Source organism: Cavia porcellus, unplaced genomic scaffold (genome assembly GCF_034190915.1).
Source record: "Cavia porcellus strain 051 isolate PalLab524CR breed Dunkin Hartley unplaced genomic scaffold, mCavPor4.1 scaffold_29, whole genome shotgun sequence".
In the NCBI taxonomy this organism is placed as follows: domain Eukaryota; kingdom Metazoa; phylum Chordata; class Mammalia; order Rodentia; family Caviidae; genus Cavia; species Cavia porcellus.
In genome coordinates, this window is record NW_026947512.1 from 44,192,814 (window position 1) to 44,264,902 (window position 72,089).

The following is a 72,089-nucleotide window of genomic DNA, read 5'->3' on the forward strand; positions in this document are numbered from 1 at the left end:
TGCCCCACTGCGTGGCACCTGCAATCCGCCTTCTGGTGGATGCTGTATGCTGTCTTCTGTTCAAATCACCCATGGACACATGAAATTGGCTCACTCCCCTCCACTCACAGGTTTGCTCTGGATGAGTGTGAGGAGAAATGATGCCTGTAACTGACAAATGGCTCTCAACTCTGTTTCCCAAAGCCTCCCCTGAAGTGCTGCTGAAGGGGACCCCAGGGACTTCACCGGCTCCTCCCAAGACCCAAGCACAAGGAGGCACCCAGACTTTGCTCCCATGAGCTTCTCCCCGTTGCTGGCTGCACAGCACAAGGAGCAGAGGGGGAGATCAGCGGGGAGGCCCTCTGCTCACAGAGAAGCCAGCCACCGAGTTGGGCTGTGGTGGCTTCCAGGTGAGGTCCCTGCAGGTTTCCCGCTGCCCACCCCTCCAGCCTTCGGGCAGGTACCCTCCTCTCCCCACCTCCCACGAGAAGGAGGCAGATTCTCCCCCACAGACCTGCCCTTTTTGGCGAGATACTTCAGCTGAGAAATCACCACTACTTGCATCCTAATAGCTCTTTAAAAACAAGTTATACTTGGGACATGGCAGAGCTTGCCGAATGGCTCATGGGGAGGAAAAATGTAAAGCAGAATAAAGGAGGGAAGGAAAAAAAAACAAAGCAATATTACCAGCCAGCTTTGATCTCCAGACTGTTTCATTACTGCACTCTAGGTTAAAAGGAAAAGAAAGAGAAAGCAACACTTCAGGCAGGAAATGTCTATTATTCAGAGATGTAATATAATTATGTGTCTGCATGGCCCAGTTTATCAGACGGCGTTTTCTGGGAAGCATGTGGAGGGTGAGACACATCGTCTCCTCAGCTCTCTCCCACCCCAGGCCCCGTCCTCCCCCTCCTCCCTTTCTTTTCTTTTCCTTTTTTCCCCCTCCAGGACACTTCCAATTTCCCAGGTTTCGCGACCACTTACATGTCTTTCCTGAGTGTTTTTATATAGCGTAGGAAATTGGGTAATGAAAGCCGAGTCATAGATTTCTGCTTTATGTTTCCAAAGAAGCAAGTGTGACTGTCAGGTTTACAAAAGATTGTTTATGTTCACTGGCGTGAAATGGGGAGCGAGCGTTCGAAGCAGGGAGAGAGAAAGGCCGGCCGGGCTGGGATGACAGCAGCGCATTCATCCTCCACGCTACAGCAGACAAAGCACGGTCCCTGCCTGACAGGGACCATAAATCATGGGCAGGAGATGCTGTACCTACAGCTTACACCATTCCAGATGACAAACACACAATAATCCACCCAGCACAGCACTTTCTCGGGCTCCCTCCTGCCCCCGGCCACTGCCACCTCCCCTTCCCGGCCCTCTTCCCTCCCCTCACACCTGCACCCCTGGGTTCTGCTCCCTTCTCCCTTCTCCTGTCTCTTTCCTTTCCCCAGCTTTTCTCATTCACTCTCTTCCTCTTTCTCCTCATTTCTCTGCTACCTCCCCACCTGGTGCACTCCTGTCTTTGTTGGGAATTTTTTCTTCATACTCCTTTTCTGTTTCTTCTTTTTCCCTTTTTAATCTCCCTTTGCATGTGCAGTCTGTATTTCCGGTTATTTGACCGTTTTTCCTGCTGGCTTGTTTTGTTTGGTTGGCTTCCTCTTTCTTCTACTTCATTCCTCTCTTCTGTTGCCCGTCCCCAGTCCTTCTAGCTCAGCCATAGTCCTGGTCTGCTAAGAAGGATTTGACCTTCACCCTCCAGATCCCTTTGGGATGGCAACAAAGACAGAAAAGGGACAGCACATCTTCTAGGAGCAGAAGCCTTGGCACTGTGTCCAACCCAGACCCCTGACAGGGGACAGGCTTGGGGCCACGAGGGCTTTGGCCTGAGGCCATGTGATCCAGGCCAGGCTTCTCTCCTAGCAGTTAAGACAGCAGGAAAACCCAGAGCCAGGTTAGCATCACAGCAAAATCCTCCACACAGTTGAATCTGGGTCTGTAACTCAGGCACAGTTCTCTGTTTATGAGTTCATTCTTCTTCCTCAACCAAAGGATCCCTTTCTTCAGTCTTCCTTCTTGCTATGCTATAAAGAAGTTACTTGGGGCAACTCCAGAAAAGCATTTCCAAGGTTGGTACTTGGTGCATACATTTGTATATGGAGACCCTGAAGAGTCCTGGGAGAACACAGAGGTACAGTGGCACTTACCTCATTCAGGCACTTGGGCCAGGATTTTAGCAAAAGACAGGACACATACAGCAAAATCTCAGAGGCTTCTCTTACAAATCTTGTTCCATCTATGTGTCACTCAGCTGTACCTGGAAGCTGAGTTAACAGGAAACCCAACGGGAATATCACCTTCCCAACATTCTCTGTCCCCAGAGAAACACAGTCCCTCTGCCTTTTGCAAAGTAACGGGTAAGGTGAAGGTAAATTCACTTTTCCCTCAAAAGTTCCTGACTCAAAGTTAGGGGTTCTTCTGTAAGAGGTCACACCCTGACTTCCAGAACCAGCCCAGCCAATCCTAACTCATTTCTTATTTAACTTCTTATGAAGCTCTGAGATCACTACAAACAATGACACAAACTCAGATTGCACTGGTGATACAAGAGCATGTCATGGTCATGTGGCATCTTGCTCCTCCAAATTATTTTCACTCATCTACCCAGTATTTTAAAATGGCAAACTACTAGCACTCAAGGGACACTCCATACAGATTCAGACTTTCTGGTTCTTTGTGAATGACAGGTCTTCATCTCTTTGGAAGAGGGATACTGAAGAGGCCTCAGACCCTTGGGACCGAAAGTGACCTGGCCCAAAGTACAAGAAGCAGTTCCAAGAGTACTCTCCAGCCAGCTGCCAGAGAGCAGGCTGTTCATGCAGAAGTCAAGAGCCTCCATTTTGTCTTTTTGATCTTTTCATGGCCTCACAGCACAATGGGAAAAGTCCACTTCATCTTGGGTCAACTGAGAACCAGAAATGCCTTTGGGCAAGGCAGAAGAGGCCATTACTGTCCTCCATCCTGAGAGTGCCTGTGTCATCCACTGCCAAGATTTTGGTGTGAGAAGGATGGCATGTGTTGGAGACAACAGGGTGGCCATGTGTTCCAGGGAATCCATAAAGCCTGGTAAGAGCGATTCCAAAATCAGGCGAGACACAGAGAAAGTGATCCCTATCTGCATCCTCTCTTTGCTAGCACTTGCCGGGGAGGGGAAAAGGACTATGTGCTTGGACAACCCTCAAATTAATGCATCCTAATTAACTGAGGATTTAATTCATCAAAGTGACAGCAACCCCATTTATATCACCTCCTTCCACAGAGCTCGGGGTTGCCTCTGGAGTTTTCACCCTTCCTTCTCATTCTTCCCTTTTCCTTTTTCCAATTAGCTCACCCCCACCCGCTTCAGCTATTCTAATAGGGCCATGGGAAGATTCAAGGAACAAGCTAATTCTGAGCAGAGAACCTTTAACGGTCTCCCGACGGTCTTCTGAATAGGCCTCCAAGCCTTCCCAGCAGGCCTGGAGAACAGAACAGTCCTGGCTGCCCATGGTCCGCTCAGGGAGATGCTTCCTCCATACAGGTAAGCAGGACACATGCCACCACCAGACCCCCAGAAAGCCTGCAAGGACACTAAGATGGGGGGAAAGGGAACACTGTGCTCAAGATAGCACAGTGGTCACAGAAGAACAGGACCCAGATAGCCCAGGGATTAGGGCTCCCTCACAAGACACACAGCTTGCCACCTCCGCACTGGGGGGACACTCATGTGACCAACAGCTCCCTGCCGTGCTGGCTGCTTCCCTTGGGTTGACACATTCTCTTCTCTACTTGTTTTTCATTATGACTAGCTGTGTTCACCATCACTATTTGAAAAGGTTGCTATTTATTAAATGCTTACTGTATGTGAGGCACTGTGTTATGTGTTTTAGCTAAGTTAATCTTCTCAGAGTTAAAAGGTGGCTGCTGCTTTTGATGCATCTGCTAGGATGGAGAAACAGGCACAAAGAGATGAAGTGACTCGCCCAAACAGAAGATGACTAAGCGCTAAGCCCATCCTTTCAGCCACTAGCTATAATGCCATTTTTAAATTGAAATTACTCCCAAAGGGCATTAAATTAAGCTCTTTACATCTTAGTGTGAATGAATTTAACTAGAACCTTGCAGTCACAGAGGCATTTCTCGAGCGCAGAGCTGTAGGGAAGCTGCAGGAAAGGCCGAGCTCTCTTCTCGCCTAGGTTACCCAAGACTTGAGCTCTGCTCAGCCTGAGTCCAGGGAAATGATGAGACATTCCTGTAAGGCTGGAGTTGACAACACAGCCAAGTCGGAGTACTCAGCCACAGTCACTGTCCACTAGCAATCTCCCACCATCTATGGAACCTTCTAGAACACATCTAGTCTCTATTTCCTTACCCCTAATGTCAGGCACATCTCCATTCTAAAAGTGCCAATGCTATAACTCATGAATTAGGCCTATTAGGATTCAAAGCAGGAGAGAAACAAGAAGGGGGAAATGAGTCCTGGTCATTCCCGCTCTGATCAGTAGTCACTCACTGCATTGTCGGGGCTGAAAAAGAGTCATCTTCCCAGAAAGGAGGGGACTCGGGAAGGAGGCCCAGAGCAGAAACCAGGAGGCTCACGGGAAGGCGCTGCGCCTCCAGGGTGAGCTGAGCTGCAGTCACACCCATCGCTCAGCACCAGAATGAAAGGGGTATAAAACCAACACAGCGCCCGTGACCGTATGAAAATATATGTCCTGATGTGTCGGGAATACCTGGCGCGCCTTTAACCTCAACTTCAGATGAACCAACACGCCTCAGAGCACATTTATATGCAAAGGCATATAATATGTCCCCTGTATCTAATTATCTGTCAACCTGAGGCAGTTTGTTTTCCAAATCGGCCTCTCGGCTGTGACTTTACGAGGTCATAAAGAAAACGATGCCACTCTGCACTGAAACGCAAGGAGAGCCCAGATCAACAAATTATCCTCCTTAATGGTGTCTCTCGGCCTGCAGACCAGCCCGTCCCTCCTTGCTGTCTGCTGGGGAGGAGAGAAAGGGGTGCAGGGAGCACAATGCAACTGAAGAGGTCCCCCAGAGCACCGGGCGCAGGGTGAGACTCAGGAGAGATCTGCCCTTTCTTTTGGTCAGGTCTTTAGGTCTTTTCCTAAGCTTTGACGCTCTTCTTAAATGGTGTCTGTCTGGGAAGTTGTAACAGGAACACTTCCGGAAGCACAAGAGAGCCACTGTCCCTGCTGTCCTCAATCCAAATCCTGGCCTTCAGCATCCTGCATCCCAGGGCCTCTTCAGCTTCCAGGGCCTTTGGTCCTGACAAGGAAGACTTTAATCCAATCCGCATGAGACAGCCCCAAAGCCAGGATCCTAGATTCCACAGCCCAGCTGGCTGGGAGAGATTTTATTCCACCTTTGAAACTGGGGGAAAGAGGCAGGCAGCTCTCTGAAACTGGCTAAGCCAGGGGAGAAAATTCCTTCTCCCTTAACAGGGAAGGTAGGTGGCAGCAGCAGCAGGAATGTGTCGTGCTGAGCTGTAAGTGAAGCCATCTCTCTGCATGAGCACACACACACAGGGAGAGAGGGTGGTGGCGTGGTCCAGCACAGTCTTCATCTCCGATTAGTCCTGCTCTGATCTTTAGCAGATTAATTAGGAAGTTTGTCAGGAACCAGCCGTGAACCCCAGCCGCTCCTCTCTGGGAGTGGTAACGGTGCCAGTGAAATCCAAGCTGCAGGAATTCCTCTACCCGCACTGCTCCCGTGATTAATGATAGAAAGGAATAAAAAAAAAAAAAAGAGGGGTCAACAGCTGAGTGCAAGGCGAGTTGCTAGACAGGGAGTAATTAAGATACTTGGGTAAATATGATTAATAAGCTCAAACTGGCAGGGTGTGCAGTAAACAAGGCCTAACCAGATGGTCGCCTCTCCGCGGAGAAGGCTGGGCATTCGGAAACCAGGGGGAGGGGCTGCTGGAGCAGGGCGAGGGAAAGGGAGGGCCACGAGAAAGGCGCGATCCTGCTTGCTCTTTCTAGCTGACCCTGTCCAGCGTGAAAGCCTGGGTCCCCAGGGTGGATTAGGACAAGGAGGGGGCCTGGAGACTCACTGCCCTGGTCGCCTCCCCAGGAACCGAATAGGAGTCCTGCTCAGCCTCAAATCTGCTACTCCTAATTCTCTCTGTCTGTCTCTGTCTCTGTCTTTCTCCAGCTGTACACAAGGCATCTAGTGTCGCCATATGCATTTTCTTGGGCTGTGATTGCAGCAATGTCCCTCACACCGTAGCCCAGGTAGTTTAATCAACAGAAATGTGTGGTGGCACAGTTTGGGAAGCCAGAAGCCCAAAATCAAGAGATGTGGACTGTGCTGGTTCACGTCTGCTCCACGTCTCTTCTCCAGCTTCTGGCGATTTGCTGCAAGTGTTTTCTGTTCCTTTCTTATAGACATAGTATCCTCAACTCTGCCTTCATCTCCAAGTGGTCCTTCCCTTATAAGTGCATGTCTTTGTCCAAGTTTTTAAATTTTTCCTTTTTATAAGAAAAACAGTCTTACTGGGTCAGGCTCACCCTAATGGCTTCATCTTACCTAATTATAGCTACAAGTTATTTCCATATAAGGTCACAGTCCGAGGTGTGGTGGTAAGGACTTCAACATATGAATATTGGGGGAACAGAACTCAGCCATAACAGTCACTACTGAGATTTGTTTTTGAGTTTTCTTTATAATCGCACTAATGACTGTTATGAACTGAATTCTGTATGTATGCACACACACACACACACACACACACACACACACACACACACACATTTCTTGGCTCTAAGTCCTAAACGGGGCCTCAGAAAGAGCACTCCTCTCAGGGTGACAAGCAATAGACTGTTGCTTTGAGAGATGAACTTTAGAAAGAACCAAGGCTACTTGCCCCCAAGGATTTGATTAGTAGAAGGTACCCACAGACCCCAGAAAAAAGGGTCCAGAAGGTTTGTCTTACATAGCAGCCGGTACTGAGGCATCTCCACCTACAGAGAAGGCAAGCTGAGCACAAGGCATTGCTGGGGAGACAAAAGAAACACAAGCCTAGTGCCTACCATAAAAGACCCCGCAGTCTAAACTCCTTTATTGGTTTCCTGTAACAAAGGACCACACAATGGGCACTTGGTGCTTGGGTATAAGTGCTAGGGGACTGTCTGGCAGCCCCAAGTGTTCTTTGGCTTGTGGCTGCACCACTCCAGTCTTGAAGGCCAGCATCTCCCCATCCTTCTGCCTTGCTTTCCTGTCTCCTCTGCAAGACCGCCCTGCCTTCCTATTAGCAGGACACGTGTAATTAATTTTGGTCCCGCCTGGGTCATCCAAGTCCATCTTCCCACTTTGAGATACTTCACCACATCACCTACCACAGGTCCCATAGGACTTTGTTTCTCCTGTCAGTCACTCCAGGTGGTCTTTGTGAAGCCAGACAGGCTTATTTCTGCCTTTGTCTTGCTGATAAGAAAGACAATCATGTGACTTCAGAGTATATTTCATTACAGAAATCAAAAGTCAGACTTCAATGAGGACACCCCATCTGTCCCTATAAGTCAGTGCTCATTCTCTTGTAGACCTCACAATCTACTAAAACTATGTCTTTTAAAGGGGTGCAGAAAATGACAGGGTCACCAAGTTTTTATTTGGCCAAGTAAAGGATTTAAGTGTAAAACATGTCTGATAATTTATTACATAAAGGTCAGCACCTTCATTCTAAAATACCAAAGTGAGAAGGACAAACCTCAGAAGAGGCTTCCAGAAAGACCACTGGCTACTTCCCACCCTGGGACGCTGCACACTCCTCTGTCCTCCATTGTGGCCCAGGCTGTGATCACCCATTCAGAACCTGCTACTGAAAACCTGGTCTCAGGGTCAGGGATCCTTGCACAGCTCAGCTGGGTTCCTCCTAAGTCAAAGGCCCCCAGATGTGGCCCTTGCAGAGATCAAGGGGAGGATAAGGAGGGGCGTAACTGGCACCACTGAGAGGCTTTGTTATGGTTTGAATCACATGTTATGGTCTTCCCCAAAGACCCACATGTTAAAGGTTGGTCCCCAGACTGTGGTACTTTTAGGAGTTGATGGACCTCTAAGAAGCAGGGTCTGATGGGAGATTCTAGTCTCTGAGGTATGGTTCCAAGAGAATTGTGGGATACCAGCTCCTCCTCTCCCTCTTTCACATGCTGACATGAATGAACAGTTTTGCTTCCCTGTGTGCTCCCCACCATTTCTGCTTGCTTACCACAGGCTCAAAGCAATGGGGCCAATCCCTCATGATTGAGACCTCCAAAACTGACCCAGAATGAACGTTACCACTTTATAAGTTGATGATCTCGGGTATTTTATTACAGTAGTGGGCAACTAACACAGCCTTTTACATCTTCGACTCTCCATCACAAGCATTCTCCAGCCCAGAAGCAAGCGAGGTCTTGACCAGCTAAAGCTTGAAGGCAAAACAGAGCAGAGCCTGGCTGCCAGGGCATCCAGCCACCTGGCTGACTTCAGACCTTTCTCCCTTGTTACCCTAGAGAAGCAGAATCAGAGTGCCTCTTGCAAGCCTGTGGCCAGGCTTTGCTCTTTGTACATATGTACTTGACACAGAAGTATGACATTATGGGGCAAGATACTTCCTAGGCTCCTGCTTTCTGTCTCATTCAGAAGTACACTGAAGTAAACACAACACAACTGTCCTCTCTTGCTGATGGGAGATCCCTTCCAAAACCTCAGTTGACACCTAAACCCACAGAGAGTGTATGAATATAATAAAATTTAATTTATAAACTAGGTACATTAGGAACCTAAGGCCTCAGGATTATCTGGGGAATGCAGTGCTCAGAAGTCAGGAGCAGCCTGCTGGGCTGAGAAGCTCTTGGCCTTGGTAGAAGGCTGCTCCGCAGACATTGTACCCAATACTTCGAGTGCCTGGTGCATGGGCAAAGAGGGCCAAGACTGCTGGTCTGCAGAGAAGGAGCTGCCGGCACCAGCACGTGCAAACGTGGTAAATGCCAAGGGGGAGTGGGCGGGTGCTGTTGGCCACTGCTGAAAGCCTGTGAGTTCCACCCTGGTGTGAGGGAGGCAGGCTGGGAAAGTTATGAAGGAGAGTGGGCATTTGAGCTGGGTCTCTGCAGTTGTGTAAGAGACTGCTGGGCAGAGATGGACAAAGTGGTTGGGGAGGGAAATCATTCGTTCCACAGTGAGGGAAATGTGTACACAGAGAAGCAGAGCCTATCTCAACAGCTGTGGGTTCCACAGCTTACCCCAGTCCACGCAGAGGGGAGTCAGCTGTGGGTGAGTGGAGTTAGCCATGGGGGACAGGCAGCTGCCAGGAGATCTACTAGCGCCCGTGTCAAGCCAAAGAGGTCAGCGGTTCCTTGTCATTCTCTTGAGTTTGTCTACAGCATCAGGAGTGAGGGGAGAAGAAAGAATCGAAGGCTCACGCAGTGCCACCGGTCCCCACCTGCTGGGTGCGCCGACAGGAAAGCCACTTCCCGCTTAGCATGGCGTGGACTCAGTGGCTCACCATTAACACACAGAAAACAGCAAAAGTGATACCATGTCTCTTCAGGTAGGGTGAAAAAGGTTAGGCCTCTCTCTGTCTCTCAGTCTCTCTGTTTCTCTGTCTTTCTGTCTCTCTCAGTCTCTCTGTCTATCTCTCTGTCTCTCTGTCTCTCTCCATCTCTCTGTCTCTCTCCCTTCCCCCTCCTCTTTCTTTCCCCATCTTGAATGAAGCAAGTCACATTTTGAACTGCCCTATAAAGAGAAGCTCATATAATGATGAACTGGGGACAGGCTTTATCCAATAGCCACTAGAAAACTGAGACCCAGAGAAAACAAATCCTACCAACAACCACTTGACAAACTTGGAAGTTATTTGGTCTCAGTGACCTTAGGATGACAGCAATCCCAGTCAACACTTTGCAGACTTGTGAGTCCCAGAAATAGAGGGAGCCACGCAATGGCCTAATCCCTGATCCCCAGAAACTGTACATTGGTACATGTTTTGTTTGAAGTTGCTAAATTTGGGGTTCATTTGTTACACAGCAATTGATAACTAATCCAGGTATGAGTATCCTAGAGAGAAAGACAGGAGGAAAATACAGAGATATTCAGGAAGTTTAAGAGCAAAAGAAGCTTGAAAGGAAAGGGCCCTCCCACAGAGAGCAAGGTTTCTCTAAAGCATTAAGCAGAGACACAAGAAGACCCTTCCACTCCTTGATTTGTCAACTTACACTGACTTAGTCTTCCTACGATTAAAATTTTTTTATTATTAAAATACACTGAACATAGAGTCAGAAAACTCAAAATCAATTTCCAGATACTGAGTTTATTAATTGTGCAACCTTTGAGCAGTCATTACCACCTACCTCAGACTGTACTTATGAAACAAATACAAGAATTTGGAGCAATGACTAACTTTTCTGCACTTGTTTTTCATTTTAGAATAGGAACATGCAGCACCTGCCTCAGAGAGCTTGTGGAATTGTTGAGATGGTTAAATGGGGCACTTTGGGTGAAAGTGTTTCTGACACGCTAAAGAGCTCTCCACATGAGAAGAACGTTTTCCGGCCCTGTTTGTGGCTGCTCCCACATGGGACGCACTCTGAGCTGTCACTGGACCATCATGCTTACAGAAGGTGGACTTTTGGAAGGCCTTTCCCTAGGCGCAGTCTGCAGGGAGGACCATAGGGAGAAGTGAAGGTGCTTGGAAGAGGTAGGGGCCCAATGCCTGGAGCACCCCTCGGTCCCCACTCCTCACAGCTGCAGCCCAGAAGGGACACAGAAGAGGTCAGCAGCTGACTCCCAGTGGCCTCTCAGCAGCCCTGATGCCTCAGGCTGGCCACATCCCAACCACAGTGTGCTTTCTCTTTTTGCTGTCACTTGTGGGGACCTCGACATGACATCCAAGGAGTTCAGATCTTCAGATGTACTGGCAAAGTGCTGCCCACAGCCTGTAAGGGAGGCATTGTTGTTCTTCCCCTTTTACAGATATGGAAACTGAGGCTTTGAGAGTTCAGCAACTTGGCAGGGTCAGAGAGCGCCTAAGCGACTAAGCAGGGGACACCAGCGTGTCAACCTGGAGAGCCAAACCCTGCTCTGGAGCAGGTTTATTTGTTCCCTCTGCTCTGCATCTTTCTGAAGAGTGATTTCTCTCCCTTCCACTGCATTGTTTCTGTCTTCCTATAAAACATGCTGTGACACCTCACACCGAAAGCCACATATACAAATCAATCGCAATCAACTGTATTTCTCTCCTGATGTTAAAAGACTCATAAAGGAAAACGCACTTGTTTCAAATACCCTTTTCTGACACTAAATCAACTCTCTACCGATGCTGAAAAGTCTGCACAAATTGAGCTGGGCCCTCACGAGACTGAGATTTACCAGGATAAATCCTGGGTTTGTAGGGGCTGTCTGGTTGTATTAATAAAAATTGCAGTCGTGGTACCTGAGTTTTGGGGGGGTTAGTTGTGCCATCTAGACTTCCAGCTCACATCGGAAGGATCCCAGCAGCTTGCTTCTGGTGAGGGATATGTAAGCTGCAGGGGCACTGGGACGATGTGTGGGCAGAAGTGGGCTGCCTTGACCCTGTCACACATCACCCCAGCACCCCACGGAAATCTCCATCAGAACTACGGACTTCAGTGGAGACATCCAGGCTTCTTGGTAATAAACTGCACAGAGACGCTGGATCTTGTGAGATCATCCCCAAATCAATGTGAGCCAAACAATCTCCTTCACAGAAAGCCGTGAGACCCATCACCATCTGCAGGAAATTCATGAGTTTCAACACTATGCTCTCATTGCCTCAGTTTCTCTCCTTTGGATCAGCTCTGAGTCAGTTTCTTCTGTTGTACAGTCCTGATGTTGATGTCTTCTCTTTTTCTTACAGGAGAAATACGACGTGATGGGACCTTCAGAAGCACAGACCCCTTCTTTTTAACTATCCTACAGGTTCACGGATATTTCTCTTTTGCCCATTCTGCCCATCCTAACTGACCTTTCTGCCACTAAGCCAGCAGGTTTCGTGGCAGAGGAACCAGTACGGGATTTGCATTTGTAACATGAGCTGTTGACTAATTTTCGTTCCACATGCGCATATACAAGGTGAGATAGATATAATGAAATCAAAAAGATGACACTTGGGGTGGTTTACGTTTTATTATATACAGTTCTGTTTATGTCCTATTTTAAAAGGAAGGTGAATAATATCTATGAAGAAGGAAAACAGAAGTTGGTGTATATTCATGTTTGTTTCAGCATTCCAAAAAGAAATGATTACCACCTGGAAGGCTTCTCCTGGTTGACCTCGGAGCTCTACAGGAAAGGTGCTCATGAGCCTAGGCATCCCGGTGTGGGCCCAGTCCATCTCCAGATATGGGAATGCACAGAGTCAGTAGTGATTTGTGGTACTGAGAGCAGCATGTCTGGGAACACAGCAAGCAGCCACTTGGCTTGGCCTATGTGTTAGTCAGCTTTCTGCGGCTGTAACAAAGACCTGAGAGAAGCAACTTAAAAAGAGGAAAGGTTTACTTTGGCTCCCCATTCATCAGTTTTAGTCCATGGTCTCCTGGGCTGGTTGCATTGGGCCTGTAGCAGCGTAAGGTGAGAGTCCATGGCGGGGGAGGTTTGTTCACCTTGTGGCAGCCAGAGCGCAAAAGCAAGAGGCATCAGTGTCCCAGTATCCCTGAAGGACACAAACCCCCTCCATGATCCAACTTTCTCCCCCTACAGGCTACACCTCCTCCCAAAGCACCACCTGGTGGCCAAGGCTTCAACACATGAGCCCTGGAAAACATGCTCGAGACAAACTCTGCTGACCTGCAGGGGCGTGGAGATTTCATCGCTTATAAGAAGTTTCAGAGAAACCTTCATTGGCAAGTGGGATCGCCAGACAAAGAGGTGAAGGTAGACTGAGCCTGTGCACTTACGAGGGCAGGAGCAGAGAGCAGACTGGGGAGGAGACCCCAGGCCTCTTAATTCTGTCTCACCAGGGCAGCAGAGGCGCCATGATTGGAACTGCCTTGAGGACAGGAGCTCAAGCAGAGTCAGGGAGCCTAGTATGGACAGTGACATGAAATGTCAGGGGCATCCAGGCTCTCAGCAGGGATCGCGGGGAGGTGCTGAGCCCAGACCAATTGTGGAGGAGAGATTGACCCCACTCCAGACAGCAGCTAGGGTGGAACCTGGACCACTGCAAGCCAGACATTACACCTCAATTACCAGTGTCCCTGAAAACTAAATATTGACTGAGTTTGCATCTCTGTTGCTTCAAAAATGCAAGATTTGTAAAATTCAATGACACACATGATTATTCAACTTACATTATCTGCTGACTACTCCAACCGAGTCAGAGGAGTTTGGTTGAAGTAAACAAGACTGGAATTCACAATGGCCATGTAAAGGGGCCCTTTCTAGTGGGTTTGCTGATCTTCCCATACCGCAGTTCTTACCTGCTTTATCCAGATTCGTCCTTATCCCGGGAAGTCCTGCAACACCGTGGAGTGACTTGGACAGTGTGAAAGTGCCTTCAGTGAACTGGGCCTTTTGTCCAAACCAGACAAACCAAGAGACTGCGCTGAGTGCAATTGAAATGATATTTTTCTTTAATCTCCTTTATGGCTTGTCATGGTTTGGGGTAAATGGATAATAAAATTATTCCCTTCATCAGGCAAGGATTTACAACAAAGCGTTGGTCTCACCTTGCAAAATGCTCCACGAGTGATTATATGCAGAAGCAAAGGTTCTGCAGGGGCCAACAAGGCTCCGGAATCCAGCAGGAGGGAGCCTGGCCAACACAGAGGGCAAAGTTGCAACTCATTGGCACAGCACATATTTCTCCAATGAAAAAGCAAATGGAGAATCTGTAAATAAATTGACTATATAAAAGTGTCCCTTTATATTACCACCTCACCTTTCCAAAGGAAAAACAAAAGGAAAAAGAAGGTTGCTTTCCATGGCCCTCATATAAAAATATCATTTCTTCTGGGTAATTTCATAGAACCAACAGCAGCCCATACCTATTTAAAATACATACACAGCCCCACATGTGGACCCCCCTGCACAAATGATCCAGTAACCAGCATCCGTCCCACTGCAGAAGCAGCTGCCACGTAATTACAACCTCTCGTCACACGTGTGGGGAAACAAGTTGTGGCGTTTGGGAAAGGTCTGCAAAAATAGGTGTCAGACCTTAACTAATAGTGATTGTCCTTCCATTCTACTGTAATTTACATTTAATTCACACATTTCATTTCCATTTAAAATATGATTACAGTGTTTTGAAGCACATCTCACCTGTCCCCTCGAATTACAGGGCAGTGAAAATAACAGGGAGCAGCAGGCACAGGAAGGCTGCGGAGGCCCCGGCCACAGGGTCGCCCTCATGCATGGCTTGCGGGGGGAGGAGGGGGCGCAGCTGGGGAGAGAGAGGATGCTGAGGGGAGGTGACAGGGGTAGGGACAGACAAGGCCTGCACAAGGAATGGAGCTCCCATCTTGCAGGTCTCCAGAATGCAGTCTGTGAATTCATTATTTTTTGGCAGTGTTTCTACCTTCGTTTCACTCATTTTAGGCTCATGACCTGTTCCCAAACACAGCGGGAAGCAGCTGCCTGTTAACTCCAAAGTCTGGTTTTCTCTACCCCAGAGGCAGCAGGAGCCATGGTTCCGGTCTTGTAACCTGACTCAGAGAGGCTGGAGGCCTCCTAGCGCAGGACACTTTTCCGAACATTCCCTGTGCACCCCCCATCCTGCACCCGGGGCCTCCGCAGCTGTTGGCAGCAGGTGAAAACATCAGAGAGCGATTTATGGAATCCAGTGACCACATCCTTTGCCCTCCAGGCGTGGCAGCAAACAGGCTTGCCTTGTGACAAGTTCCGGACAGTGGCACCAACACGCAGCCAGGTGTTGGTGCCAGCCTAGAGGCAGAAGGAACGAACCCTTGTTCATTCACAACAACCCTCAAATGCATCTGGAAATTTAGGAAAAAGCACTCTGCGTGTCAAGACGGTCAATAAACACGTAAAAGCACCTACTGTGTAACAGGGAGTAGATGAGGCAACAGTGATTTCAAATCACCCTCCTCACATTTCCCCTGACCCACACAGCCCCCTAAACTTACCCTCTGCTTTCTAGAAAAAACAAATAGATGCCAAAGGAAAAGCACTCCCCGTGCCCCTGTTCTGAAGCATACAAATCTGTTTATGCTCCCTCCAGCCCCTGCCATCCTCCGTCCCTTCCAAGACAGCACAATAATTGCCCACCCTCCCCGAGGCCAATCCTTCCTTGCACTGGGCTTTGCATATCATACTCTTCCACCTTGTCTTTTTTGCATACGCATTCTGTTTATCGCTTCCTTTCTTGTATATTTAACCTCTCCCTTTGAATTACATCATCCCCAGGGGCTTTAAAACATGCACCTGTCTCACGGATTAGAAAGAGAAATGCCCTCAGCCCCTCACCTCTCTGCAGCTTTCCTCCAAGGAAAACTTCTACAAAGCATTATCTGTAGTGTGGCAGGCATGGCTTGTTGCCCAACAAGCATCACAGTCCTGTCCTTACTGTAGAGACTGAGTGGCTGCCTAGGTAGAAACTATATTTCTGACCTCCACTGAACCTAGGAATGGCCTTGGGAGAGCCACCAATAATCACAAGCAGTGTCACCTCTGGACAAAGGCTTCAAGACATTCTCTTCTCAGTGCTGCTTCCCCTCTGAGCAGTTGGAAGTGATCATCTGCAAGGATGTGGTCCAACCAGGGGCTGACACAACCACACAGAGGATGAGGCTGGTTGCCTGGGTCACCTCAGGAAAGGGACCTGCTCACTAAGCAGGGACATCTACCTGCAGCAGTTAAGGAGTAATACATTGACTTCTGATTTGTAAAAGCACCCAAATTGTGATATTTATTTATCACAACAGTTCATATCGCTTTAATTCATAAACTCATCTACCAGTCATTCTTCAGCCCAGTACAATCTAGCTCCCAGTTTGTTCCTAAGAAATAGATCTCTATGAAACCACAGGTTCTAGCTAATTCCAGTGATTTAACTCCATAGATGCATTATAGTTTAAATTTGTCCTGACTCTGCAGTGGTGTTTAACATATTTATACACTCCTCCCTTCTTAATAATCTTTCGTTCTCTAGTTTCTGTGACACAAAACTAACCCGTCTGGATATTCGTCAGTCTCTGCGGTGGGCTCCAGTTCCACTACCCAACCTCAGAACGCTCCCAGGGTAACCTGCTTTCATCTACTTTGGATTATCTGCAGCTGAACTTGTCCGCCTGCCATAAAGACCTAGGAAACTGAGGAGAGTGCATTAAAAACTAATTTCAGAGATTTGAAAATAGACTGAGATTTGAAAACAGATCCCTGAGAGAATGAAAACAAATAAGGTGAGCCCACCCTAACTCTCACGGGAGGCCCTTCTGGATTACATTACAGGAAAGGAAAGTACTGGCAGAGCAGTCACCTTGCTGAGTGCGTGAGACAGAAATGAAAGTTTCAAAAGAATTTGCAGGGTAGGAATCAAAGAAGAGAGAGCTACGCAGAGAAACAGGCGAATCTTTGGCTAAATACCAAGGCAAGGCTCCATGAGTTGGGCAAAGAATGGGTATCACAGGAGTGAAACTAAATAATTCCCAGAGCTCATAAAGAGCTATCATATATTCAGATACTAATCAGCCAGTCTGGCAAGATCTTGTTGATATTCGGCACAGTCAGTAGAAAATCCAAAAAGGTCACAGGAAGTAAGCACAAACACACTAGCCCTAGAGTCAAGGCAACATAAATTCAGCTTTAAGAAGCTCAGCACAGGGCAAAGGGACTGTACTGATCCACAAGGAATTTAACTCCCTTCACATTCTAAAACTGAATACAATAAGATTCAGATGCTTACTATCATATTATAAACGCCTGGCATCCAATAGAGAATCATCATATCCAAGGAGCACAATCTGGAGAAAAATCAGACCACAGAAACAGTCCTAGAAATAACAAAGGTGACAGAGCAAGCTGACAAAAGATGTTTAAATAGCTGTATAAACATGCGCAAGGCTCTCAAGAAAAACATTCACCCAGTGAAGATAAAATGAAATTTAAAAAGAAACTAAATGTAACTTGGAAAGTTGAAAGAGTATGACTTAAAAATTGGAAATTAGACAGTTGATTAGCACTGCTGAAGAAAACATCAGTGAATTTAAAAATAGCAATGGAAACTATCCATCTAAACAATAGAGAAAGAAAAGGCACTGAAGGAAAGTTAACTAAGACTAGGGAAAAGTCACTGCACAGTTAGAGATCCCAACGAGGGGGAAGAGAAAAAAGTTTAAAGTAACTGTCATCTAATATTTTTCAAATTTGAAGCTATCAACTCACAAATTAAAATGCTCAATGAACCCAGAGCAGAATGCTCACAAAGAAGAACACACAAAGCTCTGTGACAATCTAGTTGGTAAGAACCAAGCGACAAAAATAAACCTTAGAAGCAGCAGTGTAATCGGACACATTACATACGAGGGAGAGAGAACAGCCACCGTGTACTTCACAGTACTGGAAGCAATGTAAACCAAGAGCTAATGATACACTGAGGAAAACCTACAGTCTGAAATTACAGACCAAGGAAAACTATGACTCAAAGGTAAAGGCCTCCCACAAAAGCTGGAAGAATCCATTGTCATAGCTCCACGACAAAACGTGTAGAAGAAACATTTTCAGATAAAAGTGAAAAGAAATCCAGCAAAAACTCAGATCTGTACAAAATATGAGAAATACTGTAAAAGGTATCTGTGTCAGTAAGTGTAAAAGACATAAATAGCCAACATGGTTTTCAAGAGAGAGGCCATCACTACAGATCCTGCAGGCACTAAAAACTAAAATAAAATATTCTAAACAACCATTCGATATCAATAATTTGCCAACCCAGATGAAATCTTCCAACTTGTAGAGACTTTCAAATAACTTAAAATTATTAACTATCAATAAGTTAATTGAGCCAAACCTCCAGATACAAGGTCAGTTTCTTTCATCAGTATTTTATGATTATCATTTTAGAAGTTTTCCACTTTCTTGGTTAGGTTTATTCATAGATATTTTATACTCTGTAGTTAGTGTAAATGCAATTACTTTCTTGATTTTCTTTTCAGCAAGTTTGTGGTTGGCGTTAAAAATGCTACTTTTTTGTATGTTGAATTTTTATCCTGAAAGTTTACTGAATTTTTCTATCAGTAATAATAGTGTTTTGGTGGGGTCTTAAGTCTCTCTATGTATAAAATAACCTCATACAAAAAGGGAAAATTTGACTACCTCCTTTCCAATTTGGATGTCTGTTACTTTTTCTCTTATCTCGTTGATTTGACCAAGACTTCCAATAGTATGTTGAATACAAGTGGTGAAAGTGTCTTGTTCAAGATTGTAAAGATTTTGGCTATGAGTCTGTCATATACAGGTTTTATTATGTTGAGTTACACATCTTCTATTCCTAATTTACTGCCTTTATGGTGGAGGGATATTCAGTCTTGTCAGATGCACTTTCTGTATCTATTGAGGTGGTCATATGGCTTTCAGTCTTCATTCTGTTAACACGAGGTACTTACTACCTTGATTTGTTGATTTGTATATGTTGAGTCATTCTTGTGTCCTTAGAATGAATCCCGCTTCATGATGATGGGTGATCTTTTTGATGTTTTGTTGGATTTTGTGTGTTAGTAACTGTGTTGAGTTCTTGCATATGTCATAATCAGAGATAGTGGTCTGTAGTTTTCTGTTTCATCAATGCTGTAGCCTTGTCTATTTTTGTTATCATGCTAAAGCTGGCCTTGTAGAATGAGGTTTTGTGCTCCAAATGCCTTTTCGTTTTGTGGAGCTGAAAGCCATTTTGGGGGTGACAGTGGATGGGAAGGGGCTCTAGGGTGGAGCTGACCCCACATACCTGTTGCACAGCCTCAACTGGAGGCAGAACTGATCCTCTCTGGCACCGCTTCTGCAAAGCCCCGGCCATGCCACAAGTGACAGGGTCAGGAGTCCTGTGCTGCAGACCTCTGTCAGGTCCTTCAATGGGCCCTGGGAGGCCGTGGAGCCCCTTGCAGGGCATCCCCAACAGCCATGGCCTTTGGCCTCCAGATAGTCCTGAAGAAGGCTGTATACACTGATGTTTTGGGGCTGGACTCTCTCTAGACAGTGACTTGTGCATTCTTTTCATTTCTGTAGAGGAGTGGAAATGTCAGAAGGAGATATTCCCAACTCCTTTCCACCAGGACATCCTGTGGAGACCAGGACAGGGCTGGTCAGCAGAGATCAACTATCCAACCTCATTGGCAGACAGCGAGTCTCCATGTATCTCCGCTGTTTCTATTCACGGGGCTGCTAAACACTCTGACCATTCTGAAGTTTGATTTCCCCCTCTAGGACAATGTACTTGGGCTTGGGTTCTTTTCATTTTGTTTATCCAGTAATCATTGCAGCAAGAGGGATGCACCTGTTCTGCAGGCCCATTAGACTGCACATGGCTTTCCTCCTGAGCAGAGCACACGGGAAGCGAGCCCTGGCACTCGAAGCACGCTGCAGCGAGGGGAAGACCAAGGTGCAGCCTCAAGCCATAACAGGAAGCCTCGGGGCCGAGCGAGGGAGTAGCGTGGGTCCAGACGGAGGCTGGGGCTTCCGGAGAGAAGGAGCTGGCCCATAGTGTCCCTACCAGTTAGTCACAAAGCTCAGAGCAGGCCTTCGTGGCTCAAAGCACACACTAACCCGTGCTCTGGACCCCTGGGGAGCAGCTAAGAAAAGAGATGGAGGGAGGGGAAGGGAGGATGCTGTGATGGCGAAGGGAAAAGGTCCACATGCCCACCTAAGAACTTTCTGTGCCTCCTGTCTCCAGAAAGAGGCCAGCAAGAGGCTGCTGATGGGACTAGTAGCGGGGAGAGCAAGGCTAGGAGGACAAACAAGAGTGAAGGTGCGCTCACACTGTGAGCTCCCTCCAGCACCAGGTCCCCACACTGATGCTGCGCCTCTCCACCCCTCTCTCGCTCCTGGTGTAAACCTGAGCACAGTCAGGTACCAGGATGAGCAGGACGGCTCCAGCACCCTCAGCTCAGGCCCCCTCACCACACATGCCCTCTGCTGGGGAGGGGAGGGGGACCCCGGACGGCTCATACAGTCTGTTATTCGAAACGCTGGCATGGGCCCACTGCAGAAGCGGCTCCAGGGCCCCAGTGACTTACTTTGCCATCCACCACCTCTTACGCAGCTGTGTGTATCTTAGCTGGAGGTGCCCAGGCATGGAAATAGCTCTCCCTGTGCCCGTATATTATCAGTATTTTTTAACATGTCTCTTTCCAAGCAGGTGATGCATTTGCAGAGACAGTGATCTTTCATCGGGAGATTACGATGATTTGTGTTCTCTGTCAAAATTCCAGCATAAATTTCCGAGCCAGCAAGGCACTGGCTTGTGGCAAGAACTGCATCCCGAGATGTGGCAGGCTGTCCCTGCAAACCTCAGGCTCACAGCCATTTGTCCTGATTAGGGAAATGCTTTGAGATTCTTCCTTGCACTTCACCTTCTTCTTCTTTTTTTTTTTTTTTTTTTAAATTTGTCTTCCAGCAGGTCACCTTCGTAACTGGGTTCAGGCCTCCAGTTATGTTTCCCAGGCTGGTCCCGGCACAACATCTAGGTAAATCAATTGTCAGAACTTCTGGCTCTGCAGAGAACGTGACTTGGGTTAAGTCACATAACTCCCAGGCTTCTCTTTCTTCATCAGCAATTTGGAAATTGTAATCCCATCTTCACAAAGTTAACAGGAAGGGTAAGTAAGGGAGCATAAATTTAACTCTCCCTATGGTACCTGGAAAACTACAGTTAAACCCACACAGTTGTCTGCAGTTTGCTCCCAGGATGACCACACAGACCTCAGGCCTGGGCTGTGACCACACCTTGGCCCGATGGCACCTTGGCATGAAGCCCAGTTCTCCCCAGATTGCTCTGAAATTCCCCAGAGTGACCTTAAACAAGATAAATCAGCCAGGCTGGCTCTGTGCGAGCCAGTTAGGGCAGCCACAGCACGTGCCACAGCTGGGGTGGAAGCGTGGGAGCCACCAGTTCTGGAAGCTGAGGAACCAGGGTTTCAACAAAGCTGGCTTCACCCTAAGGCTTTGTGAGTGATCACCTGTGACCTGCCTTCTTCCTTCTGTAACCATCTAGACCCAAATCTCTTCTCCTTAAAAGATGACATTCTTAAGATAGGATTACGGATCCTCTGAGCAGTGTGACCTTGGCATTGGAACTTTGTTATGTCTCCAAATGCGGTCCTATGCTAGGATTGCAGGTTAGCATCTCCACCTATGAATTTGGCCAGAGTGGCTGAGAAGCAAAATTCCACCCACGAACAGCACGTCAATAAAAGCACCAATAACTGATGCATAACTTTAAGGGCATCTCCAAGTCAAATCAAAAATGATTTCCAAGTCGTTCATATTTCCAAGGCAGTGGCGCCTTCTTTCTGTACCATAACTGTGCTCTTTTATTCAAAGTCCTGTCTCAGTCATTGCCTGGTACACTTCAGGCAACAGATGGAGATCTGAGGGTTATACACACAGAGGGACTGACTCAGGGCCACCACACAAGCGGTCAGGAGTACAGAGTGAGGTCTGGGGTCCAGGCGTGCATTTCCTACTGTCTCGGTAGAGCTCTGTGTGCTCAGCATACAAAGTTAACAAGCATCTTGGAAGCCTGCATGAGAGGGCAGAGGGGTCCCCACCGCATCTCTAAGTGCAGCCCTCTGCACCTCCCTGCCGCATATAACATGAATGACAAAGATGGGCCACCAACTGTCCAGGGAAGGACAACAGTTGATGCTGGGCACAGCTGACCCATTTCCCCCTGCTTTATTTTTTGGGCTTGTTTTCTTCAATAGAAAATTCTTACACTGGCCGCTTCTGTCACAGAGATAGCAATGGACCAACAGGTATAAGACAATAATTGTGCTGTTTGAACAAATACAGGAAGAGGAGGACTCAAGCCAGTGATGACCCCAACAGGCTAAGAGGCCCCAAAACAAGGATGCACAGCCCAAGTGGCTCTTGACAGCACTTTGGGGAAGGATACCGCTGAGGAGGCGCAGAAGTAGTTCCACCCACTGATCTCAGGGACTGCTCCCAGCTTCAGGCTGGTAATGCAGATATCCACAGCTGTGTCTACGTGACATGCAGACGGGCAGCTAGATAGGCATGGACAAAAAGGCAGACACATCTCCATAGTGACAGCGTCTGTGCCAAAATCCTCCAAAGCTTACTCTCTCACCTAAGAGAGGAAATGTCTCAGAGAGGAATGGTACTTATTTTTAATGGACTCCCCAGGGTCAAGAGCAAAACAGCAGAGTGAAGCGGAAGGAGACACAGGTTCTATAGTGCTGGCTTCCTCGGAGAGCTTGAAAAGAAACGTGGGAGGACATTTTGTTTCAGTACTGGGGATTAAACCCAGCGCCGCATGCCTGCTTGGAAAGTGCTATATTACCAAGCTATATCCTGAGCCCTTATCTTTTAAATTTTATTTTGACCCAGGGCCTTGTTAAGTTGCCCAGCCTGCCCTTGAACTTGTGATCCTCCTGCCTCAGTCTCCAGAGTATCTAGGATTACATGCATGCCACACCACATCTGCTCCTGCTGTGAGTGTAAAAAGTGTGGGCTTTAGAGACAGACAGGCCGAGGACTAAATCATGCACTACATTTGTGATGACCTTGACCTCACCCCTCTCCTGGGATGAAACTAGTTCTCCAGGGGCCACATGACGCATGAAGGTCACTAAGTGATGAGGCCCAGGTGGCTGGTTATGCTCTTCCTATTGGGGGACTCTGACTGTCAGAGACAGATGTGGGCTGGTCACAGCTGGAGCTGATGGGATCCACCCACTCTGGTGCTACCAGAACCCTGCCTGTCCCCATCACTCTCGCTGTGCAAACTCTGTGTTCCCTGTTCTTCCCCGCTGCCTCCTCAGGACCTGGCAAAATCTCCAGAGACCGCCACCTGGCAGCCCCAGTCCTGGGAAGTAGCATGGCAGAATAGGATTCTGCTCCCTTGGGGGCAGATTTCAGCCAGTACCAGTAGCATGCTTCCCTGCCCTCTTCTGCCGTCAGACAGGCAAGGATGCCTGGGTTCTCCAAAGGCGACTTCCTGGCTTAGTGCTCCTTGGGACACATCGGCAAGGCTGGATGAGAGTCAGGTTGGGGGAAGAGAATGGAGAGCGGGGACAGAGAAAGGTCACTTGGATGGAAAAGAGTTAGGACTTGTCATGCAACTGACCCCCAGCACTAGCAAAGAGAAGCCCTCCCAGTGTTTGGCTTTCAAAGTGGTTGATGATTAAATAAATGACTGTCTCTTCTACAATTTGTTCCAGCTAGAATTTGTTCCAGTTAGACTCTCTCTCTCTCTCTCTCTCTCTCTCTCTCTCTCTCTCTTTCTCTCTCTCTCTCTCTCTCTCTCTCTCTCTCTCATTTTACTAAATTTATTTGTACTTCTATTGTCATGCCAAATTCTGCTAAATAAACTTCATTGTGATTTTTTGGTAAATGTCAAGACCTTGAAGGCAGAGATTGCTTAATTCTGGATAGTTCGCTTCTTTATTGTTTGTCTGTGCTACTAACGATTGAATCTATGAAGTACTGAGCTACACTCCCAGCTCTCTTGCTTTACTTTGAGACAGGGTCTCACTAAATTGCCCAGGCTGGCCTTCAATTTGCAAACCCAGTTAACTGGAATTACAGATCTGCGCCACCAGACCAGGGGCAGAGCTTTGAATCTCACAGAAAAATCGCTCTGTAACTGTTTGCTAATTTGATATAAGATGATTCATGAAAATAGTGTCCTGCTCCTGATTTGACAGACTTTCAGTTTCCAGGGGGCATTAGCAGTGGATGAAAGCTCTTCTTGCAGCTCCTTGGCCAGAAGGGTTGGTTGCATTGGCCAGAGGAAAAACCTGGAAGTCAGGGTGCTCTGGGGCCACCTGTTTCATCTGTGTATTCCTAGGTAGTGGTCCAGGAGGTGACCCAGAGCACCCTCCACCATAGCAGTCTCTCCAGAAGTTTAACTACAGGAATGCTGCTACAAGCGACATGCTCATTTTCCAGGGAACATTTTAAGAACGACCCCAGTCTCACTTTTTTAAATCTTTCAAACCATAGCAAATGAGGCTAGACTGTGGCACTTGGACTCTTCTAAGAAGGTAGACTGAGAAGCTCAGTGTCCCTGACCACGGAGAAGCATTGTTTTGTGGGAGCAAATAGCTCACAAGTGGGACAGAAAAGTCCCCTCTTGTCTGCTGTCACTTGTCTGCTGTCACTGGACAGCAGGCGTGAGACCCATTTCATCCCCAGTCTGCATCCTTCTCTTACTTCCGGAGAACTGGACCGAAGGGAACCAGGAAACTTCTCAGAAGGTAGAAAGTGTTACATCTGATTCACACAGTCCTCCCCGCCACCCTGCTCCCGCAGGGCACTGTGATCAGTATCTACTGCGAGAAGTGAAGGGGGCGAAGGGACGTAAGCAGTATTATTAACCCATCAGCCGGCAATAAATCAGGGCAGGAAGGTGACCTTTGCAGGCTACAGTAATCCTGTGTGCCGAGATGAATTTATGAGGCTAGTTTTATTGGCCCACATGACCCAGGCTCTTCAGAGATGCCTCAGTGACACACATAATCCATTCTTTTATGAGCCACCCCAGTCCCACCCCAGCAACCCTCCCCAAAGGCTACCCCCGAGCCAGTGGCCTATTGCCTGCCCCAGGAACCATCACCTTCACATGGGTACTATCACATTCTCCTTTAGACTCTGCCCTCAGTGAGCTCCTTCCCCTTTCTGGGCCTCAGTTTTCTCACCATAAAATGGGAATGTTGGGGTTTCTCAAAGGGAGTGACAGGGGCATTGGGAGATGACTGGCCAGTATGCCGCCAGATGTCAGTGGTCCTTCTGCCTGGTCATTAGAACAATCAGAGGTGCCCACAGAGATGGTCCAATGCCTTCCTGCATGGCTGCTGGAGATGACATCCTAATCCCTACCGAGCAGCTATGTGTGTGTGAGGGGAAGTTCTCCACTTATCTTCCCACCCAACAGCAGACAAACAAATACTCCTGCTAGCACCAGCTAGAGGGATCTGAAGTCCAGCCGGAGCCACCCCAGGGAGAGGTGAGAGCGGCAGCAGGGCCCAGGTCTCTCTGCAGGGGCCCAGATCCTACCTGGCCTTTACCTGCTCCCTGCTGGCTCCAAGAGCCAGGCGGAAGGCGTTTAAGTCTACTTGACTGTCCCTGTCATCATAAGGTTTACGGATGGTTAATTTATTCTTTATAGCACAGTCATTGATGGCTGTTAAATCACAAATGAGAGCCAATAAAGGGTGAATTGCAGCTGAAATTACACTGTTTATATGACAGCAGAGTGCCGGCTAAAAGATTCATATGCTGCTGATGAAGTATGTTATAAATTTTAATTACCATAGTTTGTACAAATGACATGTTTGAAATGCTATTGAGTAATGTGACCCTGATAATGAAACTATAAAATAAATCATTAACTTTCTGAATGAGCTTTTTTATTTCAGTGTTGCACAGAGTAAACTTTTTGGTTTATTCCTGATCAGTATCTCTATGTCCCCACCCTCTGCCGGGGTGTCTGTGGCTCCTGTGCATAGAGAGGGGGACAAAGGGGCCTCTTGGCGGAGCTGACCTGCACCCCCCAGGCATACTTGGCTCGGGGCAGATCAGGGGCCTCCACAGAGAGAAAGGTGCAGATGTGCACTTGGATCCACCCACTGTCTCCCCCCTGCAGGAAGAGCAGCCCTTTAGTGCACCTGCTGACCTTCGGAGGACCCTGTCCCTGGCGGCTGGATGCTGAGGCCGAATCTCCTCTTGGTGAGCATCCAGTTACACAGTAGGTGAAGGACTCACTTGGAAATGGGGCCAATATTCCTGGCCCACAGCCCATAGAGAGTCCAAGAACAAAAAGGCAAACAGGCACCAGACAGTTCAGGGGGTTCAGGCATCCCTGGTCCACCGCACTGGACTGTCCCACTTAGGAATCAGCCCCTTACCACTCCCACATCCAAGTCACTATGGGAGAGAGCCGGACTCTGAGAAGCCTTAGAGGTGGGAGACCCACCAAGGCCTCCGAGAGCAGCTCCCGCTGCAAGAGACACCAGGAAAGCACTCCGCAGGACCCATTGCACCTCTTCCCACTGCCTGGCCGGACGCCCAGTGGGAAGGTGGGCACAACTTCAGCTGTTCGCTCCTTACATGAACGTGGACTCCCCACCACCACCATTCCCTTCCCCGAAAGTTTTCCGGGGCAGCCAGAGGGAGATGGGGAAGATTTGGCCCTGGATGTGGATAAATTCCAGAAGAAAATACTAAATTTGCAAAAGTACCCGGGTGTTTATCACACCCACTTTGAGGCCCACCCAGTCAGCTGTCTCACCTCGTACACTTTCTGCCCCAGGACACAGAGGCCTGTGGGGTGTGGCAGAGCTGGGACTGCTGACCACACGTGTGCACAGGCCAAGTAACAGAACCACAGCACAGGCCAATAACAGAACAGAGCAGCCCCGCTCACTGGGCAGGTAGCCCTGGGGGCTGTCAGGTTCAGTGAGCCAGCCTCCTGCTGCTTACCTCCAGAGGAAAGTCACCTTCCTTCTGCAGAGGGCTGGACTGCAGCCTCCCCTCCTCTCTCTCTCTCTCTCTCTCTCTCTCTCTGTCTCTGTCTCTGTCTCTCTGTCTCTCTTTCTCTCTCTGTCTCTCTCTCTGTCTCTCTCTGTCTCTCTGTCTCTCTCTCTGTCTGTCTCTCTCTCTGTCTCTCTGTCTCTGTCTCTCTTTCTCTCTTTCTCTGTCTCTCTGTCTCTCTGTCTCTCTCTTTGTCTCTCTCTGTCTCTGTGTCTCTCTCTCTCTCTCTCTCTCTCTCTCTCTCTCTCTCTCTCTCTCTGTCTCCTTCCCACTCTCTTTTCCTCCATTACCAAACCAGGTCTACTTTCTGAGTGTGCTGCAGGAAAAGAAAGATAACTGCCCCCCAGCGGAGACAGCCTCTAGAAGACGCGGCCCCTAACAAACGCCGCTGCTGAAAGGCCTTCTTGTACGACACGGGGCTCCCGTCGGTCACCAGTGACAGAAGTGAAGCAAAGCTAACCACACATCACTGCAGAAGAACAAACAGGAATGGAGGAGTTTGTCCTAGATCACAGGGCACATGGGTAGTGCGGCTGGAGCAGAATCCGAATGCATTTACGATTGGGCTGGGAAACTTGGGACATGACTATGTATTTGATGACGTTAAGGAATTAAGATTAATTTGATAAGGTCCCAGAGTGCTATTGTAATTTTTTAACTTTAAAAGATGCAAACTGAGATGAAAATAAATAGAATGGTCTGACAGCTGCGGTATACTCCAAAATAATCCAAGGCAGGAAGGGGTGGGGGAGGGTGGGACAAAACAAGGTAAGTCACAGGCTGTACTGTGAAAGTGATCATGATTGCATGGGAGATCATGATGTGATCCTTCTATGCATGCTTCAAATTCTCCATAATGAAGAAAAGGAAAATAAATACCTAAATGCCTTAGCCCCTTTGGTCCCCTGCAATGCTCATTTCCCAGCATATTTAGAGCGATGCCAGGCTGCTGAAAGGAGCGCCCTTTCCTGCTCCCAGAGGCTGCTTCCCGAAATGTGCAGTGAAGGACAAACATTCTCCCTTTCCTGGCTGGAGGAGAAAACTTCTGCAAGGAGGAGCCCGGGCCTCAGCACGTTGGAAAGAGCAGTCCTTGACCTTGGCATAGATCCCGGAAACAGAGGGCATGCCTGGCATCACTGCGGCATCAACCTGCACAGGTCCTTTCATTTCTTGGAGCCTTGATCTGCTCATTTTTAACAAGATATTAGCCTCAATCTGCCACATCAAAGGATGTGAGAGCCAAATTTACCTAAAGAAAGCTCTAGAAAGACAATAAAGTGAAAGGAGTGAGAGCATAAACACCAGACTCCCTGTGCAGTGGTCCCTCTTACCCACACCTTCTTCTCCACAGTTACCCACTGCTGGCTGTGGGCCAAAAACATTCATGGGAACTGCCAGAAATAAGTAGCTGAGAACTGTGCTGAAATCTTGTGTTGTCCAGCACGATCCTACCAGAGACATGAAGCATCCCTTTGTCCAATGTATCCACACTGTATGTGCTACCCACCCTAATGCAGTTGAGAAAGACAGAAAGAGATAGACACACAGAGATCACTTTTAAGTAGCTTTGTTATATGAATATACAGTCATTATAATTCTGTATTGTTACAACTCTTCTGTTACTTGCTATTGTTAACTTCTCATTATGCCCAATTTGTAAGTTAAATTTTGCATAGGTCTGCATGTATATGGAAAATGATATAGAGAGAGTTCAATAGTACCTGCAGTTTCAGGGATCCACTGAGCATCTTAGAACCTATGTAAGTGGGGAGCGCTGTCTTCCACTTTCACTTCTACCTCAGGCTTCCGCTGAGGTTCAGATGAGTTTCTCGGTCTGTCCTGCCTCAGATCTGCTATGGTTTATATCTAGAGCTGTCCCCCAAAGCATCATGTTTTTCAGAGGATGAGCTTCGGAAGGTGAGTGGGTCATGGGATGAGATAGTTGAGTGTGCTGTTCGGAGGTGGGTCTGGCTGGCAGAGGCAGGTCGTGGGGGTGGGACCCAGAAGGGTGCATCCTTCTCCCCAGTTCCTTCCTTCCCCCAGGTTCTGGGTGCTGTGATGTGATGAGTAGCTCTTCACCCAAGACCATTCTACGTCCCCTTCCTGCCTCGGAGCACACTGACTGTGCACTGACCCCTCTAAAAGCCATGAGCCCAAATAAATCTCCACTCTAGGCTGTGGCTGTCAGGTATTGATGCCTCAGTGATGGAAGAGTGGCTGAGGCAGGGTCCTCTGCCACAGAGGGAAGGTTGTGGGAAAGGTTTATCAAGCCCCTGCATGTAAATAGCAAAGGACAGCAGCAAGCGCCATGTAACTCAGTATCGTTATTGCTCTGAGAGAGAATACCAGTATGCGACGCCAGTGTCATTAAAAGAACCTCACCGTGTTACACCAGAAAAAGACCTTGAGAAACTGCTCCCTGCTCCACTTCTCAGAGACTCTAGGTAGTGACACAACCTCTGGAATGGCCTATGAGTTGCCAACAGACCTGAGCCTGAGCTGACTCCACATATGCATTCTACGTCCCTGGCTGGTCCGCCCCACAGAGCAGGTGGTCAGCTTCATCCTCCCTTACTGCCATCCATGCGTAAAAAAGCGTGTCACGGTCCCAGCCCGGAACCTCACACTAGCTGGACGCCCAGGAGCCCCAGCAGAGCACCTCGCTGGTACGCAGAGAGGAAGAGCCGCGTGGGTTGGCGGACACTCTTTTACTCCCAGGAGAACAGCACACGGGCAGTCAAGAGCTCCTGATATGCCCTCTGCCTTCTCTTGTTTGTTCCCGAAGAGCGGGCAGCTCCCCTCAGACTTATCAGCCACAAAAACATTTTCAGGGCGATGGTGCAAGCTGCCCTACTTACCATTAAGAGAAAGGACCACATTATTGCTGTTATAAACCATTGATTAAGGTTTATAATAGCAATAATCCCCTCGAAATTCATTGTTACTGCAGTTAATGACCAGTTTATTAGAGCGTTAACCATCCTTGGCAATGGGCTGAGCCGTTTAATGTGGGTAACGACCAATTTCTCAAGGATTATTGCTTAAATAACAATTCTTTGCGAGATGTATGTGCCACCACAAGGTGCGGCTCTGCCTGGAAGCCTCTCCTCAGAAATAATTGTTAATTATTTCCTCAGAATTGCACCACTGGCACCAAACCTCACAACTTCCAAACAGTGGGCATGCTCCAGACACTCCAAATAGCTACGAAGTCGTGGCAGGGCCCGGAGTGGGCACTGAGGCCCTCTATGATGGAGCTGCACCTCCCACGTCCTGGGGCCTCAGGCAGGAGCCCGTGGAAGGCTCTACTCTTGGGCCACTCGTTTCCCGTGCTTTGCCTTTATTCCCAGACATTTTTACCTGCCCAAGTCCCTGCCCTGCCCTCATTTAAGAGGAGAAAAACAGGGCCAAGGAACGGCAAGAATGACAAACCCAGGCTCCCGAACCGTGTAACTCACTTCAAAGTGAACACACACCTCCATGGGAACAGCCGGGCCTAGGAAACCTCAAAGGTAGGGCAGGGGATAATGACCAGCACCCTCCAGTCGGCACCAAGCTGAAGGACATCCTCTCCAGACACTGGGATGCCTTAGGGTTTGCTTCAGGCAGAAAAAAATTGAGGTCAATTTATAAGTCTCACGGCTTGGCTCAAGTGCTAAGAAGTCATAGCATCATAATGACAGCCAGGGACCTCATGCCGGCTAGGCCACTGTCTTTGTTGTGTGGGTGAGGACTAAGGGCAGGAGGCAGGAGGTGGCCTAAGTCATGCAGTGTCTTAGAGAGGCTCTGGAATCAGGTCAGGTCTTCGTGTTCCAGTAAATCCTCGGAACCACTGTTTCAACAAAGAGTAAAAGAAACACGGCCCCACTGGGGAGGCAGAGCAGGGATGGAGCACTCTCCAAAGGCGCCAAACACCTGGCTCCCTCCTCCTCCTCCTCCTCCTCCTCCTCCTCCTCCTCCTCCTCCTCCTCCTCCTCCCTCTTCCTCCTCCCTCCTCCTCCTCCTCCTCCTCCCTCTTCCTCCTCCTCCTCCTCCCTCCTCCTCCTCCTCCTCTTCTTCCTTTTTCTCCTCCTCTTCCTTCTCCTCTTCCTCTGCTTCCTCCTCCTCTTCCTCCCCTTCTTCCTCCTTTTTCTCCTCCTCTTCCTTCTCCTCTTCCTCTTCTTCCTCCTCCTCTTTCTTTTCCTCCTCAACTTACATTCTATGTCTAACTCAATCCAAACATTTCCATCCCATTAGCTATCTTCTATCACTTTACATTAGCACTGGTATTTCAGTAAGTTTTATTTTTCTGACATGATCTGAAAGCTACTGATTTGATTACATTCTAATTGCATTACAGTAACTAAAACAAATACTAATAGGGTGTGAACCTAACATAATAAGATAGCAAATTGCTATCACAGGGCCAGTGCAGGCTGGAGGGAAATCTGCTGATTCACTCAGCACACATGTACTACTGCCGTTACGTGCTGAGCATTCGGCAACGTCCTTTTGTCCACTCGTCTCCGAAAATTAATTTTGGATAAGAACAGAAAAAAGAGTGTCCCAGCCTCCTTGAGTGCTGAGTGAGTAGCCAGACCATTACCTGGAGACAATAGCAAGGGGGATATATCTGGCCCTGCAGGGCCTGTGCGAAGTGAGGCTCCAGGGAGCCGCTGCTGCCCACGGACTCACATTCATCTGGGGCCAGACGAACCAACAGGGTTCCCCACCAGCAGTGATGCTGGAAACCAAGGGGACCCTTCCCTGTCTGCGCTCTTCCTGAGTCTCCAGCCAAGGCTGGAGAAATTGGACCACTCTTCCCCAAGTTGTAAAGTTTATGAGTCCAAATGTCAACATGTCTTTAAGTCATCAAACCAAAGTCATGATGTCTATTCGATAAATACTCTCACCGGATCATGATAGTTCCGTGTCTGTCACGCACACTCCCGGGTTCATTGCTGTCCGTATGTTTGTAGAATATTGTGAAATTGCCTTTTGCAGTCATGCAAGATAGTGGTATCAATTCTGAATCATGTTTAATTGCATATAGGTTTATCGTGTCAAGGAAATAAGTTAATATGTGGAAAGTGTTCAAAAGAGCCCCTGGCATACAGTAAGGGCGCAACAAATGTCAGTGGTTATTACTGTTGGCTATTCTGCAAAGCCTACTACCAAATGTAATAAAAATCAATCTCCAATTTCCTGTATATAACCATAAAAGAAATACAATATGTCCAATAACGGAAATGAAACCAATATAATTTAATGTGTTCAGTAATTGTCTGAATTGCAAATATTTCATCACAGGAGTATACCTATCTGGATGTATCAGTGATAAGACATATGCAAATATTTTATACAAGGAGCCTAATCTAGTTGATCAGTCACTATTATCCTTGTCTTCCATGGTGGCAGAACAGGAGAGCAGGGCTAGAGCACACACGCTAGAATCACTGTCCACCAACATTCCGGAACTCTGCCGTGGTCCTCCTCCAACCCTCTTGATCTCTCTACTCAAAACTCCATTCCTTTCAGAAACATTCATGGCACATTTTCAACAGGCCAGAAACTGTGCTATGCATTGAAGATGCAAAGAATAATAGCATTCCTGCCCTGAAGCAGCTCGCAGATCAGGGGCGACAGACACACAAAGAGCTAAACATAATGAGCTACGGTAAGTGCTGCACCCCAGACTGTGAAGGAAGGGAGCAAGGCAGAGAGCAAAGGGCGGGCTGGACTATGGAGGCGCAGCACAGGAGCAATCGCTTCTGCCTCATGCGAGGGGACACTTCAGCAAGGAACTGCACCCAGAGCTGTTTTCCCAATGAGGCTACACACTTGCCTTAGGAACCAGCAAAGCAGAACAGAATAGGAGGAACAAAGGAGGAAAGGCAGAGTAGCTCATCTTTGATGAACTTACTTGAAAACTTAATTAGAAAGTTAGGATAGGGGTTAGTTTCAGCTCGCGTATGTTTACTGTCATAGTGAAAACTTAATTTTAAGTTCTAATAATCTTTTAAAGGGTAAGGGTTAATACCTAGGGCCTTGAAAGAAATTGGTGTGGCTCCCATTGAATCTTCAAGAACTGAAGTAAAATTTTGCAAGGCACAGAAGGAAGGAATATAAGCCCCTCAAAGAGAAGCCATGGCAAAGCAGAGGATGCCGAGGCCTAAAAGCACAGGACATTAGTATGGTACCTGCTGTAAAGGCTGCCCGGCGGGGCCCCAGAGGATGGCTGAGCTCTAGGCTCACTCTCAGAAGTCCCTTCCCCACACTGAGGGAGAACTCCTGTCTCTTACAGGAGCTTCTTAAATCAGGAGCCTTTAGGGGAAAAAAAATAGAGAAAAGCCTACAAATTAAACTCAGGGAACCACGTCTCTGGCTATTCCCAGGCATCTCCCAGTGGCCGCCTCCTTCCACCCTCTCTAATCCCATGAAGACACTGTTGAGCTCTCTGGCCTCCTGCTATCTCAGACAGAGCTCATCCCAATGGGATGATTTTCCTTCTCTTTGCAGGGGTATTTGAATGGGAAGAGGGATGCTTGGGGAGTTTCTTTTGGACGGCTTTTGTTTAAATGACAATTTTTCAACAAAGCATCATCTTTCTGGGTCTGTTGTCTTGTTTTGTTTTGTTTTGTTTTTTAACATATTTCCATCTGAGTTTTTATTATCATTGTATCTCTTCTTTGTTCCCTAGCTACAATGGGTTCCTAAGCTTCCTGGCTTATGGGACCGGTCCACAACCAGCAGTGACAGTGACCCACCCTACCCACCCTGGCATCACCATACCAGTCACCCATGCTGGGGAGGGGGAGGGACTTCTGCATTGGAGTATATTCTACGTGATGAGTGGGGGACCCCAGAAGCAGCAATTCAGATTTTCTCGGGTGCTCCAGTTCCTCCGAGCACTCCCATCAGCCCTTTGGTTAACGTAGGTGGGAGCAAGAGGTCAGAGCTAAATTCCCATCCAGCGGGTCTGACAGGTACATAGCGTGTAGCAAGACTAAAAGCCCCAATTCCACTCCTTAATTAAAAACATTTTTCATTCCAAACCTATAAAAGGCAGATGTGCTGCATTCCCCCAACCCCAGATCGCAGTTCTATATTGAGTTCTGCAGCTCCAATTCTTCTTTCCCGGGGCTTGAAAATACAAGGCCGTCAAAGCACAGTGTAGCGGGTGTCTCTTCCTCCACCTCCTCCTCTCCCCCTCTGCTTCCTCTTTGGCTGAGAAGCACTCATTTCTGTCTTTGCAGGGGTTATGTGTCCTAAGCGCCTCATGTCCCCTCCTTGCTGAAACGGTACGGGATGGAGCCCACCTTCCAGGATAGACAGGAGGCAGCTCCTGTATTTTATTACCCTAAAGTGCCTTCTAGACTGGATTGTAAAAGGAGGAGTCGGAAGCTAATGCTGCAGTCCTCGCTTGATCAGCCACACTGCGGCTGAGAATTCATTCAGGTCCTCCTCAGTTCAGGTAAATCTAGAAGCCTTGTCTTTAGAGGAAGGGTGAGGAAACCACGTACCAGGAGGAGGTCAGAAAAAATGACAAAAATACTTGTGTGTGGTGTTTGCCTGCCTCAGATGAGTCTTTACTCTTCAAATGCCTGGGGTTAATAAATTCAGTTTGATAACATGATTCAGAAAGTGGCAAGTCAGATTCAGACTCTGCTTCCAACGTTCGGGGCTCATTATGGCTTCGGTCTGGACTCTCCTTCTCAAGCTCCTGGGAGGTGGTGGAGTTGAAGGGGTGGGGCCTAATCACAGGAAGCTAGGCCACGGAGGGCATGCCCTCACAGGGGATTATGGGACCCAGCACCCCTTCTCCCCCTCCATCTTTTCTTCCTGCGTCACCATGAAGTAAGCAGGTTCCTTCATATGATGCCCACTAAGCTGTGCTGCCTCACCACAGGCCCCAAAACAAAAGGGTCAACTGACCATGGCTGAAACCCCCAAAACCATGAGCCAAACTTAACCGTTCCTCCTTTTAAGCTTTTAAGTTATCTCAGATTTCTTTTTTTACAACAATGGAAACCTGACTAATATGTACTAGGAAATCAGCAATGAATTACTCAGCTTGGGTGGATGGAGAGAATCACTTTACCATTTGATTTTCAATTCATCTGCCTTCTAGAGGGTTCTCAAGTCTTCTTGGTTTGCTGTGTTTGCTGTTTTATGCCCAACTCAAGTCCAGAAATACCAAGTCTGCCATCCTATTTCTCCATCAGGCCCAGCTAGTGCCCTGAATTTCAGAGCCGCCATAAGAGGACTACTGACCAATGGGTGAGAGCTCTTCCACCTGCCAGGCTTATTGTTGTAGCTGGACTTCTCTGTCTTGGTGAATTTTCTCTTTCTGGATTCCAACCAAATGGTCTTATTAAATGTTAATAAGGAAAGGAAACAAAAAACAAAGGACTGTTTTTATGAGTAATACACAATGCAATCAATAGACTTGAAGGAAAAGGGAGCCCAAGGCACCCACAAGACACTTTTAAGGTTTAATTGTTCCACAGAATTTTAAGCAAGTAGTAGAAAGAAACTAAATTGCATGGAACCGAATATTTTGCTCCAGGCTTCTAATTTATCACACTTGCCAGTTCCCAGAGGCAAGTGCCAGTGCTGCAGAGCTCAGGACTTTCCAGCACAGACAGAGACTGCATTCCATGCAAGCTAAAGAACCTCCTCATCTCTTAAATGGGGCAGTTGATCATAGTCTTCCTTACCATGCACACACTGGGGTTCAAGGACACAGCCAGCCGAGCAGATCTGAAAGATAACATTTTACTGTTTAGTAACATGCACACCTTCTTACTTATTCTTATTATTCCTCAAAAATGAAATATCTTGGGGATTTATTGGAAATACAAGGTCCTGGGAGACAGGGAGCTGGAGCCTGGGAGGAGGCCATGTCTAGCATCAGCAGGCGTAAGAAGCAGCATCTCTCAACCAAGGAGGGACAGGTCCGAATCCTGCGGCCTAGAGATGATTTCCCATGCTGCCTACAGGCTGGAAAACCTGTTAATGAGGCATGCCTGTTTCCTCCTGGCCAGACCACTCAGGAAAGAGGGAATCCTCAAGTCTCCAGGAAAAGCCTGCTGTGGCTACTCTAACACACACAGCAAAGTACAAGTGAGTCACACCTGTCCCATCATCGTGCTTGGGACATGAGAATTGGTTTTCTATTCTGAGCACCAGTGCTACATCAGAAAACAAGAGGATGCTTGACCACAGGGAAGTACTCATCACTGCCTTGGAAATATTTTGCTGCAGAGGAGTTTGAGTCAAGAGGGGAAGGGGAGCAGGAGGTCAGGGAGGATGGACCGTCAGTTAAGTTTGGTAGATCAGCCAGAGGCTTTAGGGAGAAAGCCTCTTTCTGTTTCTCTCTCTCTCTCTCTCTCTCTCTCTCTCTCTCTCTCTCTCTCTCTCTCTCTCTCAGGTTCAGCTTCTTTACCTGTAGACAGAAATAATGGTTCATACTCCATTGATTTATTCTGATGACTAATGAAAGAACACATGTAAAGTAACTTGGATTGTCCCTGGCACTTAGTAGGTGTTCAATAAATAATGGTATTACTTTAATAACAACAATTAATAATTGCTGGCTGAAAGGCCTATGGAGAATGCCCATGGAACCTCAGGTCAATGCCCTTAGTGCATTAAAGGAAAGTGAAGCTTGGGTCGCCTGCCAAGAGAGACACCCAGGACTGATGCCACACAAGTCTTTGCAGAAAGCTCTTGCTTGTGTCCCAGTTTGATCCTGGAACCTACTCAGAGGCTCAGTTCAAGAGAGTGTTTTAGTAATCATACAGCTCTTCTCCTGTATCTATGCTACCATAAAAAAAAAGTTGTGACCAGTGCAACAAAAACTTAGCATATAGTTAGCATCAACTGCAGTGTGGTAACACAGCAGCTTGGCCCACAACCTGGAACCCCAGAGCAAGGCGACCCTCAGCCTTGCTAGGCTCCACCCCCACCACCCGTGCAGCCACGTGCAGAAACGTGAGTGTACTGTGATGTCTGAAGAAGTGTTTGGAGAGTTCTGGGGAAGTGCTCAAAAATGACTGCTTAGCCGTCAGTATTACTGCTGTTGCTCTCTGCCAGTTTGGCTCTTAAATGTCCCCAATGACATATACATTAAAGACTTGGATCCCAGTGTGTGGCAGTGTGAAGACATGGTAGAATGTTGGGGGAGATGGAATCTAGAGGAAGGAAGTTAGGTCGTTGGGAATGCGACCATGAAGTGGATATCGGGACTTCTTTGTCTCTTTATTTGGATCCTGTTTCCTATGAGGTGAATATGGGTTCCCACCGTCATATTCTGCCTCCCCACAGGGCCAGCAAACCATAGACTGAAACTTCTGAAACTATGAACCAAAAATAAACCTTTCTTCTCTCTAAGTTGAGTACCTTAGGTATTTTGTCACAGGGATGGGAAGCTGACTAACACACCATTCCACTTTCAAGAATCCTGGGGAGACATCCAGCCCATAGAAATAACCAAATTTTCAACTCTGGTGAAAAAAAAACTAAGAAAATCAAAGGAGAGGCAGCCATCAGAGCAGCAAGGTGATCCTCCTTACTCTTTGTTTTAGGATTTAGCTTAACCCATTTGCATACAAAGTGTGGCACATTTTGAAACAATAATGAGTTTTTGTGGCATGAAAGGCTAGGAGGGCCCCTACAGGAGCTATATTTAGGAATAATCTGGCTCATCACTCCTCTACACATACAGCAACTTGACAAGTACAGCTGGGACCAAGACTTTCCATGGAGAACTCACCTAGTAACAACTTGCACCATAACTGTCCCTACATAGAGGTCCTAGTGATGAAGCTTCTATGCCACCAAACAAAGGTCTGTGAGTGACGGTGTGACGACACGGTCCAGCTGGCAGTGGTGGGACCCTGGCAGTGTTCAGGCTATAGGCATGGAATAGGGTAGTACATGTGGTCCTCAGGGCCTCCACTAGGCACCATAGGAAACACAAAGGGCAGGAAAGACACAGGTCCTGCTCCCAGACAAACTAGATGGGAAACTTTCTGACACAGGACCAAAGATACTTTGATACTCGTGGGACATCTTCAAGTTTAAATTCCTTGGCTCTGCTGGTTTGCGCAGAGCATGGGCCAGGTCCTAGGGGGCCTCTCTGCTGCATCCAGTGCGCTGTGATGGTAATACACACAACAGCGGATTCTGAACCACATTTTTAATTATCCAATGCTGACTTGTATTGCGCCTGCACTTCTTATCCATCTGGGGAGTGTCACCATGCTCGGCTAATTTAACAAGCAGCATTAACTGGGGCCTGTGAGGAGTGTTCCTCCCAGGACCACCCATTAGGCTGCAGACTCCAGCTGCCCTCCACCACCCCTCCACTTGTTCTGAGCCGGCCGCTCCCCGTGTGCCTACCTCTCCTCCAACCTGTCCCCCAAGTGCCACCAGCAATTTTCCAGATCGCTGAGAAGCTGATGACTTGTTTATGACATAGTGCTGGTGCTTTCGGCTCCTATTTCCATTTACTCTTGATCTTCCAGGACAGCCAGAACAGAAAAGGAGAACTATTTTCCCCAAGTCACAGCCCGGGAGAGTCCTTCCAACGCAAGGTGTCCCTCTGGATTTCCGGATAGAGAGGTGACCACGTCCAGGGAGAGCGAGCAAGCAGAGGCTGGTTGTCTTTGCTCCTCTGAGCTTGAGACTGAGACTTAGGACCTGAGTTGTTATCTCAGCTGCAGGAGGAAAAGAGCAGGGTCTTGCAGGGCACCTGGATCACAGGTCTTTACATTTCCAAGCAGCCAGCCTGGGTCACCCGGGACCTGCCCCTCTTTTCCACCTCCATGTTATTCCAGCCATAAATCCAAGTGACAAGCTTGAACTTTCCTCAATTGACATGTTTACAAGGGAAGTCCACATTTGACAGGAAAATTAAGCCTATCAATCACCTAACGAGCTTGTTAATGAATGGGTCTCTGATCTCCTCTGGTAGTCGGGTTTATTGATTAGAAAGGGGCGGCCCAGGCCCCTCGTCTGTTGCACACTCCCCAGCACCTTCTCTCTCTGCCAGATGTGACTGCCCTCCGACCTCGCTGCGACACTCCAGCCACGTTCCCGCCTGAAACTTGCAGAGGTTCTGGTTCAGGGTTTATCGGGAGGTCAGACCCCCTCCTGTCTGTGTTCTGTGACAGAACAAAGGGAACAGATGCAGCCTCAGAGCACCCACCCAGCATATGGAAGCTATCTCCTCGGTCCCAGTAATTACCCAGGAGCTCGCTTGTTCAATGCCTTTGCTTTTTATTGCTCAGAAACCAACCTATTCCCCAACATAAAACACTTTAACGGTGTCTCCCTCCGGGGTTTCTGGGAGAGGCCCTGTCAGGTATAAAATGTGCAGAACCCCTCTGACAGCCCACCGGGGCAAGGCCTTCCACAATTAAAAGAGGGGGACAGGGCAGGGGGAGGCGGGGCAGCTGGTGGCAGGCAGAGCCAGGCAGTCATGTTCGGAGGTCCACAGCACTCAGGGAAAGCTTCCTGCAGTGCTTAGAAAGGCAGCCGAGGTAAAATCTAAAATCGCAAGCACTCTCCTCTCTCCCATCCTGGCAGGCAGGGAGGGAGAGCCTGAAGCCTCAGTGGGACACCAGAATTCACTATGTACCGATTTCACGCAAGGAGAAAGGGTCAGTGCAGATCATGAAAGAGCTTCGCCCTCAGTCATACTCACTTAACAAAACCTCACAGCTGTGCGCTGATGCTCCTCCAGGAGGCCAGACCTGATGGGTTCATCAAAGGGCAGGAATGGGGAAGTAGAAACCGAACCACAAGGAAGCAGGAAATGGATGGGTCTGAAACCTTGGAACAGCCACTATTCCTGTCCCAAGTGAGGTGGCAGAGAACCCACTGGCTTCTCTCTCAAGTGTGCACTGGGCCCTGAAAGAGGTCGGCAGGATTACAAGTGACCCAAGAGGCTATGTTCCTTTCCTCAGACTGCGTGATAAATTGCATCAACTGGGTGACTTAAAACAACAGAAAAGTTTCCTTCCACAGTGCTAGAAAGTAAGCCTGAAATCAAGGTGTCAGCAGTCCTGTCTGCCATCCAAAGGCTCCATGAAGCCCTCCTGGTCCCTCCAGCTTCTGGCAGTTGCCAGCCACCTCGGGCTTCTGGCTGCCTGCCTTCTCAGGCCCATCCTCCTGTGTCCGTGGGGCCTGTACTCATCTTACAAAGACGTTCATCACCCTCAGCCAGCGTGACTTCGTCTCAGCTAATTACATTTCCAAAGACCCTATTTCCAAACTGAGCCATGTGCTAAGATCCTGGACACAAATTTTCAGAGGATCACCCTAGAAGGGAAGGTGGGAATGGACTGCAGGAGTCAGAATGAGGGCTGCCCCGGTCCTTCATCCTTCGGTGTGAAGTCTCAGAATGTGGGTACCCAGGTCTTCCCAGGCCCAAGGGGACGTGGGGGAGTAAGGGAAGTGCCAGCAAAGACAGGAGAAGAATTGTGCTAAGGTAAATTGCAAATACTAAACAATATGAAGACAGCAATTTAAGTGTTTAAAATGTGCTCTGGTAATTCCAAACAAATTTTAAGGCCATTTCCAGACCATAAAACCTTCTGGTCTAAATCAGCAGCTCGAATGCAGGCCCAGGCGCTCAGGCTGTAGAACCTCCCCCAGATGGAGGCTGGAAGGCTTGGGAGTCTTCAGCTAATCTGGTAAATGGATGATGATTCTTCCCAAAGACTGGAGAGTGGCCTTCTCCACCTCTCCAAGCACCTGCTGTACGTACAAACTGCTTCTCCGATGCTTCTCTCCTGCCCTCCTCAGAAGGGTGGCTCCATCCTTAGAGCCACAAGAGCGACCTGTCCACCCTCACTGGTCAAGGCCTACCTCTCTGGGTCTGTCCTTTCCAATGTCTTTCCAGCCCAGACAGCGAACTTCTTCCAGCCATGTGTCAGGAACCATGGCCATTAACTACGTCAGTGTAAAGTGCCTGGAGCACGCACATCACACATCACAACAACCCCCAGCTCCAGGGCTTTCACCACCACCTCCAGAGCCCCTCCCTGTAGGAAGAACAGGCCAGACAGACTTGGGATCAAAGCCCGCGGAGACATAGGTGCCTCGCCCCAGAATGAAACCTGTCCTCGCTCAGCAGTGCGTTGTTCAGGAAGTTCACATGAAGTAGGACAACATGCAGAAACTGAGAGGAACAGCATAGTTTTGCATTAGAACCGGTTTTTAAATGACGCAGCCACTCAGTGGCTAACTCAGGCTTCGGTTTGACAACTCTGAGCCTTAGTGATTTCATTGGTAAAGTAAAAATTACTACAAATGGTGTACGTACAGTACTGGCAGAAGAGACGCTGGATAAGTGGAATTCCCTTCTTTCCTCCTGGTTACTTATAATACAGTTTTGTTTGTTTGTTGCCATGCTGGGGATTAGACCCAGAGCATGAGCATTGAGTGACATCGCTAGCTCTTTTTTAAATTTCTTCTTCTAATTTTGAGAGACGAAGCCACTAAGTCATCCAGACTGGGCTCAAGGCTGTGATCCTTCTGTCTCAGCTTCAGAACGCTGGGATTACAGGTGAGTGCCCCATTCCTAACTTGGTTAAAAGTTTCTTACATCAAATCTGTCTCTTGTCTTGGTGGAAGAGAAGTATCCTGAGCAGATGGGAGAGCCAGTGACCACCTGAAGAGCAGCTTCCCAAGGTACAGCTGCCCCTGCCCTGTACAGCCTTGCGGGAGCTGGAACTATCATCCATCAGCTGGGTGTTTGGGAACTGACCTGTGTTCTGTAAGCTTGCCATTTAAGTAGACTTTGGCTGTACCATTCCCTGAATGTAGAAGCAGAGGCTTCTAATGTCCTGTATATATGTGTGTGTGTGTGTGTGTGTGTGTGTGTGTGTGTGTGCGCGCATGTCTGTCTGTCTGTGTGTCTGCCTGTCTAAGGGTGCATGCCATTAGAGGAAAACTGAACTTGAGCACCAGGTAGACTCTGCCCTGGTATTTCTGCCAGGAGCCTCCTTCCCTGCTCCGAGCTGAAGTTCTGAGGGCAGCAGCTCTCAGGCGGACACGGCACCGTATGTAGGATCTGCTCTCATTGTCCTCCAGCTCCCCTCCTAACCAGCTCGGTCGCCTCACCCTGGATGCCCAGGATGACCTGCACCCTGGCCTCTGGGTCCAGTCTGTCCTGTCCCCAGCCACCCTCTAGCCTGCATCACACCCCTGCTTCCTCCCTTACACACAGCTCTAATGATTAGGACACTTGACTCAAAAGTTACTCACCAATGCCCCATCACTTACAGAGCTCGTTGGGGGACCCTGAAACTACCATTTGTCCCAAAGCAACCTGTCCCACTCTGTCTCCCTTTGCCTTTGCTGTTTCTTCTGCCTGCTGGACCCTCTCATACCCTGCACATGCTCACAGCTTTCCTGTGTGCTCAAACGGGTTCATTCTGTCTTTCCTCCGGGTGGTTACAGCTGGTGGTGACTTGTCTGTGCGGCTTTTCTCCCTGCTGGTCTATAAGCTCCTGAAGGGCAGGGGCTGCTTATACTTATTTTGTTTCCTCCTCAACATCCAGTAGACTGCTTTGTATTCAAGAGGTGCACACTGGGGGAAAATGAGTGCAGACTGCAGGAAGAAGTCTGAAGTTGGGCTGAGCCTGGGCACGGCACTCCAGGCAGCCCAGCTGGCCAGGCAGCAGGGAGACACTGTGAGTCCCTGTGCTCCAGCTCCAGCCAGTGGATAAGAGTCTTGGTTCCTTGAGAACTAAAGAGCTCAGAGGAACAAAAAAAAGGGGACAAAATATTCTCAAGCCTCATAGGAGAATACAGGAGGCCAAGAGAAGGAACAGAACTGACCCTTCCCAGCTCAAAGAAGGGAGCCCAGAAGTGGGTCTGAGTCAAAACTGAGAACAAGAATCCATGTGGAGAGAACGAGTGAATTAGAAGGATGCAAAAATAGCCCCAGGTATGTGATTCATCCCAGATATTTCTAGATCAGTTTCTCCCCACGGAGGAGACTGCCTACTATAACCTCCCCAAGTCCCACACTTTCTCCGTGAAGCCACCCACTGCAGGAGGAGGACATAGATGGCTCTGCAGTCTGTGCCACCTTTACCTATAATGCCCCCTCTTTCCTCAAATCTCTGTTTCTAAGCAACTGAGCTACTGTCTGGGACTCTTGCAAAAAGTCTATGATGCAGGCAACTGATCTGGGCGTGTGTCACTCCACCCACCACTCCACCAGGCACAGGCAAGAGCAGTCCCACAAGTGCAAGGGACTTTCTCTACAACCCTTTGAATTTGTGACCCAAACCTCTGCTTGAGGTGACCATCTTTGGTGTTCTTTTCTGTTCCTCTTGGGTACCTCTTTTTTCTCCCCACCGTTTCCCCCTTTCACCAAACAGATGTAACTATTTATTCCTTATGTCCTAGTTTTCCTGTAATTTCATAAAGTGCAAATTTGCTGTCCTGCTCCCAAATGCCGAGTCGGTGGTTTGTCATAACAGTCATCAGTAACTGTCGCTTTCTGCCGCGGGCTTAATTAACCCACTCTCTCATTAGCATGTCCGTGCACTTGTAAGGAATGAAAGCCTGATTATTTTCTACAACAGTCGCAGCCAATTACTGCATCCAAATGGAACCACATTAATCAAATCTTTAGTACGGTGGCAAATTCAGAGATATCAGATTGCAAAAGACTGCAAAACTAATATGTCACTGTCAGCGGGGCTGCGCAGGCATTTAGCGAATTGCATTAAATAGATGGCTTCGCTGAAGCCGCATGAATTTAATATGTGATGGGATCTGGAAGCTATTAGTGTGACATGGCAAAGTAGTGGGAGCTTTGGCAGCTCTGGACTTTATCCATGAACTCAGGAAGGTAATATGAAAACTTGTGTGTGTGCACGTGTGTGTGTGTGTGTATACGCACTTGAGCTTCAGTGCACGCATGCGCTTCATGGGGCATGTTCAACAAATAAGAAGTCTTGTAGACTGTGGAACAGAAGCTATTGTTTTATCTGCATGCACTCAGAATGGAAGAAGAATGTAAGCCTGCAAAGACAAAAGCAAGACAGTCCTGCTAGGGTCCCCTCAAAATCAAGAAAGAGGACCCAGAGTCCTGCGGTCCACAGTTTGCTGATTCTCGGGACAAGGCCACAGGTTGGAAGTCAGATCTGAACAGTCCTCTGAAGGCTGAGACAGAATGAGAGGGACATATACCTCCTACCCAGTAAAACTAAATCAGTAGACTAAGGTCAGGCTTTAGGAAGTCCCCACTCAACACATGGAAGGAAGGATCTCTTTGTTAAGGTATTGAACTTAGAGGAGGCAAGACGGAAAGTGATGAGAAATTCCCGTAAGAAATACGTTAGCTAATTTAGCAAGTAATCGGGATCATTGGAAAGGTCACCTCCTCCAAGAGTCCAGTCCTTCCCAAGAACTGGGATGGCCACAGCACCATCTCCAAAGACTCATGTCTCCAAACTTCTGTGTCCCCTCCTGTTGTCAAGGGTCACACCTCATGGATAATACGGAAAGGCAGGTTCTGCGATGTAATCGCCCCTGGCATGACTTCATCAGCTGTTCATCCATCTTATTAGCACAGTTGATCTTACCAGGATGGTTTAACAAAATGATTTTTCAGCTTTACACAGTGTGAAAGGAATATACTTTCAGGAGAAACTGTGCTCTGACTTTTGGATTTGGATCTGTTCCCAGGCTAGTGATATGCAGTATGATGCTCTCTCACATGCTGGACTGCAGCAGCAAGAGCTGTCCCCGGCCATCCCTGTGATCACAAGAGAGACCAAGCAACGCTCTGCACCGTGGCACTGTGCTGCTGAGCCCAGATGCCCGGTAGCTTGGTGTGCCCTGTGCATGTGCAGCGATGATACCTTCAACCCCATCATCAGTCAGGGAGAGTCTATATTTATAATTGCATACAACTGGGTGTGAGAGGTGAATTCAAATTTGTTCTCTCAGAGTGGATCATGAGAGGTCAGTAGTTTTTGCTTTAAAGGCAGGGAGATGGGATGGGGGTGTGGGACAGACTCTGCTTGTATATACGTATGACTGTGTGTGTGCATGCACATGCGTATGCATGCATTCACTACTGTGTTTAAGAGCAAAACCAAAACTAAGTCAGACAGTGGAGGAGAGAATTCAACAGTAGCAAAGAATTGCTTCTGAGACCCCAATGCTTGTCACTGCATTTACAGGTAGTAATGTATGTGGTTAATGCTGTGTCGACATCAGCGATGTGCAAACTGCAAAGCCGTGAAGTACACTCAGCCTTGGCACCCCGTTTCCTGTGCTGACACCCCCACAGGTGTGGGAGGGCCACAATCCCCAGGGAGGGGCTTGGTAGAAATGCCAGCCAGGGACTGGCAGAGCCTTTGGTAGGCTTGTCTCAAGGAAGTCTCTGGGTTTCTACAGGCCTACGGATAAACAGAAAACAACAGACCTTAACAGTTCTGTCTTAACTCTAGACTACTGGGAAGCTCTGGGGCTCGGTGAAGCAGGATCACTGTAAAAAGAGGAAGAGGAGAAGGAGGAGGAGGAAGGAGGCAGACACGGGACCCAGGACCTCTCCCTGCTGCACGGATAGTGGCAGCAGAGGTGATGTGAATGGGCAGCTAGGATCTGCTCTTACACAAACTGCCTTCATCAGCAGCTCGCTGCCACCATCCGTTAATCTTCTTGCAAAGGCACAGTTTTACATTTACTTCCCCGCTAACCTAATCTACCATCTCCTTTATGCATACATACATGACCCGAGGTTTTTAGGAGATGGCGCTGGAGGCATGTACTCACCAGGAACTGATCTACCTAGCTGTGCACTACAGCAGAATTTAAATAGAGGAGGCTCCATTATAGAGCCAGGAAAAGAACATCAGCCAATCTGTCCTCCCCACTCTCCACCTGAAATAAAGGATCATCAATTCAAGGCACCAAACAGACTGAAAAGTCCATATGGATGGATATACAGAGAGAAGAGCGCCTATTACTAGAAGTGATATGCAATTAACACAAGCAGTTTTCCTATAACAATGTAATTTCTAAGATAATTTACCAAATCTATTTAGTTGCAACAGAAAAAGAATCAGAGAGGTTCAAGGTGAAAGACGTCTCTCTGTTTACACTCTATCTCCAAACACACAGCGACACACACACACACACACACACACACACACACACCTCTTACTAAGTGCATTTGGAATAGGTCCTATTCTCTTAACTCACATTTAAAAAACACAACCCATTTGGTGATAATATTGTCTAATACTGAAAACCTCTTTCTGTTCCCAGCCTACGAAGACAGATTTTCGAGCGTGACTGAGACAGACATATTGGCAAAAACATGAGCGCAGCGCACACGCATACAAACACAGCCTTCCACACTCCCACCCACCGCCCACCCGTCCTCATGGGCTCCGTGTGCCCAAACAGAGACACAAAGATGCAAACATTCTGCCATCGCCGAGATGCCGGGGTGTGCTTCCTGCAGAGGTAACTGCTGTCTTCTCAAGGGTTCCACCCCAGGGATTTTCTAACCACCTATGATGATGCTTCCCTGGGCAGAAGGAAAACTTCTGTATGCTCTCTCCTCTCACGAAAAAGCAGGCGTGGATAGGGACACAGAATTCAGGGATGGGAAGGCCAGCGCAACCCTACCTACCTCACACATAATATTTCTGTCCTGAAAAACACCGCCTCAGAAGCTTTTTGTCTGGCAAATTGCTGATTCCCTTGAGGAGCTGAGGAGCACGCACAGACATCCCACAGAACCCACGAGCCCTGTGCAGGCACCATTTGGCTGCACGGGGATCATGTTCCCAGCAGGGATTCTGAGCCATGTGGGGGCATCTGGGGAGAGATATTTTGGGCGAGGGGGCTGTGACAGATTGCAGTGTTGGCCCTGGTGCTTCATCCTTTTTCCAGGCCGTGGTCTGCACCTGCGCCGCGCTGAGTAACCAAGCAGCGCACCCTCCACTTTGGCAGGTCCTACTTTCCTGCCTCCAGCCTTGGCCAAGCCCTTTACTTTGGCCAGCACACCTTGAGTGTTCCCACTTCGGGCCTTGTCATGAGGACACGTCCAAGCTATTCCACTGACCCCAGGAAGAACATAAGAGAAACGAGAGAGCCACCAGAGTAGAAGCAGGAAAGCCAGCTTGGGTGGACCCAGCACTAGCCAACCTCAGCAACCTGCAGAGTGAGGAGAATTGTCATCTAAGCCACTTTTCTGGTGGTTGTTACACAGTGCTTTCATGGCATTAGTCAGCTGACTGTGGAGACTGCTGGTACCTCTCAAAATGTGCTCCAAAGATGATATCTACTTTGCTATAAGTGGAACCAGCCTCAGAGTAATCACTTCCAGGGTGGAGTGCCACACCCAATGGGAGGGAACAAAAGGCAGCAAACAGGCCCTGGCATACATAGGGCACCAAGGCAGGGCATGTATAACAAAGGCAACCTTTGCTTCCCTATTTCCTGCTACCTCCAGCTCACTCATACCCCACATATAGCAGCGCCTGGGGAGCTAATGCTTCCCATCCCACACCCTAGTCAAGGGCTCCTGAACCCAGTGAGAAACTAAGGCCACCCAGTCTTTGCACCCAGTGTCACCACACCAGGTGAGTTCCCAGAGGCTGGACTCTTTCATCACTGTGTTCTTTTGCACCAGGCTTTATCTGCCTGTCCTTCAGCACCACCCACCTCAAAGCAGAGAGGAGACCGCTGTGCAATGACACAGGGAACCAGGCAGGGAACCAGGACCCACCCAAAACGGGAGAGGAAAGACAGGGCCAGGACGAAAGAGGAGCTCCACTCACACAACAAAAGCCTGCCTCAGAGGATTCCCTGGCCAGTCCCTCAGCAGTACAGCAGGGGCAGTGGGGGGCCATGATGATAAGTCCAGGGAGCATCTTCAGAAAGGCATGGAGCAGTGACTGTGTCCAGGGGTGCAGGCTTCTGGGGCCCCTCAACGTGTGGCCAGCAAGTTATGAGACTTCCCTGTGAGGAGGAGGAACATAGGTAAGAGGGTAGGACAGCCCTCCGGGCCCTGGGGATAGCCCTGTCCTTCAGGGCAGGTCTGGGCCCAAATTCTCTGACCTACATGCTCTGTGCCCAGCTCACACATACTGCAAGCTGGTTAAGGGCAAGTCTTCACCAGCAACACTAGAGAAACTCTGTCTTCCCTGCTCCTTTAATTTAACAAGGTAGTGGCAACATAGAGACATGCAAGGGGCTGGAGCTTGGAGGGAATGGAGGAGTCACCTCTGAGACAAGCCACAGCTATGGGAACCCTTCTTGACACTGAACTTTAGAGAACATGCCAAATACCCAGGCAGGCCAGTAAGTGCAGAGAAGAAAGAGGCACTGGATGATTCCTAAAGGACTGTTCGCCCTGCAAGTTACAGACTGACTGAGTCTCCCTTGCAATTCCTAGGTGGAGGAAACAATGCCTGTCGGGGCTGTATTAGGAGTCGAGGCCACTAAGCAAGGAATTACGGAAATGTGAGATTATGAGGGACCCTGATGGGAGTGTCCTCAAAAGAAACACCAGAGAGCTCTCCTCCCTCCTCCTCCCCCCCGCCCTCCGCCTCTTCCTCCACCATCTGAGGACACCGCAAGAAGAGGCATGTGTAAGCCAAGAGGATGACCTCTACTAGACGCTTGCTCTTGGTTTTCCAACCTCCAGAACTGCGTAACTTCTGTTATTTAAGTCTATGGTATTTTGTTATGGTAACCTAAACTGATGAATATACCCACGTACTTGCAAGTTTCAATTTTTGCTTTTGCTTTGCGCTGTCTCAAGACCTGCCCCTTTGGGAAACTGAGCCCTTATTTTGAGGGACCCAATGAGCTCATGCAGCACCCCTAAGAACTATTCAAAGGACCTTCAGAAATGCTTCTATAGAGCAAAGACCTGGAGAGAGACATTAGCATTGCTATCCATGACCAGAAACACACCTGTGTCTGTCTCATGTGAATAGTGGGACGTGAGTTCCCATCTCTGCACTCCTGCATGAGAGAATCTTCAGAGGCTCCATCACAGGAAACCTTTTCCCCCAAGAAGCAGTAGATGATTATTTATATGTTTTGCAAGAGCTGTCTTTTGTGTTTTGATTTATACACTTTATTTCCCAACAACAAATACATGATAAAATATTATAAATCAAACCATGCTAACTGCAGCCTACAGGTCAAGCACAGCCCACTGTGATTTCTAACATAGTTTTTACATTGATAGAGAAAATCAAAAGAAAGTAAACATCATGACACAGGAAAACTGTGAAACTCACATTTCAGTGTTCACAAATGAAGTTTCATTGGAACACAGCCTTGTTAGTTCATTCAGGTATTGGTATAGCTGTTTTTGCAGAGTAATTAAACAGTTATGACAGAGACTTTCAGGCCCACAGAGCCTAAAATATTTACTATGTGGTCACTTACAGAAAATTTTGCTAACCACAGTTCAAAATGCACAGTAGGGACTGCCTATTTAAGGCAGTCCATTGAATACGTCATTCTCAAGAACAATTCCAAGTACCTTTGGCTTTCAAGTGCTTTTAAATGAGGCACCCCTAGTTCATATATTAATGACTCACTTCCCTTGCACAGGGAGCTTTGGCTCCACCCTACTGGGAAAGAAGCTTGGATAGCAAAGCCATCATGGTATTCAGAATATACCGCCTTCTCAGTAGCATCAGCCCTGCGTCCGGGCAGGCAATGGAGAGGCAGCTCCCGGACAGTCAGCACTCACCTTCTTGAATGGCAGGCCCCCACTGAGGTTCCATTTTAGAAAGTCGCCATGAGAGAGTGGGAAGCATGTCAGTGTGCAAGTCAGACTCAACTGAGTTCAAATGCAGTGTCTATCACTTACTTTACCAAATCTTTCTGACCCTCAATTTCACCATCTGTCAAACAAAGGTAAAACCCTATGTCACCCTGTGGTCACAGTGATGATACAGGAGGATGAGGTATTGGAGAAGCATCCCACTTAGCAGAGATGTCGTGGTAGCTTCTCTCTCGGGAAGGTGGCCAGGAGTCCAGGTTCTGGGACAGACATAATGGGCTCTGCTCTGCCACTTTAGAATCGTGAGGCCTCCAGCAAGTTACCCCCGCCTCTGTGCTGCCTTTTCCTGCTTGGTGAGCTGGGCATGCTAACATGTCTACTCCTCAGGCGTGTTGCGATCACTCAGGAAAGTAGGAAGCACAGCGGTGGCCCAGGAGCTGCATCCAGCAGACCCAGCCTGCACTCACAGCCTGTGTCCAGAGGTGCTCCAATGGTGCTTCGACAGCGCGCTTTGCTCACATTTGTGGAAGACCCCAACCACAAATGAGAATCTCAGCCCCTCTCCACATACACCTCTTCCTTTACCCGTGGGGACACTGTCAGGACTGGGACCAGTCCACAGGGTCTCTTTCGGGAGGCCAGATAACATTCACAACGCCTCCCTTTGGAGTCAGCATCTATGCAGATGGGCTCAACCCATCAGAACTTCCTGTTCTACTAGGGCCCATGGCTTTGAAGAATGAGTTCCACACAGCCGGGAAGCCAGAGATTTACTGGCCTTTAACTCACTTTCTGCCTGCTCATGAGCTTACCTGAGAGAAAATGAATGCATACCTTAGCCCCAGATTCACCAGAATTGGCTTGATTTTCCTATCTACACATGTGCCCAGCTCATGTGGGACCGGCCTGAGCAACCTTTCCCCCGTCTCCCACAAGGCGCCTCCTCCCCTACAGAACTTCCTTCAGACTTTGATCAAAAAGCACTTACACACTGTATCATACAGGAATCTGCGTCCTCTTCTCAACTGAGTACCTAAGGGGGAGGCCTGGCATGGAAGACAGAAGCTCCGAACATCTGGTGCTTAAATGAATCCATTCATGAACAAAGCACAGCGAGAAACTGCAAAGAAAGCAGAGTAATTCTTAAAAACCTAGGTAGAGCTGAAAACCCCCTGAGGTGCCCCATCCTGGTCCCAGTGCAGTCTGAGGTGTCCCCTAAAAGTCCTGCCTTCCAGGCTGCACCTTGGCCGCTAGGGTCCGGCTCCCAGTCTGCTTTGTCTGCCCTGGTCAGTCAGTGACAATGCGCCTCCAGCGCAGACCTGGAGTTCCCAGGGAGTCTGTTAATGTGGATGATCTGTCATCTTGAGCAGCAAGGTTAAAGCAGGAACCTGTTACAAGAAGGATCTGGAGAGCCACGTAGCAACACGGGAGTTCAAGTACTACTGTTTTCTAAAAGAGGTCAAGTTCACCTTGTGTCGGGCTAACAGTTACCGATTAAAGGAAACCATACTATAAATTTTGCTGGCTTTTAAGCTCTGGGTACACCTCCCACTCCTTGCCTCCTTTGGCTGTAAAGTAATATTTCCAGGCTTCAGAGATGACAGGTCCTTGTGCAAATTTTTGCTTTAGCCCCTTAGCAAACTCCGTGTTTGGCTGTCTTTTTGTTTCTGCCAAGTACTTCATTATGGTAAGGTTTATTTCCAGAAAATGGCTGGACCCTGGATGTGATGTTGCTGTTTATTATTTTTACTTGTTTGCATTTTTTTTTTAAATTTTGAAAATGGCTAAAAAAAAAAAAAAAAAAAACTAAAATGGCTGCAGTCTGCATTTGGACCAGAAGGGGGAGGCTGGAGGAAACGGAGCCTTCTAGGTCTGGTGGAAAGTGTATTACCGGGGAGGGCAAGGAGTGAGAGATAGGAGGGGGAGGAAGGGAGGGGGAAGGAGAAAGGAGAGATGGGGAAAGAGGGTGGTTAGAAATGCAGAAGGAGGGGCAGCGAAACCCAAATAATTATAATAAAATACTAATTGCAGCCATCATTTTCATATGCTCGATGTCTTACATATGTAGTGGCACTTAATCCTCACAACAGCCCCAGGAGGTAGGTATTAATATCCCCATTTTTCAGATGAAGAAATCAAAATGTCAAAAAAAGAAACCCTTCAAACTTTCAATTTGTGCACTAATTTAAGGCAGTCAGATTGTTGGGCTATAACCAAGTCATTTCATAAGTAAATACTGGTGGGTTGATTTTTTTTCTTTTTTTAATTTTTAACGTTCACTATTCCAGGCCCCAGGTCAGTAACAGAATTTGTGGGAAGTCTTTAAAAATACCAGCGAGAGCATTTGGAAGAGCGCAGCTGAAAACCACTACTTTTCACACCGGGCTTCATTCAGAGTTCAAGGCTGGACATTTTTCTCTCACTCAAATTCAACAGAACAAGAAACCACAAGCACTGAGCGCTTTCCAAGTCTGAACCAGGGAGTACGAACCTCAGAAACAAGCACAAGGAGAAATGGATTTGAAAGTACGTCTCTGAAAACCTTTGCAACTCACTTTCCTGGCTTTGAGACCCTTGAATAGCTCCAAATATTTAACACATACCAAATCACCAGTGGCATCAATAAATATTCTACAACGTGAGTATTGTGGTCAGTTTCCCAATGGGTCTAAGACTTGCTAGAATTTTCCAGATGAATCATTTCTGTTTTATGCAAATCCCACATCAAGACCAGTTTCATACCTGTCTCCTCCATCATGAACTCCACCAACGCTACCGGCCAGGTCCAGCCCTCTCAGTGTCCTTAACTCGTACTCATTTTTCTGTCTGAAGCAGCGCTGCCAGCAATGTGTGTCCTCCAGAGATTTTCGCCAAGTGAGGATTTATTAAGTGTTGCTGAAGGGATAAATAAATGAACTTCACAGACTATCTCTACATTTAGGTTTTATTTCAGTGTAAGGCTTTGGGATTTTACAGGGGGCAGGAAAATGGGGCTTTTTGATCTTTTTTTCCCATTATATTTCAATTGAATTTGTCAAGAGGCTCCAAGTTTTATTTTTCCAACATGAATCACTGATGATCTAACAAATTAATTACCCATCCATCCTGCCCTACTGAGTGAGGTCATGGGAGAATGGATGGGTTCAGCTGACCTCCTTGGGACTGGATTGTCACAGCCCCCATTTACGAACTTGAGTTCAATGCCAAAATTGCCAGTTTAGGTTAAAATCAGACTTAAATGTACCTTATTATACACAAAGGCACACAAATGCAATATGTCATCTTTAATGGTTCAGAACAAAGCCTAAAAAAATAGTGTCCGAGCACAGATGAATTTTACAACATTTGATATATGGCTTTCATTATTAACAATAATTTCTGTAACTGCATCCAAATTCGGGAAGACACCCGATGAATATTAATTTTATTTTTGATTTATTTTCCACTCCCTCTAGGGCAGACCTGCGTTCCCAGCATCCCTTTGGTCCTGCGATCTTACAACACAACCTCCAGGGTGGAATTCTCGTGGTTCTGGGAGCAGCCTGCTTCTGGGAATATTGCACGGTGGCTTTTGGTACTCTGCTGGAAAACAAGGATTCTTTTTCCCCCGTTGCACTTTCTTTTCTCTTTATATTTTACAGAGATTTCCCCCTCACACACACTTTGTCATTATATTACAATCTAATTGCAAGACAACTCTCCTCACCTAAGTCATCAACAAAGCCCAATTATTTCTAATGCATGCAGAAGGGGGGAAAAGTGCCAAACAATAAAAAGGCACGCAGTAACCTAAGCCTTTTTCACAGTCAGGCTTCAAGTTCACATGTGAATTTATGCCAGTTTTGACATTAGCCGAAAAAATTAACAGTTCTCAAAAATGAAACTCTCACAAAAGGGGTTTTGTGTTTCAAGCAGAATAAATTATAGTGTGATGTTATTAAAACACTTAGTTGTTAAGTTGCCAAGAAAATCCAGTATATTCACACAGACTCAAGGACCTGTCTCCATGCAAAGTAATTAAATTAGATTTATGGGCTGCATTACATCAGTGTTTGATAGTTCATTTTTCCTTTCTTCATATTTTGCCCTGCTTTATTAGAGCATGTGACAGATGGTAAAAATAGTGTGAAGTTTCTTGGCCCTGTGCTAAATCCCCTTTCGGTAGTATATCTCCCTTCTGTCAGTTCTCCCCAGCGATGATAAATTAACCTCTCTCTTTGTATCCCAAGTGTGGCAGTAAAGCTCTCTTTTGACACGGCACTATCACTTTATCTTAATCTGTGCTGTTTCGAGGAGAGAGCGAGATGATGTCATCGCTACCACGAGTTTAAAGGGAAGATTTATTGTGTCAGAAAAAGGGAGGATGATTAATATAATATGCATCATTATATTTTTCATTTTGTCGCATTTGTTGCCTTCTTCTCGTGAAAGGCGAGAAGTTCGCCGAGCAGGCCACCCTCTGGGCCGCCCTGGCCTGCAGCTCTGCACGATGGGCTGAGTCTGGGATGGGAGAGCAGGGAGCCGGCTCCCCTGCGTACCCCCTACCAGGCCACCTTAGAAGGAGGCAGGGGCACCAAGCTTCCGCTAACCCAGGACTCCCCTTTGGGATGAGAACACAGAGAAGGTCTCAGGGCCCTGTGTGAGGTGGTTAAACTTAAGGTGTGCCACGAAACTGACCAGGAGCTGGGTGTCCCCAGCTTCTATGGAACTCAAAACACATAGGGCCACATGTGATGTATTCGCAGGAAGGGAGATATTGTTTGGGTCATTTCCCTTATTCATTCTATATTCTCGTTACACTGCTCCTCGCCTATGAATTGCTTATAACAGGAAACCAACTTGATTCACTCAGCTCAACAAGCATTTCATTAACATCCATACTTGATCAACAACGTGTCCAACATGGGATGGATACAGAGGTGAATTCGGGACCTATCCCTGCCTGCAGGATACTCACCTTCTAGTCAGTGGGCAGCCCCTGGCCGACTGCACTGTGCATCCCGCTCCCCAGACCTCCCAGCACCAAGATGCCAAGCCTGGGTGCAGCCCAAGTGGGGATCCTAGATGCTAGTGGAGGAGTGCCCCCAAATCAAGGGAACAGATGCACTGCAGATAAGATGGGAACTGGAGGCTTAATGAAAAAGTATCCTTCAAAGTTGAAAAGCAGCATGGTACCCTTCTCCCAAAAGTCAGTATCCCTTTTTATGATGTAAATGATCACAATCCAGTTTCTCTGCTTTAAAAATCTAGATTTTTCAACGTCTGCTGAAAGTGAGGTAACACTGTAGAATCCCAGCCAAATGAAATATTTTCATCTAGTTTACCTCAGTGACTCTGGAAAAACCAAATGGTAAGAGGCCTATCCTGGCTATTCTTTCCTATCAAACTAACTCTTTCCTTCCTCCTCTAGGGCTTCCCTCCATTCCCTCTCCCCAGGAGGGCCATCAGCCACCATGTTGGCGCACGCAATGTGACCTCACCACACAGGTGATTGGACCAGGCCTGAACCAATCAGGTTTGTTATCCACTAGGGATTTGGAAAGGAGATGAAATAATAGCCAAAGGGCTGAGAAGAAAATAAAAGAACTCAGGAAGCTGGGGCAGGGTAGGGGGCTTTAATACTGCAAAAGAGAAGGCTGGAGCAGATCCACATGCAGAGAAGCGAAGATGGTCTACGCAGCAAGAACTTCCTGGCTCCTGAGGTGATTTCCACATACATACCCAGGCCGTGAGTGCACAGCATTCCCTGGGTCCTTAAAATATCCCTCTTTGCTTTTAGCATGTATCTCACTGCTTCTGTTCATTGCCACCAAGGGTCCTCAAACCCCTCTACTTCCTCTGACTCCCCCACATAGAGCTGCTTTTGCACTCAGGCTAATTTCTTTTACTGTCCTGCTGTTCCTTGTATGTCTCTACGTGTTGTATTTGCTGAGGTTGGTTCTTCAACCTGAACTGTCCACCCTTTCCCCTAAGCTATCCTACCTGACCCAGGTACCTCCTCCATCAGGAAAACTACCCTACTTAACTCACAATCTCTCTCTCTCTCTCTCTCTCTCTCTCTCTCTCTCTCTCTCTGTCTCTCTGTCTCTCTCTGTCTCTGTCTCTCTCTCTCTGTCTCTCTCTGATATTTCTTCTTATACTCTATGTAACAACAATTAGCAATTCTTTGTATTTTGTAATACATGTTCGTTCTACTGCAGTGCTAAGCTTGTCTCCCCAAAGAGACTGTGAGCTCCTTGAAGGGAGAAACATGATTTCTAGGGCTTGTTTATACCTCTTTGGGGCCAGCACCTGGTTTGACTGAGGATATCTTTCCACAGCTGAACTCCTGAACATTTGGCAAGGCTGGACAGAGGGACCTAAAGAATGAAAGAACTTCAGTTTAGATAAAGCCAGAAAAGTCTTCTGTTTTATGTACTTCCTGACATTGCAAGATTCTTTTTCCACTCTCATGAGCAAAATGTGGAACCCCTATATTCAGCAGAATGAAAAAGCAAAAATATTGCCCTGGGATGTGGAACAAGTGATATCGTTTACAACTGAACCAAACTTACTACTGTCAGAAAAAAGTAAGGTCAACAAGCCAGGATATGGGATGGTGTGTATCAACCCAAACTTTGGATGAACTAAGCATCATTTCAATTTAATTTTGGAAATCTAAATATATGGAATGCATTAGCTGATTTTATTTTTGGCAGCAGACTTAACCATTCTAATCATGTTTTGCTCCAGTGAATTTTAAAATTAGTTTGCATTTCCTAAGCACACATCAGCTGGTAAGAGCTAGGGGAGGGAAGAAAGGGAAAGGAAGATGCTAACAGAAAGCCTGGTGGAGACCGAAACTTTCCCAGCAGATGCTTCAGTAAGTGGATAATCCACACACAGGTACACGAAGCAGACTAGAATTGGGTCCTTGGGCCTAGCAGTACGTGGAGTGCAAGCAGGGAGCCAGCCACCTTATAAACAAGAGAACGGGAGGTTTTTAAAAAGGCTATTTATTTAGCATCTGCCTACCTTTTGGGAAAAGTGCAAAGCTGCAAATATAAAATTTCTGTGTGGTGGTAAATTGTCTGTACTTATTTGTGGAGTTGATGAATGTGTTAGTCTTACTAACATGGTGGCAATATTAAATGGTTGTAAAAATCCGTGTTTCTCCTGGGGGCTCGGTGTGCTCTGCAAACATAATTTCCGTATCCTCAGGCAGACCTGGAAGGCAGGGATGGGCCAGGGTCTCTACCTCTGGGCTGGGTGACCTGTGTCAAAAGACATTTTATCCTGAAGAATATTGTAGTAATAGTATTTTTTGTATGACCCCTTACACTGTCCTAGAAACTGCACATGATCTTAGGTTTTATTTTGAAGCTCTTTACCACACCCTTGCATGACCATCATTGTTTTACTAATGAGGAAACTGAATCACACTCTAGGTCAGTAAATTAGATGTAGTCACACAGCTAGAAAGTGGCTGAGCTACAATTGCAGACCAATGTCCTGTGCCCCCAGTTCGTCTCATCTAACGATGCTACCTCTAAAGAAATGTAGGCTATGCTTTAGGGAAGAGAATGGAGAAGGGAGAGTTTACTCCCCCACCCTCTCTCAGGTGGAGAAAGGACTGAAGAACCCCAAAGGGGACAAGCATGCTATTGCGGCACCTTGGGGCATGCCTGCTACTCAGACTCAAACTATGAGTCATCCTGAATACTAGCCATGTCCTTGAATGGAACTCAGCTTTATGGGGCCTGAGAAAGACTGATGCAGTTCAGGCTCACAGGGCTGTGGTGGCCTGGCAGCAGAAGCAACCTCTGGCCTCACTCAGTGTCACAGAGCAGGGAGAAGAGAAAACAAACAGGCCAAGATGTTCTTGCCTTCACCCCTCTGGGATTCCATTGTCATTAGCTTTGTAAGCAGTAGGCTAATGACAGAAAGAAACTGTGGGAAGGCTGGAAAAAGACCCTCAGCAGAAGTCTAGTCACAAGAAAGGCAGAAGACCTAAGCGGAAATTACACACAATTAAATCATCAGTCAATGAAAGACCACTTAAAAGAAAAATGTTTACTTGGAATGTTCCTCAGCTATGTGAAAATACTGCAGATCACCAGCTTAATAAAAGGAATAAAGGAAAATGATTTCTTTTGGCTCTCAGTTTCAACGGATTCAGTCCATGGTCAACTGGCCCATAGTTTCTGGGCCTGAGGCCAGGCAGCACATCACGGCAGGAGTACGTAGCAGAGGAAGCTGCTAACCTCTAACCTGCTAACCTCTAACCTCTAACCTGCTAACAATGAGACCTTGCACAGTAGTATAATACAGTCCAGGGCTTCCTGCATGTGTGTGTGTTTGGTTTGTTTACACTTTTCACTTTCTATTTGTACCCATGTTGTACATGACTCACTATGGCGAGCTTACCAACAAATCCAACTTCAAACATTCTCCTGAAATAGAACTCATTCATAAGCAGGGACTAGGATTCCCAGAAAACACAAAAACAGAGCGAATGGGGGAGGAGGACACAGAGGGCTTAGGGAATCAGCTCTTAGCCCATGTGACTGTACAAGCTGGACGGTCCAGCAGGAGTAGATGCTACTGTTTTAAGGCAGAAATTCTTATTTCCCAGGAAACCTCCCTTCTGGCTGCTAAAGCCTTCTAGGTCTTCAGCCCACCTGTGTTACTAAGGATAATGCTCAAACTGGTCAACTGACTTCGTACATTTCCATCGCATCCACATATCACCTCCACAGGGACACCAATTGGTGCTTTATTTGACAGCTTAGTGGTAGGCTCCAAGTTGACATAAAACTAAATATCACAGTAGGATTGCCATACTCCTTTATTTCCACTCTTTTGTGTTTTCTTCCAATTATATACATTTTACATAGTTGTAAAAACCATATTATGAGAATTTACTATGTTTATTTTACAAATAATGCATGTTCATTACAGAAAATTTGTATACATAAAGATTTGCCATTCTAATTTCTTGTGTAATTTGTACACTCTTTTTCATGTTTATAAGGCTGTCTCCTCCAGGGGATTACAGACACTGTAAGGATAAGGGACCATATCCCATTTGTCTCTTTATGCCTGTCATTAATTATGGTGCCTGGCACATACCAGGTGCTCAGTACACGTTGTTTAAAAATGGGTTTTGTCACAGACCAGAATTTACTATTTGTAATAACTACAGAATAGCTTAAATAATGTGTTAAAATTCTCCTAGCTCATAACCTATTATTAAACATTTAGGTTGTTTCTTAATGTAGGGATACTTTTCCCCCTCCAATAAGTCTTACTGGTAGAAACGTCTTTGTCACATACAATTGTCTTCAATTTGAATAACTGAAGAAAACTTATTTATGTGTGTTTTTCTTTAGGGCACTTTAGTCTTGAGCAGTCAAGCTGATTAAGCAAACTGCTAGTTAATTTAGAGAAAGTACAGGTCTTAAAGTGATGGTTTAACGGGTAACTGGTAAGACTTGAGCAATAGTCTCCTGGTATTACCTTGTAATCACATAGGTCTTTACAGAATGGCCCCGAACGAAACTGAGCTTTGTTGAGTGTGGGCCATGACTCCCCCCATGACAAAAGGGCTGAAAGTTTACAAACATTTCCCAGCTTCCTGTTAGGCAAGACAATCAAAAAGAAGGGAATCAATCTCTGTCTCTCTCTGACTCTGTCTCTCTGTCTCCCTCTCTTTCTCCCTCTCCCTCCCTCTCTTTCCCTTCTCTTCCTTCTGTCTGATGCTGGGATCCATCCCCTAGGATGTTAGAAAGTCCCTGTTGCTACTTGGCCCCAGATAATCCCCAAATTACCTTAATACTATTTTTTGTTTTTCAAGTGTCTGAGCTCTTTGTAATTTATTACCTGTACTATACCCTGTGTTTGAAATACCTAGGTTAGTTTCTGTTTTCCTGACCTGGCCCCAATTTACATAATAAAGATAAGATCCTTTGTGATGAACTACTACCCTGATTTCACTCTCTTTGCTCTCTAAAATTTAGATTTTAGGAGTCAGTCTAGGTATAGTTGTCCAAAATATCTCCATATAGCTGTATTCATCATGATTTTTAATTTTATGATGTATTTATATTAAACATCTTTCTGGCCAGGGAGAGCCTGTCCCTTCTAGCCAATCCTGTCTTAGTGGTAGATGAATCCTCTGACAAGGGCCTGTCTCTCACAGGCAAACCAACTGATTCCAAATTTGTACTCCAACCACCTCCCTGCACAGTTCTCATACACAGACCAATATTTCTCCTGCCATAAATAGTCTCCAGGCCAGCACCAGAACCAGTCACCAGGCTGCAGGTGACAGCCCAGTGACACATTCAAATGCTGCCCAGCCTTGCATTCTTAAGAAGCCTCAGCAGAGCTCCGGACCATGCTCCCTCTGCCACCTGAACATACCTCAGTCCTCCTTCTGTGACCCTGTGTGGCATGCAATGACCCTCTCTCTGGCATCTCTGAATAGAATGAACCTGTTTCCAAGCCTTGTTCTCATGTCATCCAGTGACCACATAGACCTTTCCCTGCTGTGTCCAACATGTGCATTCTTAGAATAGTAACAGTGTTTCCTAAACCCACACCTCTTATGTCCAGAAGGATTTTAGAAGGTGCGCATTAAAAAATAACTTCATAGTTAAATGAGTTTGAGCAACAGTGGGTTAAAGTTGAACCCACCTCTTTGCTGAAGAACTTCTTGGAGCCTTTAATATGCTAATGTACATTTGGAATCTCAAGGGTGTTCCCCAGTTTTGTAAAGCAAGTAGTCTTTTATCATACAATGTACAGCTACATATATGTGGGGACAACCATCTTTCAAGTCTAGCATAACACTTTAAGATGAGTTTGGCATCTTCATGAAGATGCAGCTCTGCTACACACAGAGTTATAATGGCCTGGGAACCTGAGGTTCCAGCTCCTTCTCAGAGCAGCGGCTATGAGCCCTTCACCTGCTAAGGAAATGACTCAGCCCAGGCCAGGCGTCCCTTTGCTCTTGTTCTTTGCTGTCAAGTCAGAAGCCCGAGCCTCTTACTAAATGAACACTATTCTGTTTTCACATCCGGACTTCACACATCCACTGCCCACAGGGCTCCCCGTAAGATGAGACCATCATTTTACTGTATTCCCTTTTTCCCTCAGGAGATTAACATGAGGTTAATTGTAAGAACACAAGGGGAAACTTGAGAGGAAGTTTATGGAAACCAAGAAGTAGAACACTAGTTCAGCACGGCCTCACAAGAACGGAATAGAGAACTACAGAGACACTCAGGAACTAATCCTCCACCTCTCCCTCTCTCTCTTCTCCTCCTTCCCTCTTCCCTCCTTCCCTCCTTTCCTCCTTCCCCATGCTGCACCTGAGTCCTCCCCAGGCCACTCTGTGCCCCTCTCCACTGCCTGGTGGTCCAAACCCTGTGCACAGGGCTCACAGTGGTGACCTGGGAGTGGCCTTGGCGTGGCCCCTGTGGCCAGCCCAGGTCGCCCAGTCTCTGGGCTCTGTGGTCTCTTGGCTCTGTGGTCTCTGGGTTCCTGTGGATGGTGTCACTTCCTCCTGGACTCAGCAACATGCTGACCATGAGCTCTGCGGTTATAAAACCCCTTCTTGGACCTGGGGGCTGCTTATTTCTGTCTGAGATAAAGTACTCTGATTACAAGGCAATGGGAGGCAGACTTTTAAATGCTATGAAAGAAGAGACTTTTTTCCCTACTTTCCACACTGAAGTTTATTTGTAGTCCAAGTTTCAAACACCTCCTTGTAGGCATGGTCTGCCCCCACCCTCCCCAGTCCCTTCTGCAATCACAGCTTCCCTAAGGCTCTTCACCGCAGTCTCTGGCCTTCCTTCATTGGTTACATTGGCACACTTACATACCCTGCCTCCACTACCTCCAGCCCCCACCTTTTACCTGGTTAATTCTTACGCACCCCTGAGATCCCAGCTTCCCTGGGGAAGCTGTGCCTAAAGTTGCTGACCCACTAATCAGCGACTAATCACTCAATCCTCACAAGCTTTTGTAAATTCATACTCATTTTCAACATTGTTAGAGTAGTTACAGTGGTATCTTGGTTCACAAACTCAGTCATCTTGGTGGACTCCTGGGACAACATGGCGGATAGATAACAGCAGCTATGGAGGCTCTCTGAGATAGCCAGCTTAGAATCCAGGAATGAACTAAGCTGAGAGAAACCAACTGGAAATGCAATTCTGGTGCTAGGATTGGAACAGCTAAAGTCTCAGTGCCGAAGTCGGAACCCACGCCTCTGGAAACTGCGGCTTGAACTTCCTGCCTCGGCTGCTGCATCTGAATTGGCACAGCAAGGATAGAGACGCGAAAGCTCTGAGAGTGGGATACAAACAAATGATCTGCAAAGGCTATTCACAGAAATAATCAAGGATAACTTCCCTAATATGGGAAAAGGAAAAGATGCTCAGATCTATGAGGCATACAGGACCCCAGCCACCTACAACCCAAACAGAACTACACCCAGGCGTATAATAATCAAAATTCCAGAAACCCAATATAAGAACAGAATATTAAAAGCTGTCAGAGACAAGAAACAGATCACTTACAAGGGAACACCCATCACAATTACAGCAGACTTCTCGGCACAAACCATCAAATCACGAAGAACGTGATATTGTCTTTCAAACTATGATAAGACAATAACCTCCAGCCAAGATTGATATATCCTGCACAGCTGTCCCTAGAAATTAATGGAAAAACAAGATGCTTCCAGGATAAAGAGGAACTAAGGGAATTTGCAACCAAATTCAACTCTACAGAGATTACTGCAGGACATTCTAAAAAAGAGAAACATATCAAGATTCCAGAAACAGTGGCAGAGAGGCCACAATGAATGGAGCAGAAAGTGAAATGAAGAGGACAAACTGACAACTAATGACAGAAAAAGAGCTCAACAGAAATGAGGCAGAGAAGGTTGGATAGTATGAACAACTATTTTGGAGAAAACAAGATATCATAATAGCTAGTGCTGATTTAATATCATCTTGTTTTGAAGTCCCATCAAGCTTTTGTTCTTCTGTCTCCATCGGTCTTAACATGTTGTATCTTATTGGATTTTATTGTATGTGATAATACAAACAAAAACTTTTATAGACAAGGAGATAATACAAAAACCATTGTTCATTTTCTGTTAGTTGGTTCTAAATACCCTGTAATACTGTCATTCTCTTGAATGGTTTTACATTGTCTTGATATGTTTGATGCTACAGTATACGAAGTTATACTTAAAGATTTCAAGGAAAGAGACACTTTGGTAACTACTTGTATGTCGGGATATCTTGTGGTAAAACACTATTTTGCTTAAATGGTTGTGTTCTGACCTGTGCTGTTTTGTTGTTATGTCCTCTTTTATCTCAATCTCCTTTTTTACTATTTATTTTTATTTTTATCTTTTTAATTAAGGGAAAAAATAAATAAGAAATAGCAGGATATATATAGTAACCCACTGTGATTTCCTATTAACTTGATTTGAAACCCTGTATTGCTCTCACCATCTTGTTTTGACTGATTTTACTCTATTCTGTTTTGCTTGATAGTACCAAGTTTGACAGTATAGGCAACAACTGTGAAGACAATAAGATTCACTATGATGCCCATTCTGGTTTGACTATTATCTTCTTTTGAAGTCCTGTAATGTCTCCAATATTTTGGTTTTATTGGTCTTGACCTTTACTGTTTTGTTCAATTTTATTATAACTGATGATATAGGCAATTCTTTTTAAGATAGCAAGAGGCATTATGGTAACCATTGTTGATCACTTTGTATTCTGTTTTTACATCATGTACTATGTCCATCCTTTTGATTTGACTGACTCTGTTTTGTTATGTCACATTTGGTTTTATTCTCTTCAAAAAAAAGTAATAAGAACTGTGGGAGTAATAAAACCCAAAATGTGTAATTGTCACCGTAAAAAAGAGAGGAAAAGAAAGTGCTCTAAAGGGTACAACTGCATGTATATTTAACCATATAAGATAGATAACCATATTACTGTTTTTGTTGGATTATTGAACAGAACTGTTTGCAGTCTCACTGTCCACTTTATATGCTTTAATTTTGTAACTTGAACAACTATTTCTAAAATGACAATATGTAATCTATTAACTAGTGATTTCCTACTGTTTATTTTTTTTTGAAATTCTGTATAACTTGAACTCTTTTTCTGTTTTTTTTTTCTCTTTCTCCTTAAATAAAATTTAAAAAAAAATTTAATCATCTCCATGATTCAGGTCACAAACAAAACTGAATGAGAACCAAAGCAAATCTCCCCATAAGATCAACCTAACCACTGAATTTGACTTCATTCTTGTCCAACTCAGTTTGTGACCAGAATCACGGAAAGAATCAAGTTTGGAAACTGAGGCACCCACTGTATTGTATAAAATACAGGACTCTCTTCCTCCTAATTAGTAAGTAGAGAAGTCCAGAGATTATACCTGGTTTTGCCCATCATTGCGTTAGCAACCTCTTCCTCTGCCTCTAACACCTGGTAATGATAATAAATACTTGGTTGTATCCATTCTACCCTCCAGCAATTCAACTGTTTCTTGACTCATAATAGACCTTTTGTAAAGTAACTTATTCTTGTTGTATAATTTCCTGCTCTTTTTTCATAGATACCCTCTTTAATCTCCAAACATACTATGGAGACTAATTTTTTAAAGGTCTATATTGATGACTATACTAATGACACTGCTTTTTATGTGAGAATTAACTTATTTTGTTTATAATTTCTCTTTCATATTGATGGCTTTCCTCAAATACTTGGCAATTTTTTACCATGTTTATCTTCTATAGCAGAAAGTTCTCAGGTGAGACCCAAGAATACCTTCCTCTGCAGTCTTTTCTCAGGATAAGCTCATTTAATGTGCAAAATTCTATTGTAAATTAAAACAACACTGAAATTCCATCTCACACCAGAAAGCATGGCTATCATCAAGAAACCAACCAGTAACAAGTGTTGTGGAGAAAAAGAACCCTTCTGCACTGTTGGTGGCAGTAAAAACTGATGCCACCATGATAGAAATCAGTGTGGGAATTCTTCAAAAAACTAGGTTTGGAGATCCCTTTCAGTTCAACTATTCCACTTCTAGATATTTTCCCAGAAGAGTTAAAAACATTGTACCACAGCAATATATGTGCACCCATGATTATAGCAGCACAATTTGTAATAGCTAAATCTTGGAAACAACCCAAATGCCCATCAACTACAGAATGGATAACAAAAGATGTGGTATTTTTATATACAATGAAGTATTACTCAGCTATAAAGAAAGACAAATTCAAAGATTTTATAAGTAAGTGGGTATAACTAGAGACCATATTAATAAGTGAAATAAATCAGACTCACATATGTAAACAACTCTAGTGCAAAAAACTAGAAGAGTAAAGAAGACCCAAGATGTACAATAGATGTTGTGAAAGGGAAGAAGCTATTCAAAAGGCAAGAACATGTGGGATGGGAGTAAGGAGAAAATCAGGAACATAGATAGACAGACAGACAGACGGACAGACACACAAGACAGCTAAGATAATTTTACTACTAATTCTAATATTTCATGGAAAGGATCAGTTAGTGTTTCTACTATCTGATCAATTTTGCATGCCCATATCTGGTAATCTGAGCCACTTATTTTGAAAATAACAATTTGCAACAATTGTCAGTTTCTTACCATCTTGTTTTGAAATCCTTTATCACTTTTGTTACTGTTTAAATTCTCTTCAAAATAAAGAAAATCAAAAGTTCTATATCATTTCTCTTCTGTAATTTACCTCCATGTGTCTTCAAAAGAACTCAAGCTGCCAGATGGAACATGCCTTATCATTGTCTTCATTTTACAGATAAACTAAATTTTTGAGAAACTATGTCTCTTCCAGTATCAGTTGATAAAATATCAGAACCAAATGCACACCCAGCCACCCCATCACATATCCTGCATTCTTCATCCCATGCCACAGCTGCCCCTCGTGGGCGGCATCTGCCCAGAAATTGGCTTCCAGTGACAAGTTAACAGATGTGAAAGGATCATTCATGCCACTCACAAAAGGCAGAATCTGACTCTGCTGATGGCTGGCCCCAGGGACCACCTCACTTCAGACTCCTTTTCCCCATCTCATGCTCCTGTCTTTCTTAAGGCTGTCTTCATTCTCCCCTGAAAAGCACATCCTCCACATGGTCAGGTCCACAACTTCCAGGATCCCTGGACCCACATTCCCAAAGCTCTGCCCTCCTATCCACCCCACTCCATCCTCTAGAAGAAAAGAAGAGTCTACCTCTTACTCCTATTTTTTTAAATCTTCAAGAAGAAACTCAGGTTGACCCAGCTCATGTCATATGCCTGACCCTAAGACCCCCACTACTGTTGGCATGGAGATAACGCATTTTTATTGATCTGATCTAGGTATAGGCTCATGCATGTGGCTTGAGAACAGTGTCTAAATGTCAGCCCACTCCCCAAGCCATGAGTGGCTTTCCAAAGCAGCGTATTATTCCAACCTTAGTACAGTGGACCACCCAAGAGAGTCATGTTGAATGGCACACACAGGAATGCCAGTAAGCCAGCAGGTAGAGGTATGTGACCACATATTAGGGACACTGGGCAGGCTTCAGCCTGATGTAGCAGGCAGCATCTGGACTCAATAGTCAGATAGTGTCAAGGTTCACATCCCAATGCTATTGTTAGGAGCTATGTGCCTTACACAATATACTCAACACAAGAAGACTAGAATATTTTTATTGGGTATCTACTTAACTTGGCAGATAATAAGCATTAACAATCACAACCCTGTCTCTCCTTGAGTGTATTTCCTTCTTAACTGTCCAGAAAGCTGTGATTCCCAGCCAGAGTTTTGCAGAATCCATAAGAATATTTCACTTGTTTCAAAACTTGCTGTGAGACTCTCAAAAACTTCTAGTTTAGTTTCTTTCACAAAAAATAGCTTTACTTCCTTTCACTTAAAAAAGTAATGCTATTCATGTACTTCTTTAGAAAGACATCGTAATATCAAATAAATAGAATCAAACAGGAAAAGAAAGATCGTATGGGGTGAATTACACACCCTGAAAATTCATGTGTTGAGACTTTACCTCTAGCACATCAGAATATGATTGTATCTGGAGATGGAACCTTGGGAGGTCACTAAGATTAACACGCCCCCACCAACAGGAACCACAGGTGGTGCATGCATGGATGGCTTGTACCAATGTTGGTATAAACATATGGAATCATTTTTATCAGTCTTTTTTATAAACAAAATTAATAAAAAGCCACCAATGAGACAGTTATGCATGTACCACTAGTGGTTCAGAGCCACCAGCAGCAAGATACGAATTATAGCCCACCATGAATGTGTTACATGAGATCCAATGAATGCAACCTAATTGAACACAACTGCTGTCCTTTTAAGACAAGGAAAGGACACAGTGGTGCCCATGCATAGAGAGACAACCATGGGAAAAGGCAGCAAGAAGTGGCCATCTGCAAACTGAGGAGAGAGATCCTTGGTCTTGGACTTCTATCTTTTATAATTATGAGAAAAGAATTTTTTGTCATGTGTACCTCCTGTGTGTGGGATTTTGTTAGAGCAGTTTAGCAAACTTATATATGAATATAACAATTCAAAAAAATGTAGGAGCTACTGCCTTTGATCAAGAAAGTCACCTCCATGCAAACCTTATCACATGGAGACCAGATCCTGGCTTTATGTCCCACAGTCCATGTCAGATCCTTTAGTGACACAGAAATGATGGCAGCAGGCGGCCTGCACTGTAACTGGCCATCTCCATTAGCCACCAGCTTCCCTCTGAGCATCTCTTTTAACTTCTGACCCTGGCCTTTCTTTTCCAGCCAACACCCAAGGAATGGTCCTTCATGGGCCTGGCGTTTCCTTCTTAGGAGTTTTGAGACATGTAAATCACAACCATACTTAGTGGAAGTTTCCTTCCTTCTGTTTGCAATCCCATGCTCCAAGGGTTCAGTCACTTGAAAAGAATTTAGTTTGGGCAGTTTGAAGTGCACTCACCACAGGTTGAGCAGAATAGAGAGCTCTGCCAGGAGCACAGACATGGGCAGTGCACCACACCTGCCCAGTGCTGGCAGGAACTCTGACGTGACAGCCTCTGTTTTCAATTCTATCAAATGGGAATGATAACATTTATTCTACAGTTATCATGAGGACTAAACAATCAGGGAAGGGACCTATCAAATTCAGGTGTTGAAGACAAACCATTACACTTCCCATCTGACAAAAGAAAAGAAGAGAAGGGAGGGGAGACCAGGAGACCTCTAACTGTCTCATTTGACCAATTAACATTCTCATCAGTTAAGTAGGAAATGATATTTGCTTTAGAGGTGGTATGAAAATTAAATATAGTGGGGTATATTTTTAAAACCCAGCATGTTCTTTGGGATGTTAGTTACGGTCATACTTTGGTAACTCAACTGTTTTGAAACTTGTCAGATTTTTTTTCCTTTTTATCGGTACCAGGGATCGAACTCATGACTGCCTGCTTGCAAGGCAGGTACTTATGCCACTGAGCTAAATCCCCAGCCCCTGAAACTTGTCAGATTTGACATTCAATGGATTTTGACATTAGAATTTTGTCCTGGTATGCATCCTTTGGTATTTGTCACATAAACTAGAACTTGGTGGTGATTGTCTCATGACTTGTTACACTTTCCAGTCAAAATAATTTATTTAGTGCTTGTCATTTTACTCATGACACCTCCTAAAACCAATTAAAAAGCACAAGTTACGCCTGTACTCAAAAACTAAGAGCTATCGGTATGTTCAGTCTGAGCACTGTGGGACCTTGGGCAAGTTACCTAAGGAAAAGTGGTTACTGTCACTTGTAGAGGACCTGAATATGGCAGATCCTCACTTTGATGACTGAGTTTGCTCCCCATTAGGAGGAAGTCTAATGAGACCACCCAACTAGAAGGTTAACAGATATAGTTAGGAGACTCAGGATTAAGACTAGCACCTGGAATGCAGCCATAGGGACCTGTGAGAGTTTCCCAGAAATCTGTGGGGCCCTCAGAACGCCACCATTGAGATCCCAAGACAAGCAGCTTTCTTTCACCACGCGCTTCCACCATAGTGTCTCTGGATTCTAAGCCTATACCTACCTCATCTAACAATATGTCTGTGGTGGATGAACTAATGGTCAATTTGGAACACCCCCCTGAACTGAGTCGGCATGGTACTGGGTGTGCAAGGCCCACCTGAGAATCGTTGCCAACAGCATGAAAGGAGAAATGAAGGGAAAGCTGTGTGCTGTTTTTGGAAAAGCTTGTCATGTGGATCTTCCTGATATGAACTCGGCTGTTACCATCAGAGGAGCTCAGGTCCCTGCTATCACTAAACATGGCTGCAGTTCTCTTCAGGGAATCTCTGGTCCTTACCTTGAGTGTCACTTCCTGGCTCCAGTGCAGATCCTTCAGCCTGCTGGCATAGATTCTGCTGGTGCAGACTTTCTATTCCCTCACAAACCGAGCCTACAACATCCATTGTTATAGTCAGGGTTTGCAAGGGATTAGATTTAACAAAGGACACATAATTTATAGGATTATTTTATAATATTCATCCAATAAGTCAAATATAGAAGAATTCACAAGATCTGTTCACACACTAGAGACCCAAAAAACTCACCGGGGCCAGGATTCCACAGCAATGTCCTGCATGAGTTCAGCTGGAGGCACAGAGCCTATGTCTCTTGGAAGTCTGTATCAAGGATGTGCACTGCGAAGGCCCAAAGGTCAGTGGTGAGAGCTAGAAAGTCCAGGAATTTGTTTGCCCATTTCCCTCAGCACTTTCCACACTCGCATCTGTCACCCAGTCTGCCTGGTTAAACCACCTCTCCTACCCTCCAAACTTACATCTTGGTGCTATGGATACTCACGTCACCATGCATTAGATGCCAAGAATCTGGGGGACGGAGCCCATGAACACTCTCCGCTCTTGCTCTATCGCCCTATTCCATACCCACGTTTTACCCAGGGCAGGGAGGCTGCCCCGCTGGACATCAAAAACGTGTTGGTGACAAGGTGTTAGCTGAGAGTTGAGTGTGGAGGAAGCTTTATTTAGCTTCACTTTCTACTTACCCCTGATATCAAAAATGAGTCTTTTGTGGATCCCCTAAATGTATGGGATCTTGGAAGACCATGCATGCCATGGGCTGGAGATGGCACTGCCTGAGGACTCAGAGCCTTCAGGAAGATCACTCAAATTCTAGTAAAGTTATTTATTTGACTTCCTCTGTGGATTCATGGGCATGTGCCAGTGTATGGCACTTACCTATGACCGGAAGCTCTCCTCCCAGTTACAACAGGAATAGTGACACCTGCACAGTTATTGTTTTCTGAGCCCTTTGTGTATCTCTAACCCTATTTATATTTTATTCCTACGCATAGCATTCTCAAATAAGCTCCATGACAGCCCCAGTTTGCAGATGAGGAAGCTAAGTCTCTGAGAGGTGGAACATCCTGCCTAAGAGCATCAGGCAAAAAAACATTGGAGCAGGAATTAGAACCAACACCTGTTCAGCCGCAAAGCCCAAATTCTTTCTGCTGTACCCCTGCAGCTCCTCAAAACATAATCAAAAGCCTTTACAGTGCTGCACGGAGGAGAGCCTGGCCTTCCCCAGGGCCTTTAAAAGCTGAAGTAAGCAAGGGAGAATAAGAGACCTGCAGCAGGAGCCCCCTCTTCTAAGCCTTTAGGGGAACACACCCAGCGCCCAGATGTCACCCATGAATTAGAACCAGGGGAGTCTCGGCCCTTCCTCTCCTAGTGTAGTATTTTCTTGTTTGTGTTGAGCTAAGCCCTAAATCCAGGCCGGGCTCTGTCTGCCTTTGTCTTTCTTACTAGAAGTAATACTCTGCTCCTTCTGGAATCCCAAGCGCCTTCTCACCAGGAGAATTCACCCTCCTTCATCCCTCCCTCTAGGCTCCCTTCCCTTCCCTTCCTCCAGTAGGGACCTCTCCCCACCCTCATTTCTCCAGCACCCTGGGCAAGGCGGTGGGAGAGAAATTCCTCCTTCTCCTCCTCAACCTGGGGAGACTGATTTTCTCTTCACCCCCCAGGGCATCTCTCCTGCTTCCCAACCTTCACAAAAGAGGCTGCGGGCGAGGGTTTTTCCATTTAATTTCATTTTTCATCATTTTACCCCTTTTGGATGGTTCACATCTGAGGGTCTCGGTGGATTAACTGGCCAATCAGATTTCATTATGAGCCCAAGTAGTTCTTATCATTAAACCTGTAATTTATTTCTTCTGTGTTTCATAAAATGTGAAATATTACCGTTCTCCGGGAGCTTGAAGAGAGCAGGGATGCTCCATTAAGTTCAACACTGCTCCTCCATAAGAGGACATAATTATATGTGGATTTTTTTTAACAGCTAAGTTTCTACTTGCAGATGCTAACAAAAGAAATAAGCTTTTAATCCAAACATAATTAATATGAATTACCTCCCCAGTACACCCTGGCTTTGCACCATTAAACTTAATTTTTGTTTTGCATGATAATTGTGTTATCATTACCGTTTATAGGAGAACTCAGGGCCCCTCACTTTGTTTTCAGTCACGACCAAAGGGAATGGAAATGATTTCCTTCCCTTCTGCTAGCCACAAGCTGCTGGCCAGCCTTCTTGACTGGTCCCCTCTAGTCCCTGTGCTTGGGGAAGCTGGGCCACACTGCAGGCCATAGTCCTTTCTCCAACAGAAACGTGAAATACAGTCCTGCTCACACAGTGGAGGATCCGCAGCCCAGGAGACAGGCTGAGCCCAGGCTTCTGCTTAATCATTAGCATCATCATCATCATCATCATGATCATAATTGTTATTATTGTTCCTAACAGAAATGAGTACCACACAATTCCACCACAGCATGCTCCAGCTACTCTGCTATTGGTTATTTTCTACAACTATCTGGAGATGCTAGACTCTGAATTATTCAAGCAAACCCCCAGAAAATCTTAGATGGGGCACCAAAGCCCTGGGTTTTATTAAAAGTTTTGTTCAAGATGCTTCAGGCTGATTTCCTCTCACTTTTGCCCCTGCGTACCTCAGTCTCCCTCTTTATCTCCTACTCTAGTTTCTAAAGAATATTCCTGCACTTGTTTTTAATCTGAGAAGCAAACTGAGAACAACATCTTTACTGATGAAGGAGACTGAATACGTACTATATACTGTCAGGAATGACACCTGACATGGAATTTACAATCTAGTTGAGGGGGAATATAAACATGCAGATGTTTGGGGAAAGGGAGAAATTAAATAATGACACAAAGCAACAATGCCAAAGACTACAGATAGAGCATCTGACAGTGTGAGCATTAGTAGGAGAAGAGATTGCAAAGTGTTCAGGGAACGCCATGTGTAGGAGCAAGAGCTTGAGCTGCCCTCTGGAGCCTGGGTTGGACTTGTGGAGGTGAAATCCTGAGGCTAAAGCAGCTGGGGAAGTTGAGCACAGACCTAGTGGAGGAACGCAGAGAGGGGTGAGTGCGGGAAGGAATCAGACTGTCCAGACATCCCGGCCGGGAGCAGCCAGGGACGGTCTGGAAAGCCCACCCGTAGCCAGAAGGTGGACAGTCCCGAGTGTCAG

At 46.5% G+C, this 72,089-nt stretch overlaps 1 long non-coding RNA gene across 1 annotated transcript; it reads right to left on the reverse strand.

The window, feature by feature from the left end:
* Window positions 1–35,122: 35,122 nt before the first annotated feature.
* Window positions 35,123–52,361, reverse strand: LOC134473986 (uncharacterized). Its single transcript, XR_010044508.1, has 3 exons — window positions 52,214–52,361; window positions 50,460–50,591; window positions 35,123–35,436 (listed from the first exon to the last, which is right to left on the reverse strand). It is a non-coding gene; the product is annotated as an uncharacterized LOC134473986 (long non-coding RNA).
* Window positions 52,362–72,089: the final 19,728 nt, after the last annotated feature.